At 32.3% G+C, this 60,948-nt stretch overlaps 2 protein-coding genes and 1 long non-coding RNA gene across 7 annotated transcripts; 1 reads left to right on the top strand and 2 right to left on the bottom strand.

Annotated features, from left to right (window-relative positions):
- The first annotated feature begins 1,991 nt into the window (after positions 1-1,991).
- LOC108203855 (uncharacterized) lies at positions 1,992-38,288 on the top strand. Of its 3 annotated transcripts, none has more exons than XM_017373057.2 (44): positions 1,992-2,249; positions 2,401-2,586; positions 4,178-4,267; positions 5,495-5,568; positions 5,667-5,822; positions 6,113-6,233; positions 6,368-6,423; positions 7,136-7,190; positions 7,306-7,362; positions 7,459-7,560; positions 8,293-8,373; positions 8,505-8,557; positions 9,160-9,229; positions 10,119-10,182; positions 10,720-10,868; positions 10,991-11,115; positions 11,214-11,271; positions 11,453-11,550; positions 15,312-15,396; positions 16,295-16,360; positions 16,437-16,496; positions 18,224-18,310; positions 18,399-18,585; positions 19,773-19,816; positions 19,888-20,019; positions 20,102-20,233; positions 20,312-20,364; positions 20,651-20,699; positions 22,405-22,463; positions 24,539-24,672; positions 24,764-24,891; positions 25,679-25,807; positions 25,886-25,971; positions 26,064-26,179; positions 26,269-26,381; positions 26,549-26,672; positions 26,874-26,995; positions 27,720-27,903; positions 27,978-28,200; positions 29,069-29,390; positions 32,073-32,212; positions 33,264-33,388; positions 33,479-33,680; positions 37,883-38,288. In XM_017373057.2, the coding sequence occupies exons 1-44, from the start codon at positions 2,145-2,147 to the stop codon at positions 37,968-37,970; spliced, it is 4,890 nt and encodes a 1,629-aa protein (XP_017228546.1). In that variant the 5' UTR covers positions 1,992-2,144; the 3' UTR covers positions 37,971-38,288. The 3 variants fall into 3 exon arrangements, with proteins under 3 accessions (XP_017228546.1, XP_017228553.1, XP_017228556.1); XM_017373067.2 differs by having other exon boundaries at positions 2,051-2,249; positions 5,667-5,826; XM_017373064.2 differs by lacking the exons at positions 6,368-6,423; positions 7,136-7,190 and having other exon boundaries at positions 1,999-2,249.
- Positions 38,289-40,441: 2,153 nt separating this feature from the next.
- LOC108194093 (uncharacterized) lies at positions 40,442-41,599 on the bottom strand. The gene is made up of 4 exons (XR_001801340.2): positions 41,418-41,599; positions 41,295-41,348; positions 40,894-40,963; positions 40,442-40,721 (listed from the first exon to the last, which is right to left on the bottom strand). It is a non-coding gene; the product is annotated as an uncharacterized LOC108194093 (long non-coding RNA).
- Positions 41,600-46,398: 4,799 nt separating this feature from the next.
- Positions 46,399-54,892, bottom strand: LOC108194594 (uncharacterized). Of its 3 annotated transcripts, none has more exons than XM_017361556.2 (9): positions 54,756-54,892; positions 54,557-54,655; positions 54,104-54,146; positions 53,968-54,013; positions 52,262-52,357; positions 51,384-51,437; positions 51,246-51,311; positions 50,100-50,178; positions 46,399-46,665 (listed from the first exon to the last, which is right to left on the bottom strand). In XM_017361556.2, the coding sequence occupies exons 1-9, from the start codon at positions 54,816-54,818 to the stop codon at positions 46,588-46,590; spliced, it is 624 nt and encodes a 207-aa protein (XP_017217045.2). In that variant the 5' UTR covers positions 54,819-54,892; the 3' UTR covers positions 46,399-46,587. The 3 variants fall into 3 exon arrangements, with proteins under 3 accessions (XP_017217045.2, XP_063934933.1, XP_063934934.1); XM_064078863.1 differs by having other exon boundaries at positions 50,105-50,178; XM_064078864.1 differs by lacking the exon at positions 50,100-50,178.
- Positions 54,893-60,948: the final 6,056 nt, after the last annotated feature.

Here is a 60,948-nt window from a genome sequence, read left to right as displayed (position 1 = left end):
GGAAGATGTGTATTTATAGGGGGAAATTAGGGTAGAGGGGGGGTGTAGGTGTCCCATCTAAATGCTTCCTTGAGAATATTCCCCTATGATCCTTTTCTTCCCATCTTTTTCTCCTTTTTGCTTTATTTTTTTATTTCTTCAAGCTTTTGCAATTTTCCTAAAAAAAGACAAATAAACAAATAAATAAGTGAAAACAAGCAATAATTAGGCATTTAAAATATACAAAAATATGCACTTATCATATACCCCATTATTGTGGCATAGAATTATGTAGGGGTGAGAAAAAAAAACCGAAAAACCGAAACCGAGCCGAAAAACCGAAAAACCGAAAAACCAAACCGAAAAAAACTGTAACCGACAAAAACCGAAAAAAACCGTAACCGAACCGAACCGACATAACGGTTTGGTAACGGTTACGGTTTTACCCTTAAAACCGAACCGAAAAACCGAACCGTTTATATAATATATTAATAAAAATATAACATTTATTATATATTATTATATATAACATATTATATATATATGTGTGCTACAATATATTAATTATATAGTTTAGTAAGAGAAATTGATATTATAATTATATAAATATTTTTCTAGAATTAATAATAATATTAAATTTGTATATTAGTTTATAATCATATAAAAACCGGGAAAAATCGAAACCGACCAACGGTTAACCGAACCGAAAAAAACCGTTTGAAACGGTTCGGTTACGGTTTTTACCTAAAAACCGAACCGAACCGAAATACACGGTTTGGTAACGGTTTTAGGTAGAAACCGAACCGAACCGACCCGTGCACACCCCTAGAATTATGGGGGTGTTGTATCAAATCCTCTCACAACAGTCGCCACTTTCGATCCCTCTACCCAAATCTGCTACTCGATGGTTTACCATTAATCTGGTGAAACTTTTCTTTTAAATGTGAAAACTCTGCAAGATTGAATGCTATCATTTAATATATTTTTGAAAATTAATTTTTAAAAAGTTGTGATGTCTTCAAAATTAGTAAAAGGAACAGCAAATAATGAAGTGAAGCAGTGAATAATTACCAAGAGAGCATACATACCTACTGTGTTGTCCTTTTCCAGTGGTGCATTATTTACAGCGTATGAACCTAGGCGGGCCGTTTTGTGAGCTCCGCAATGATATTAGAAAGCAAGACGAATATGTAGGCTTGGTACCCTGAGAGGATTTGAACGTCTGCGGCTGCGAGGCACTACTCTGGATGATTGATACATGTCCATGACTAAATCTTTTCAGAAATTCAAATTTCAATCAGTTTCCATGATTATCGCGTAGTTACATGGATAGGAGTAATGAGCTGAAGGTGGATAATCCATTTGTTAGACGGGCTATATGTGTGAGAGGTTTGGGTAAATTATTTTTACCCATAGGTAAAAATATGGGTATGGGTTAGACTTCACTAATACTCATTAAGAATAAGTAGATACTCATTAAGAATAAGTAGATACGTACATACGTACATACATACACATATATATGTTTGGATATTTGGAATTTTTTTTTCGGGTTTCGGGTTTGGATCGGGTTCGGATCGGATTCGGATTTCGGGTTGGGTTTCGATACAGAATACCTAATATGCAAATCCAAATCCAAACTCGTTCGGGTCTAAAAACCAAATCCAAATCCAAAATATCGGGTTCGGTAAAATCCATTCGGGTCGAAACAGTCAGGTATCCATTCGGATCGGATTTTTCTGCCATCCCTAACAACAAACATTTCTTAATTTTTTTGTAAAACTCTTTTAAGATTATTCACAAGATTAAGACAATGCTTAAGAGTCTATTGCAAATAATACTATTATCAATTTCTTCTCAAGATATATAATACTGTAATTATTCCGATCAACCAACACGAAACACATTTTGGAATAGAAGGAGAATAGTTTTCAAGTAAACTTGCAGAAAAAGGGAAAAGAAAAGTAAAATTAATATAAAATGTAAAACGAATTTTTTTTTTTTTGTGAGGGGTAAGAAAAAGAAAAGAGAGATTTCTATTTTACCCAACCCAACTGGAGCGATCTTGGATATGCATACACACTACGCGATTTAACTCACTGCTCACTCTCGGATCTCGTTTTTACACCCCTCTCTCTCTCTCTCATTTCTTCTTGGTGGCGGAAATGGCGTTAATGGCGGTTCTGGAGTCAGATCTCCGTGCACTTTCCGGTGAAGCTCGCCGGAGATACCCTGCTATTAAAGACGGAGCTGAGCACGCTATCTTAAAGGTCTCCAATCACTCTACTCTACTCTTACATATTTGTTTATTCATTTCAGTTATACGATTTTTTGAGTTCACTATCATATTCCTAATTTACTCGAAAACCTAATTGATCACTCGGAACATATTGATTCATGTGGCTGTGTTTGGAATTACAGCTGCGGTCGTTATCGAGTCCGGATGAAATTGCACATAATGAAGATATTTTGCGCATCTTTCTTATGGCTTGCGAGGTTAAAACTGTCAAGCTTAGTGTCATTGCATTGTCTTGTATGCAGAAGCTTTTGTCACACGATGCGGTTGCTCCTTCTGCGTTGAAGGAGATTCTGGATACTCTTAAATACGTACGTATTTAGTTTCTCGAGCTGACTGTTTACATCACTAGTTTATACCACTTCATGTATCTTGTTTGTTTACTTAGATTATTCATATAAATCTATCTGATTCCAGTTGCAAGCTGATCTCTGAGTTTTGTGTAGAATGTGGATTTAATATTCCTATGTGAAATGCGCTCTCATATTTCCCAGGTTTTATATCATAAAATTTACTGAAATTCTCTCTTAGTTAAACTATCCAACATTACTATCATCTCAGCATAATACAGGGGATTCCAATTAAGTTTAGGTTTTTAATTCCAAGTTCAGCATATTGACGTAATTTGTGACTATTTCTGATGACGTCCATGAAGAACTTTTGGGCAACTTACTGTAAATTTGTATAGCATGAATGCCATGAAAGAAGAAGTGAATTCGAGTCCACTACTCCACTTGTAACTTGTAAGTAGTAAGGGCCCATTTTTGAAGGTGGGGAATAATTAACCTTATTGTCCAAATCTGCACCTGGAGAATACTGGGGTCTGGGTTTCAACAATTCAAACTCGAAGCCTCCAAGTCAAAAGAGATTGAGCTCTAACATACAAGTCGCCATTCGAAAATCCTAATCATTAATATTATCAAGTATAATTATTAAATATAGGAATATATATATATATATATATATATATATATATATATATATATATATATATATATATATATATATATCTAATCTTTATCTACAGTCTTACTGAAGCATCTTACTGTAGCTACCAATACCATCTTCCGGTTTTCGAGCCCCTGCTTAAGTTATGGTTGAATCAATTATTATAGTACTTTCGTAATTAAAATTTTAATTTCATATTTGCCCTTGTAGCTATTAGAAAAGTGAGTGTCGATAAGTAAGCATGTATTTAGATTATTTTTTTTGTTACTATTCCATGTTCAAGAATCACCATTGATTAGTTTTACAGGTGATAACTATCACATGATATATTATATTTCAATTATTAATTATATCCTTCTTGATTAATGATTATACCATAATTTCATTAGGAGATTGAAAACTTAATATTAAAATATAATATGATTTTTTATTTATCAAATAATTGTTGATATTGAGCTGCTTTTGCAGATTATGTTTTTTCCAGAATATTGAGAGATTATGAGCCCGTTTGGCTGAGTTTAAAATTCTGACTTATGACTTAATGTGATAAACTGGTAATTTAAAATGTCAATTTTGACTTATTAATGGCTTATGGGTTATTAAAAATGTAATAATAAAAATAACAGTGATTTATGAGTAACTTATGACTTATGTATAATTTTTAACAAAGAAAAGTTTAAAAATATAAGTCACTGAATAAAGTAACTCAAACTAACTTGTGGCTTTAAGTCAGTTCCTGGCTTATTTCTAACTTTAAACCGACTTTTAACTTAATACACAAACAAACATTTTTCAACTTAAAGTCGAAAATGGCTTCAAGTCTTGGCTTTATGCCTAGGTAAATAGGCTCTATGTGTTTCCACAATTTTTTTTAGGATATGTTAACGTTATCCAATCTTTTATTTTAATTTTGTTTTTATCTTACGTGTGTTTTTTTGTTGTTGTTTACTAAAGCATGGGGAGATGTTAGATGAGAGCGTGCAACTTAAGACTCTGCAAACCATATTGATAATATTTCAGTCTCGGCTACAACCAGATACAGAGGTAATAAGTGATGCATATTGTATTCTCTATAATATATAGTTATGAAACAGAAATTTTCACTCAGCTTTTGTGTTGTACTGGCCTGGTGTTTGCTAATTTATTGGATATGCTTACATTATTTTATGTGGGAACATAAGTTTGTAACGCTTCATGTACGTGGTACTAAAGTAAGATGTATTTGCTGTAACCTAGTCATTGTAAATTTGTTACTTTGTGCATACTTGTCAAGGGAAATGATGATCCCCATGAAAAGCCTAGTTGTAAGGCGCTTGCATTGCTTAAGCGTTATATATATATATATATATATGTATATAGACACACACACACATTTATGTACATCTATGTTTAACATCCCACTTCGGTTAGAGATAGAGTATTTGGGCTCTTTATAAGCATAAGCAAATAACTAATATATACCAAATCACTAGCATTTTTAGATTGACCTATGGTGGGTTGTTGGGTCCGGTCTGCATAAAGTTGTGGGCTTGAGATGGGTTGTTGGGTCCGGTATGCATAAAGTTGTGGACTTGGGATGGTATGAATGGTATCAGAGCTCTACCCGGCCGGAAGTGCAAAGACACTGCCCCGGTTTGGTAAGTTTGATTATGGGCTCGATGAGGACATCGTAAATAACTAATGTATATCAATTCGCTAGCAATTTTGGGCTGACTTGTGGTGGGTTGTTGGGTCTGGTATACATTAAGTTGTGGGCTTAGGATGTTATAATACGTATATGTATATTTGATCATTGTTAATGATATATCTAGTGGTATAAATTCTTTTTTATCCGATGTAATTGAAGAAATATCAGCACTGTTTTTTTTGCCAGAATTTTTGAGACTGTAATTATTAATATATTACCATTCAAATATTAGTGGTTCAAGTTTTGAATGAGAATGATATAAGATACATTGCAAATGAAAATAAGCAAAGTCTGTATGTTATGGGGAACTGAATATTTATATTTAGCCGAATGCCTAAAATGCTTAAAGGACATCTAGGGTGATGTCTATAGATGCTCATAATCCATACAGTGTTGCCTACCCCCATTAGAGTTGAGGCGGGGTCCAATTCCTGCCCGTTACTATCCTCTTTCTGCTACGAGATGGTTTGCTTTATGCCCTAATGAGCTGAGATATACTAGCCTTTTGCTTTAGGTTATCTTTTTTATTATGGGAAAGTGCTGGACTGTAAGCAATTTCTGTCTAACTATTCCATAACTCTCAGGAGCATATGGCACTAGCTCTTGGTATTTGTCTGAGGCTTCTTGAATATAACAGATCTTCCGACAGTGTTCGCAAGTAAGTTAATATTTGATTAGGCATGTCAGAATTTGGTATCCACCCATTCTTTATTATTTCTCTAATTAAAAACCATCTTTTTGTTGAACTATAAACAGTACTGCTGCTGCGACTTTTAGACAAGCAGTGGCTTTGATATTTGATCACGTTGTTTCTGCTGAGGCACTTCCTACCGGAAAGTATGGTTCTGGAGGATATATATCTCGAAGTAATTCAGTCACAAGTGACGTTAATCGCAATATTAACCACTTAGAGTACGTATGTCATGATGATATATCCGGGTTCTCCTGATTGCACTTCATCTTTATGCTGCTGCTTGCTATGGATAACTGTGTATTCTAGCTATTTTCTCTCCACCCCGTTAGTGGATGCTTGCTACTTCTCCTGGGGATTATATACAAATACAGTTCCATTTTTACGTTTTAATCAGGACCCCCCTTGTTTTTGAATTACTAATGGCCTCATGCATTCTCAACTGATATGATTTGAAATTGTTGTTTATTTTTTTTTTTCTTTTTACATGTTTTTACTGAATGCGTTACAGGTCATTGGAACAAGAATTTATATCTGGGGGGTCACCAATTATGAAGAAAACCCTTACAAAATCTGGAAATCTTGGGCTGCTGTTACTTGAGGACCTGACAGCTCTTGCTGCAGGTGGATCTGTATGTGCTTATTTGTGATTAGTGGATAATTTATATTGGACACAACTTTCTTGTTTTGCCTTTTACTTTTTACACACGTGTTAGTGCACTTACTAATATATTCCATAGATAATGTTATAACCTCTATCCTGTAGGCATCTTGGTTACGTATTACTTCTATACAGCGGACTTTTGCACTTGATATACTCGAGTGAGTAATCTCTCACTGCATTTATGGTGTCTTGGTTTTCCAGAGTATGCATCATCCTGAATATGTATTTAAATCATACTATTATGAGTATTCTCTTTTGGACATTGCATATCCTCTCTGTCTGTAAAGACAGAGTTTTTCGGCATTTTCTATTGATTTAAGCTATAGACTTAATCATGATGGTGATGGTTTTCCTTGAATACAAGTTTTTGTCTGTAGAAGACCTTGATGTTGCACCAGAAAAACAGAATAGCTCAACTGTTTAATATTATGTTCACATAAGGTTTTTAAATGTAAAAGCTACAACAAATAGAATTAGTCTGTGTTCCCTTGAATTGAATGGAATGAGGGGAGAATGGAATTAAAAATTATATAGACATTTTATAGAGAAAGAAAAAAGAATGAGATATAGTGACTAAATATGAATGAGTTTAAATTTTTTGTGATAAAGATTGTAAGGGAACATGATGGTGAAATGGGATGAGCATTCCTTCCAAAACATGTGGGGTTAGAATTCTAGTTAAAATAGTAGGAATGAAATGATTGAAGGAATGAAAATTATAAACATTTTCTCTAATCAACCCTATTTCAGAGTACAAAATTCATTCCATTCCATTCCATCTGAGTGAACACAACCTTATAGAATTTAGAGTTTATGTTTTTTGTTGCTTCTATATTGCATAGGAAATGACTTTTATTCTTGTAATTTCAGGTTTATTCTGTCTAATTATGTTGTAGTATTCAGAACTTTGCTTCCATACGAACAGGTAAATATGAGTGGTGTTACTTTTTGAAAGATCAATACTGGCTGTTATGCAACCTCTAGTATGTTGTAGCATTTGTTACTTTAGAACTATTTTAACACAGCATTCCCTTGAATAGGTCTTGCATCACCAGATTTGCTCACTACTCATGACTTCAATTCGCACCAACACTGAGGCAAGTCTTTCTGTGCAAAGCCTCATCATATTTTTTATTATTGTAGTTTGCACTATTTGTGATTTGTCATTGTTTTGTATTGTTGTGCCTAATCAGCTTGAAGGAGAAGTCGGAGAGCCTTATTTCCGTCGCTTGGTCTTGCGATCAGTTGCCCATATAATTAGGCATTACAGTAATTCCCTTGTAACTGAATCTGAGGTAAACTTTTTGATATCTATATCTAGTACCTCTTCATGTGATGGTTAATTATTATCTTAGAAGATGTAATATTTTTGAAATACTACAATTTTAATTTACTTGTGGAATTCTCATACATGGAAAACTTTTTTTTTTTTTTTAAACTTAAAGGAAATGGGAAGAATGCATGAATGTAATTAAACCATATTATTGTCATTCGTTCAATTTCAGAAGCCTGTCAGACAATATTAAGGACAGTAACTCTGTTGACACTTCGGATATTAAGTAAGGAAAATTTGCAGCTCTAATAAGTTTAACCAATAAGATATTACTCTACATGATGAATCGATTAATGAAGAGTGAACTTCTTGTTCTATTTGTGATCCAAATGAAATCTGATGCTGTCAAGTTTGTAAAATCCTCTATTAAAAGAAATGCCCTAATATTTCTTCAACCAACATTTCCTTTTATTCAAATCAAAACAAAAGCATGCATACCCGGTATATCTCTCTCGGCCGCTTCTGAATTAGGGTCCTGGTAAGATGTATATATCTTAATATTATACTTATTATATATACTACATTGTTGGCTAGTTTTATTGCTAGTATGAGTCTCTAATCCATCCAACTTTAGTTATTATGGAGCCATATTTGGCTTTCATTTCATTTGTATATCATTAACACTTTTTACCATATGTATTTCGCGTCCTTGTAATAATTGTGTCTGTTCATGTTCACTTTTAACTTGATGCAGGTATTTCTTAGTATGTTAGTGAAGGTCATATCTCTAGATATGCCACTGTGGCATCGCATACTTGTCCTTGAAATCTTGAGGGTAACTCCGACAACCTAAGCAAATACATTTATATAACAGACTCATAGTACTCTTTTTTGTCTACTTATGTTTTAAATAGAAAGCATTTTTGCAAAACCTAAATCTAATTATCAGTTTTTGTGATTTGACAGGGTTTTTGCGTGGAAGCCCGGACTTTAAAAATTCTTTTCCAAAATTTTGACATGTGAGTTAATTAATTAGGCTATTTGGTTGACATCAATTATTATATTGTATTTAAGCCATATCATATTTAAATGCCATGAAGTCTATGCGTCTTAAACATATTATCCATTTGGCATGTTTGGAATATGAGATTGGCACCACAAACACACATATGAAGTATTTGTTTGACAAAATTTTAAAATGCAACCCTCTGAGTTGCATTTAACTAAATTGAGATTTGAGAGAATTATATCTACAATTTCATCAAATTGAGGTCTTATTCAGTGTAGTTAAATAATATGAGTAATAGTTGTTTATATCAGGATGAGGCTTATGGCTATTAATATTATTTTAGTAAGGCGTGGTTGTTTCCGGAACCTGTAGCCTTATCTGAAATAGAAGGTTCCTTATTATAGAATTTAGACAATGGAGTACCACTGAATTCATGTGTGAACTAATATGATCAAGGAAGCATACATTTCATTGGTAGCCAATGAATAAATCTGATTTGTAAAGGCTTTTGTTTTCTCTGCAGGATTATTGGAGCTGTAAGGGTTTTTGTGTATATCATTGACTTAATTTTATATGCAGAATGTATTGATTCCTATTTATTGCATATTGTAGGAATCCTAAAAACACAAATGTAGTAGAGAGTATGGTGAAAGCTCTTGCTCGTGTCGTGTCAAATGTACAGGTGAGTGAAAGTCATGTTTAAAACTTGTGAATTTGACTACTATTATTTCGTTTTCCTGGTCTGAAAAAACTGTACTAAACATCATATAATAGTTGTTGTGGGATAAATTTCAAAGCTATATTGAATATAAGTTAGTCACAAGGGCAAGAGGTCTCTAAACGGATGTCCTTTACGGCAAACATAAATTTCATTTTTGGCATGCATTATAATTACCAATCTTGATGCTGGTTTGTGGGATTGCATTGAATGAGTAAAATTGATTAGGTAGCACAAAGCTTTATAAAATTTTAATGTAAATGAGCTGAGAATTGTGAAGCTTATAAGTAGAGTAATAATACTAAAAAAGACAACAAAGAATCTGATACAGTGAAGTATATCTTGGAGCTGTTGGTGGTGCAAACTTAAATGCAAAAATAGATGAGCATAAACGTGTAAACAAAGCTGAGGAGAATATAATTTAAAATTCTTAAGCATGTCAATGAAGTTTGACATCTAAAGATTCACGTCTTATTGGTGGTTGAGTGAGTTGTTCAAGGTCTCAAGTAGTGTTAGTGTGAATGTAGGTTATACATAAATTTAAAACATTGTGGTTTATTTATTCAATTCACCTGTAATATAGTTTTCATTGTTTACTTGACTTGACCATGCACATATTGTCATAGGATTAAATTATTTTAGCTGTTATCCCAGCCGTTGTTTTTGTTGTCTTGTACTTGTCTTGATTTCTACATATAACAAGAAAGCTAATTAGTGTTTTTATTCTATTTTACAGGAACATAATTAATTCTCACTTTTCTTTTAAAATATTTTCTTTTGGTGTCATCACAATAATAATATTTTTTCTGATATTGTACAAAACATAAAGAACTGAACAATTGTACTATTTTAGTTTCAAGAAACATGTGATGAGAGCTTGGCAGCTGTTGCAGGAATGTTCAGCAGTAAAGCTAAAGGTGATATATCTGTTACCTTGTATTAGAATTTTATTGTTCATCAAAAGAAAAATATAATCTGATTTACCAATGAGCGTTGAGTCGTTAACTTCCGTATGAAAGCTGCAAATTACTTGATCAGGCTACATTTATGTTCAACCCCTTGTTTGTTTGCAATGCATTAATCAGCTTTTGCTGTCTTGACTAATCATGAAAGTCCGTATCTGTATTTCTCTTATGAATGTTCATCACATTTTAGTAGATAACTATTGTGAGAAGCAAACAATTTTTTTTGTTTTTTTAGCAATGCTGCGACCTCAGTTGGTGAATATGCTGTATATTTTGTATTCATCATGCTATATGAGCCTATACCTCTAATCATATTCATCCAATATAAATAAAAATTCTGGATTTCTTTCGTGGTTCCCCCCTCTGGATGAAATTAGACATCGTATTAAATTTTAGTGGGATATACAAACTTGTAGTTTCAACGTTAATTTTTGTAGTGTTCATCATAATCCCACTCAGGAAACACTGCAATATAACTTCTTTTGGCAGGGATTGAGTGGAGTTTAGACAATGATGCATCGAATGCTGCTGTGTTGGTAGCAAGTGAAGCCCATGCAATAACTTTGGCAATTGAAGGCTTGTTGGGGGTGGTTTTTACTATAGCTACTTTGACTGATGAAGCTGTAGATGTTGGCGAGGTGCTATTCTCTACGTGTTCTTATATACCTAGATAGTTATGCAATAACTTCAGCCTTGGTTTAAGCTATAATATCAAACGACTTCTCACTTTTTCTGCTTCTGTTATTGTTGCCAAAATCAGCTAGACTCTCCAAGTGATTGCGATCCACATGTGAAGTCTACGGGAAAAGCTGCAGTTCTCTGCATGTCGATGGTTGATTCAACTTGGTTTACCATTCTTGATGCTCTGTCTCTCGTATTGACAAAGTATGCCTAAGCTTTTCTTATTTATCATTGATCTAATATACAGTAACTATAGAAAAATAAGTCAATTATGTCATATATTTGTTTTATGTATGTGCAAGGTCACAAGGAGAGGCTATTATATTGGAGATGTTAAAAGCTTATCAAGCATTTACTCAGGTAACTCTAATATTAGTTCAGTATATATATTATTTCAGACTTTTTCCAAGTAATACCAAAATTCCCTTTTGACAGATAAAAAAGTTACACAGTTACATGATCTAACATTCTAATGTAGCTGTGTTAATTTCAAATTTTGCAACAAGTACCATTATGAATGGTGATGCTACTATTTTTGCAGGCATGCGGGATGCTTGGTGCTATAGAACCTTTAAATTCGTTTTTGGCATCTCTTTGCAAATTCACAATCAATATATCCAATGAAACTGAAAAGAGGAGGTACATGCAACAAAGTCTTTCCTAAAATGTCTAAATCATCTTGTTCATTGTGAGAATCAGGGACTTATTAAAAGCTAATCTGCGTTTGATAGATATATGTGTGCACACACACACGCGCGCGCTCAATCCAATTCTTGTTAACATTTTTTCTTTTTCTTATCAATGAATGGATCTCTTTACTTGTTTGACTTAGATGTCTTGTATTTCTCAAAAAAGTGATTCGACTGATGGGATTTGGTATGATACTTATGAGATCGATGAGATTGATATTCAAATATTTCTTCTTAAAACGTACTGATTTGACCCCATAAGCGGAAACACCGCCCAATAGCATGTTGCCGCCAGAAGCAAAACCCCATATTTCTTCTAGAGAATCTCCTAATTGTTCCAGAGCTAGAAAGAGATTCTTTAACCAGACAGAATTCGGTTCAGATGTAGAAAGACACACACACACACACACACATATATATAGAGAGAGTCTTACTCAAATTCAAACCAGATTAGCCTACAAACTAAAAACCAGTCTCTGGTCAATTTTTAATCACTAATTTTAACTACAGAAATCACTAATTTGTACATCACAAATCACTAATTTGTATATAGCATATATATAAATATATACATACACATATATACAACGTATATAATCATCATCTTCACCCTTAATACAATAAGGGACCTACTTCCACCATTACCAACAATTTTTATGAGTTGGCACCATCGTCTACCATCACTAATAACCAATGCAGCTTGCCACCATAACTTTACACAATTAGCGACTACTTACCACCATCACACACCTCCTCTCATCACTGACTACCATCATGGACCTCCTATTACTGCAATTGATCATTAATAATCGATCACTAATAGTTACGATAAGTAGATTTTCTCTGAAAAATAATAATTGCAGAATTCACTATATAAAACAGTGACTAATGCAGTACAAACTAGTGATTCTTGTATGTTGTAAATAGTGATTTTGAAATAGGTTTTTAGTTTGTATTTAAGATTTGGTTTGTGTTTGATCACTAGCCTCCGTGTGGGTGTTTATATATATATATATATATATATATATATATATAGGCACCTGATCAAATAGAAACCAAACACTAAATAGAAACTAGAAACCCCTTGTTATTTATCCACCAACCCTACTTTCCACCCATCTCCCGCCCATCATCCTCATCCTCGACCACCTGTTATTTTCACTGTATCTACCCCTAATCCTCCACATCACGTGTTTTTTTCATCCACTCCGCTTGACCACAACTTGCCATCTTCCTCCGCTGCCTTTTAGTTGTTCCCCACCACACCACTCCCATTCTTCCCTTTTACTAAATCCTGAATCAGATTTCCACAAATGCAATGCTCCCCCATATTTGCTGAAGCATAGAAACTAAGTTAAAGAGGAAATTAGGGCAGATATAGACTGAATTAAGGCATATGGAGCAACATATATGGGGAAGAAAACCGTTGAAATAAGGTTTTCCCCATTCACCCCTGACTTGATTAATGTTAACGTTGATATTTAACGGAACTGGGTGGAAAAGGTGTATACTACGGCGCACAAAATAGTAAGGGACGCGTTTCCTAAAGTATGTATACTAAATTGTGTTTGGCCCCAAGTGTAGACCGACCATTAACATTCTTCCAAGAGGTTTAGAACTATACGAAACTCTTCGTGACCTCACACAGCTTTTGAGGGGGAGCAATAGCCCAAAAAGGCATTCAAATCTGCTTGATATGCTGTCATTTCTAAATTCCGTACAACATTTGTCATCAAAATAAATTGTTGAAGACTCTGGTTGCTTAAAGAAACTCTACACTGATTGGAGCAGAGTAGGAAATAATGGTAAATTTACGGGCCGTTTGGCTTAGCTTTAAAGTAGTAGCTCATTGCTTATTTTGGAGAAGTGGATTATAAGTGATAAGTGATCTTAGACTTATAAATTGGAGAAAAGGCCCCAGATGTCACAAAACTACAAGTAATGCCCAAAATAACAGAATTGGGAGAAATGACCCCAAATACCATTTAGTAACATAGAGGAAGTATTGTTTTGTTTTAAAATACAGAACGCTACATCGTGTAGTGCTATAGTTTTTAAAAGCAACCTAAAGCTACTTCGTGTAGCGTTTCAATACCCTCCCGAGCAACCCTAAAATCAAGAACTTCACCATCGACCATCCCCAACTCTTCTTGTTGTTTAACACCAGCCATGATAAACCTTTCAAATAATCGAAATCTGAAAAAAGATCAGCTAAAGACAGAGAAGGATCATTTATTTCAGGTATATGCAAAGCATCAAGTGAATCAATTGATTTGTTTACCTCAAAAGAATAAGAACATGCCATCATAATGAACAAGGTGAAATGAGGGTTTGACAACCCAACAATACTTCGTTTAATGTTTGTCTTTAAAAACGCTACATGATGTAGCGTTAGATGAAACTAGGGTCACCCAACGTTACTTCGTGAAACGTTTTTGTCACTGAAAACAAAATGCTACACGATGTAGCATTAATAAATGATATTTGGGGTCATATTTTCGAGTCCTGCTATTTGGGGCAGTAAAGTTTGAAATTATGATAATGGGGGCCAACACCCTATAAATTGATAAGTGTTTGGAAAATATGATTATAATTTATAAGTTATTTAAGTGCTTGAATTGATATAAAATTATTAATTTAACAAAATCGACGTATTTAAATATAAGTTTAATATATGAAATTCAAGTAACAAAGTTGAAATATAAAAAACACGATATTGAAATAAAAAATATTAGAAGTAGATTAAAGAAGTAAAAAAAAGTACAATATTTGTTTAAAATCACACTTGTCTTGATTTCAAAATGACAAGCTAAATGGGAAGGTTTAATAATTACATACAGCATATAAAACACAATATAAATTTATTTATTTGAAATTCAACGGCAATATACAAGAAAGTTATAAAGAAGGGAGGCAACAGGTCTTTGAAAATTGCAGAAGAAGTTATGGACAGAGAAGCTAGCAATTGTAACTTCTAATTTCTATCATAAAAGCCCAACATAGTTCTGTTGTCTTCTGCACCCAAACAAGAGACTGGAAGTAGAAGCTGCCTTTGAACAAAAATAAGTGGTGAAGTTCTTGAGCCAAACACCCATGACACCTGGTCGTTTGAATGATAGAAAGGATTTGGATCTGCTTTGTATGAGGTTTTGGGGTTTTCTGTCACCACTTGCTATTTTTTTTTCTGCCATTTGTGAGCTTACTGTAACTGCAAGCGTGAATAGTTATCAGCTTATCTAGAAAGGCGAAGCCTAAAATATAAAGAAACAGAGTAAATTATGATCACAATAACATTAATGATCTTAATCTTGGGTGGCTCTGCAACCTCTAATCAACTTTGAATGCAACTTGAACAGTAAAAAGTTCCCCAATACTCTAACAGGGATAAAAGAGTTTTTTTTTTTGTCCGAAATTTCAAATCATTGCAATGAGCTGTTGATGTTGAAAAATTGGCACTTAAAAGTGAAATTTGTGTATTTTTGGGCCATGCAAATGCTACTCTATTGTCCATATTTTGGTCAGTTACAAAAAGGAGGGAAAATATTCGATACTTGGTGCTTGTCTTCCATTTAGTATTATTTCTTTTATATTGATGTGCTTAATTTGTTATTGATTTGGTCGTACGCGGCTTGTATACTTTATTTGTTTTTAGTAGGCTTGTATACTGCATCTGTGCAAATTTAATTTATGTATGAAAATATTCTTCTTCAGTGTGTTGCTTTCTCCCGGGTCAAAGCGGCTAGAAACATCGGCTGAGCAAAGAGACTCTGTGGTCCTTACTTCAAAAAATGTGCAGGTACTTCACTATTGTGTATGAATTGTACCTTTATATATTTGTTCCACATCTCTTCCCAATTTGTATATATTTTTTATTTTTTCCTAACTGTGACCGTGTTAAGCATATATTAAAACACTTACATATATTTAAAGGTTAGTTTAATAGCTTAGATAGCAAGTATGTCGCTTTGACCACCATACACCAGTTAATATATATACGATTTTTGGTCCAATTAACAATAATAAAAACATCTTGTAAAATATAGAATGATATGGCTCTTTGCGGCCTTGTGTACTCGGTTCCTTGCTAATGTATGTATTAAGTTTACTAACCACCTTAGGATTCTTAAATATTTTTCTAACATATAGCCTACTTACACTGTTATGTACAATCATATACTGTATCTTCAGATAAGATATTCCTAGGAAAATGTGGCAATCAGTTTTGTAACACAATAGTGTACAATGTGGTGCTAATAGCCAACCCATCTAATAAACTAGCAAGGCAGATTACTGGTTGTGTTGTCCTTGTCCAAATCTGAAATTTTTATAATTCCACAAGATTATTACTTAGAATAATCTAAAGAGCAGTGATGTGCTAGAATTGTGACATCTTAAACTGTTGTGTGGACACACACACACACACACACACACACACCCCTATGTGTGTGTGTGTGTGTATAAGAATCTCACAACTGGATGTCAAATGTTGGTATTGCAAATGTTGGTATATAAGAATTCCACGAGATGTAATTTTGACTAAGAATCAACATTTGCAATACCAACATACACTTTTATATTGCAATTAAAATCTTTACTAGTATTTTCTGAGCGTGTTTGAATTGTAGATCTTGTAATCTCTATAAATTAACTTGGCGGTCAATTTGTAATGTATCCTTTCTTCTCATGCAAGTCAGGCACTGAGGACTCTCTTCAATATAGCTCATCGATTGTACAATGTGTTGGGCCCTTCATGGGTGTTGGTATGTATCTTTGCTTACAATTTTTTTTGATACTTGTTGAGGATTTTTCTAAAACTGTTAAACTTATATGTTCTAGGTTTTGGAGACTCTAGCAGCTCTTGACCGAGCTATCCATTCTCCACATGCAACAACACAGGTAATTTTTTGAAAATATAAAGAGTGACCTTTTGGATGTAATTCAAGGCGTGTGAAAGTGTTACTTTACTTTTTTTTTTTATGCAAACAAAATCTACTTAAATTTTTTATGCACAAATATAGCATGTTCAAAAAGTTAAAAGTTCAAATAAGATGGAAATTAATGTTATATCACCTGATTACTTTCTTCTCCTTAAAGAACAATCAGCATGTGCATCTGCTTCTTTTCTTTCCTTTACGAAGGCTGCACATCTTTCCTTGTACAACTTAACATTTTTTTTTCGTTTTGGGTATCTCTAAATTGTAGAAGAAAAGAAGTGAAACCTCTTCAACTTTGATTTCTTAAGTTGATCAATGGGCAAACATTTGATTATTATTCTACTGTTATTTGGGCAGGACTACCCCAAAATCTGAACCCTCCATGTTACCAGAATTCTTGGTGTACTGATTCGTTATTATAACTATGCTTAATAATTTGATATTAATTATCAAAAAATATGTAGGACTAGGTACCTCTTTGCAAATTTATTAACTAAAAGTATAGAAAAATGTCGGAAATAATTATATAGTAACTAATTCATTATTATAACTATACTAAATATTTTGATGTTAAATATTAAAAATTTAGTAAATTTCGTGCTCTCATTGGGTCGACATGTAATGTAATAATTTACAAATCTTGTGGTATGTACAAGTCAAATATGTATTACTGTGAATATACAATTCATTATTTGAAATTAGTAATTGAATGTGAAGGACCAACGTATAATGTAAGAGAAACTGGTAAACCATACAAAAGGCTACGCATGCCTACGCCAAGTGTTGTAGAATCTCAAGCAATTTAAGCTCGTCTAATGCCCAGAAAGTGTTTAATACAGCTTCTGTACCCACGTACTGGATATGATAGGTTTGCAAGATCATGCTATGGGTACATATATTAATTAAAAAATCATGCATATTTATCTGTTGAATATTTTGAAGTTATGGGCCTAGTAGTAAACCGTTAAATAATTTTATAGAGTATGGTTTTAAACAAGAGAAAATATTTTTATATTTGTGTATAGATTAATTTGAAATTATGCATGGAATATTTGTTAAGATACGCAGTAGATGTTTTTGAGAAATTGTGTTTTCACACCAAAAGACACAATATGTGTATATATCAATTAGAAGATTACACTTTGCGTTATGTATAATATGTGAAACGAACGCACATATATAGTTTCTAAATAAAAATACACACACAATATGTGTATTTATGCGATGCTATAAACTTAATAGGATAGCCTTTCATTCATGAGAGCCTATGTTTGTAATTCAAAAAATATATCTTTCTTCCTAAAAAGACGTGTAAGCATGAACTTGAAGGTGCTTTGAAGCGTGCTTAAGTGCAACCTTTTTTACTTTTTTTTCAAAGCTAAGCAGAAAATAAATGCTTTTACGGGCTCTGGAGTCAAGCGATAGGTTAGTTTCGCTTTCGACAACTAGCATGTATTATGTAATTTTTCCTTATATATTTTAAGTTAGCTTAATAAATCATCTTGTTTTAAGAAAAAAGGTATTCTAGTATTGATCAAATATTATAAATAGGGACCTTGCAAATGTATTTATGGATATATGTTTGATGAGGAACATTTGATTAGGACATTGTTTTAAATAAAACTTGTTAGTAATTGCTTGTGTTATATTTCTTTTATCAAGTTACTGAGACTTTCTATAATACTGCAGGAGGTCCCTACATCTGGTGTAAAACTTACCAGAGAATCATCTAGCCAATACAGTGACTTCAATATTCTCTCATCTCTAAACTCCCAAGTAACTGTTCTGTGCTTTTTATCTAGATTTTATTGATTTCTCAATTATTGTACAGAAAGCAGTGACCCGTGTCTTGTTTATCATTAAGCTTTTTGAGAGCTCCGGAATGATGCATGTATCTGCTGTTAAATCACTCCTGTCTGCACTACGTCAGTTGTCCTATCAATGCATGCAAGGAACTCTAGGTGGTCCCGGACAAGCATCAAGTCAAAAAATTGGAAGCATCAACTTCTCAGTGGAAAGGATGATTTCTATACTCGTTAGTAATCTTCACAGTACGTACATTAGCTCTAGGTGTGAACTATAATATGTTTTAGTCGAACCTGAGTAGAACTTTGCTTCTTGACTTCAAAAGAATTTTCAATTTTGAGTGTTTAAATTATTTAGTAATGTTATGTGATTCTCTTCTAATGGATGTCAGTTTACCGTAATAAAGGAGTTCCATTCTTGTAAAATATAGTATGTACTACTCCCTGATGATTATTGTAGTTTTTATGAATTTGTGTGCATATATCCACTATTATTGTGAAAGGAGTATTTTCAATAGCAGGAAAGTTCTTTCCTAGCAGGAAGTTCTTTCCTTGCATATTTTTATATGGCAAAAAGATTCAATCTCGTACCGGTCCTTACTATTTCCAGATTATTATTATCCCGTACGGCCGTACCAGTCCTTACTATTTCCAAATTATTATTATTATATTATTATTTTCTTTTTTTTCTTATTTATTATTATTATTGTTTTTGCGTAAATCACTTCTTGCTAGCTGCCACGTGAATTGGCAGAGAAGAATAGCAAAGTGTGTATAAGCAGACGTAAATTACACATTGTGGTTTATGGACATAATACTGAAAATGAAAACATGTTAGTATTACACGGAACAGTTATATATACTTCTTTCCTCCTACGTCTATGACTCTTTATATATACAAGCTTTTTAAATGTAAAATGATTGTTTTGTGAGTAGTCGATCAGTTGATTTTTATTATGCATCTCCAATGTCCATATACTGGATTCTGGAGGTAAACGAGTCATTGCTCCTAAGCATAAATACAGGTACAAATTTTTGGTTGGATTTTGAAAGTAGGGAGTTTTTGAATCTTAACTTTTTGAGTCAACTAGCAATAGATGCCGGTGTGGTCATGGTTTTATGATCACGACACATCAATATATAACCCATAGGGCAGCATGAAAGTTTATTGCTGCTAATAGAAATTGATCATATATGATGTCAAATTCAGACTGGCTATGGTTTTGTTTTTGTTTATGTATTTCATATGTAGGAAAATAATTTTTTCAATTTAGTGTATTAATGAAAATGGCACCTATTAAAAGCAAAATTGGTTGTGCAGTCATCGCATTGGAATTTTATTGTAAATCCTGCCAATTTGAATACAAATATATATGTGTATGTGTATGTGTGTATATATATGTCTCTGATTTTGCACATCTTTATTGGATTAGGGGTGGAGCCTTTATGGGACGATGTTGTTGCGCATTTCCTTGAGGTACCACATGATTTTTCTATATTTGATTATTCTATGGTTTATTTGTGTTGATAATTGAACCGTATCTGCAGCTTAGTAATAGTACCAATCAGCATTTGCGTAATTTGGCGCTACAAGCGCTAGATCAATCGATTTGTGCTGTTTTAGGTTCAGATGAATTTCAGAACAATGGGTCTGCTGGACTTCGTGTCCCATCTAGGAAGGTAATTACTATATTTATTTTGAATACTGTCGATGATAATTTTTGTATTGTAAATTTATGTTGTGTCTCTTTGTTACTCGTAGATAATAACAATGCCTTCTGAATTGGGTTCACTGGAGTGCTCTGTCATTTCTCCATTAAGGGTCCTGTACTTTTCAACTCAAAACCCTGATGTTCGTTCTGGATCTTTGAAAATACTGCTGCATGTGTTAGAGGTGAATTTATTGCACATTCGGATTGTATGAGGAAATTTCATATGCCCACCTTTTTTCTCAACTCTTCTTTCTTTTTAGAGACATGGAGAGAAGTTGTATTTCAGCTGGAATAGTATTCTTGAAATGCTAAGGTGAGATATATGTTTATACTTATTTTACTCTATCCCCCCCCCCCTCTCTATCCCTCTCTCCCTCCCTCGCTCCGTTCCCCGCTCCCCCTCCCTCCCTCTCCCTCCCCCTCCCTCTCTCTCTCTCTCTGTCCCTCACTCCCTCTCTCCCTCCCCCCTCCCTCTTTCCCCACCCTTTCTCTCTCTCTCTCTCTCTCTCTCTCTCTCTATATATATATATATATATATATATATGTATATATATCTATGTATGTATGTATGTAGTAGTTTTTTAACATTATACTCTTAGGTCTGTGGCTGATGTACCGGAGAAGGAGCTGGTCACCCTTGGGTTCCAGGTTAGTAATATAATGGTTGGACTGGAATATGTTACAACTTAGATTGGTGCGGATTGAAATTTGTTCAGAAATATTAGAGGTGCAATATTAGGATGAATGCGATGAGAGAGTATATAGCATATTAAAAATTATTGTAATGTTTTTGTAAGAAAATGGGTGAATTAGAGGAATATGTACCTGGAATTGGAAGGAATCTGATGGAATGAATATACGCTTTTTTTTAAGTGTCTCGAAAGCAGCCCTACTTTTAGGTCCCCCTTTCCTCCTTTTAAGAAGGCACATTTTTGCATCATCTATATATTACTATCATATATAATTGTACAACTTTTTTAAAAAAAAAATAATAATGAATTGGATCATATTTTTTATTATAGTCATAAAAGGCTATTTAGGTCCCGGATAAAAAACAATTGTTAAATCCTGCAAGATTTTTCTTTATTACATATTATCTTAATTTGCTGATACATATTTTACAATAATCGTGCATCAGATCATGTAAAGGAATCATGCATAGAGAGTAGCGAGCTAGTAATCTCTTGGTCCCAATTCAAATGTCCTTTCTCCTTTTATACGATGTCCCTATATGATATATTTAAGCAACTTTCTATGAAGGCTATAATAACATTAATAATATTCTCAAATTGATTGAATAACTAAAAGTTTCTAAGCACTCTTGCACCAATGTTTACTTTAATTAGAACATTATGTACATCTACTCGTATACATGAAATTGAAATTTTAAATTGTCATAATAAATCCTAGAAAAAGCGTGTACGCGAAGGATGGATGGTATTGAAAGTACATGATGTTCTAACCGGCTTGTCAGAACAGGGCACACTGATTAGAACATTTAAATTGTAGATTAGTATAGTAGGCTTGCTGACTTGGTATTGGCGTATTGCTATCAAGCTCAGGCTCAAAGTAGGGGGCATATACGGCAGAAATATGTGGAGCATCCACCATCAAGCTAATGCTCCAACAGAGCTTAAGTTTGCAATTAGGGTTTTTTTTTTAAAACAATTGTGCTTAGTAAAATGAACATCTTGAATGGTATTGTTAGATGTTCATTTTGCTAAACCTGATTCTATAATGACGAATAACATCACATAAGATTTTAAAGTTGACATTTCTGCACTTCATATATATTGCGTGATTTATTAATCTCGTGATTAAATGAAAGTGTAGTACTGGAGTTGGTTTGACCTTGTCACAGAAGGCAAATGTTGTGACATGCCTTTGACACGAACTAGCTGTCTTGGTGTCGAAGTAATCATTTTTACTACTGCAGATACATACGATATGACTGCGTAGGAACTGCATTAAGATTGATTTAAACTAGACTCAATTAATCGATTCCCTTCAAGGTGGTATAGCAGATAAATGAATCTTACTAGATTGACCGACAGAAGACAGCTAATTTGGTTTACGTATCTTCCCCTCACTTCTTTTTCAAGTTCACTTTATGCTAAATGTTATACGGCTGATATGATTTTCTCATGATCTGTTGGTGTTCTTTACTTGAAAGGTCTGCATGTTTTCTTAGCTACAATATTGTTCATTACTGTACTTGATTATTAATATCATCTGTGGTGTTGAAATTTCGAGGACATAATGATAGGCTTTGTTGTGTAGTAATGTTATCCATTGCAACTTGACTACTTTCATCATTGTATATGTGAACAAATTTTATGTTTATATCTTGTAGAGTTTACGTGTAATCATGAATGATGGTCTCTCAACTATTCCAGCTGATTGCCTCCAAGTGTAAGTTGTTCATTTCAGTACATCTATTTTCTTGATATAATGGATTGCATTTTATATAAGCAAACTACGTTTTCAGATTATGCCGGGGGTTTCTTCCCTTTTCTTTAATCTCGAGGCGCATTTAGGTGCTCTTTTGTTATTATTTCTGTTGTTGCTATAAATATTTTTTTATCTTCATAGGAGGTAACTCTGTTCTCAGAGTAGGCTTAGTAGTCCATTTCTTTTTAAACACTAAATGCATTTTTGATTGCAGAAATAGAGCCCTTTTCTTTGATGAAATCGAAAATACAAAAAAATTTCAGTGACACAGTTTGATGAAATTTGTCTACACTTAAAGCTGATTGAACAGAGGGGCATACACCTTATCTAAAAATGAGAGTTTTTGAACTTAAAGACCATTTTTACTAGTCTATTAGTCAAGGTGTTTTCATCGCCTCACATGACAAAAAACACTGCAATGATTATTGCACACTAAGCTCAAGTCATTGATACAAACAAGCCATGCTTAAAGGAGTTAATAGCAATATTCTCAGTGCTGTGATAATCTTAAATAGCATTTACTCTGAGACAATTAGAATCCAGAGCAAAATTATTCAAGCAGAGCTGCCTTGCTAACTACAAACCCAACAACGCTCTCCTTACCTTTGCTGGAGTTAGATAGGGCATGACTTGCAATCAAAAGCCACTCTTAACAGCTTCCAATTGCTATCACTACACACTGCTGCAGCGCCAAACTCTCTGTTACTTTCAGTAAATGCAGCATCAGTAATAATCTTTAATTCACTGGACTCAGGGGCCTGCCATCTCACCACTACCTTCAAGTACCTCATTTCCTGCAGCAGAGAAAAATTTCCTCTTTCTTCGCCCGACAATGGCAGATAGACATAGAGATTTCTCATGGCAATCCACATACTTGAAAAAATCTAAGTTTACCTCTCAAATCTGTCGGGATCAGTAACTTTTTAGTACTACAGTAATGCAGTAGTATGACATTTAGGTATTATAATCTTTTCAGAGTTATTTACTAGAATTGGCCTATAATATATGCTTGATGAAATAACAGAAAAGGGAACTTTGTTCCACCCAGTCTCCTCTTTCTCTCATTAAAACCGACTCTCTCTCTCTCTCTAGGGTTTCTAAAGCCATTTTATCTACCTAAGCTCTGTTTCTCTGTGAGTCTCTTCTTTCTTCTCTAATTCTCTCCAAATCTCTCTGAATATACCTCTATTTCTGCTAATTCTCTGCTTATCTGCTGTGATTATCTTCCAAAACTATCAAAAACACTAAAAGTATACAAATTTACGTTCAGGCCCTAGAGTTCCTGACAAAATCTCAAACCAAAACACATTTCTAAAACAAAGTACTGATGTTGAAAAATTAACAGCCTGACCTGAAATAATTTTCTCCATATTTTGCTTACGAATGATTTCATAAACACCTAAATTTTTATTTACCAAAATACATTAATTATTTAGTGTGAAATCCGACACCACCTCTATCTTTTTTTATTTTATTTAACCATTGTTAATAATAGTTAAATTATTTGCAGCAATTGGCCTACCCGCTTTAGAAACTTTAAAACACATATCAATAACATCTAAAATAACAAGCAGCTTCTTCAAATATTAGAAGTATAAATGAATAAGAGAAACAATTAGAAGAAAAAGGAGAATTCACGTCTTATCATCATAAATACATTTCCAATAACTATCTTGAAGTGTACCTTGCAAAGTTTTGCATTATTGTACAATTAATTACATACCGATCCACGTTAGACAAAATAGAGTCTTACAAACTTTCAGGTCAGGAGAAGGTGTTGCTCGGAGATATAGCCTGATAGTGTTCATTCATTGTATTGTCAATTGCCTGAATTTATATTTTATACGAATAAAACAGCAACTAAAGCATATGGACTAGGATGGTGGGATTATATATCCGAATGACATTATTTATCTACAGGCTTAAATGCTCGTATGCAACGCTATATCTCATATTGGCAACTACATATCTTCCTTTATTTTCGTTCTGTTGCTTTTTACTAATCTGTTTGTAGTACAACAATTTTTCTTTTCCAGATGCATTGATGTTACTGGGGCATATAGTGCACAAAAAACTGAGTTGAATATAAGTTTGACTGCCATAGGAATTTTGTGGACATCTACTGATTTTATTGCGAAGGACCTTTTATACCAGCCAATAGAGGACATAGGTTTGATATAGAAGTTATTATTTCATTAATTATATCAGACCTGTACGAAAAGATTCACTTCTCTTATCTGTTCCTTGGTGTTATTCTGCAGTGCTTCAAGATGTGCATGTAAATACCCAGCTAATAAATAACAAGAAGGAGGATATAGTTGATCATGATAAGCTGCTATTCTCAGTGTTCTCATTGCTACATAATTTGGGGGCAGATGAGAGGCCAGAGGTATATATGCTTGTAAAGAGGTTTTTACATTCCTAACCATTGAAATTTGCAGTGATAGTTTTTCCTTCAAAATGAAACTAACAGGCATCAAATATGGTGTGGTTATTGACTAGGATTACAAAACTGACATGGCAAGTCTAAAGCAATCTGAATGGCAATAATATGTTAATTATTATAAATTTACACGAAGATATGCTTATATATATATATATAAATAATATATATATATATATATATATATATATTATTTTTATATCTTCATCTCCATTTCCATTTTATATTTGTTGCTAAAATACTCATCTCCATATTTAACATTCCTTGATAAAACTTTACATAAGGGAAATAAGAGTAGGGTCTTCGTATTATTTTTGGAGTTATGACTTTTGTGTGCCTCATAAGGGAAATATGGGACTATGGGACGATGGGTATGGAAGAGGGAAATAGGATATGGTCCTAATCTGGCCTGTAAGATGCTTAGGTCTAAGGAGTTCATGATATTAAATTTACTTCTGGCAAGTCTTTAGGTTGGACAGTTTCATTACCTTCGCTACCTCCTCTAGTTGTACAATATGATTTTTCAGACAAGGCCTATATAATCAAGACAGATTAGGTGTATAATTTACAAATCTCGTTGAAATATTGGAGGGCAATATACTTTCTTGGCGAAATTGTGGAATATCTGTTCCTCATGATATTGTGTTTGCTGAATTTTCTATTAAGGATGGTGCTGAGTTTCTAAGTAGTTTCTGATGTAGGCATTTTGGTTTTCTAAATAATTGTAATGTAGGTTAGAAACTCTGCTGTCCGTACACTTTTCCAGACACTTGGAAGTCATGGGCAAAAGCTTTCCAAGAGTATGTGGGAGGATTGTCTCTGGAATTATGTTTTTCCTACACTTGATCGTGCTTCACACATGGTAAGTTAAAATAGCTTATAAGTCAAGTACTATACTTTCATTGCTTGCCTGTCATTCTGAAGATAAATATTCTGCTAGGCTGCAACATCTTCTAAAGATGAATGGCATGGGAAAGAACTAGGAACTCGAGGTGGAAAAGCTGTACATATGCTCATACATCACAGGTCTATTATTTTGTGATGTTCAAAATTATAGCTTTTTTTATTAATTACTATATCTAGTCATGCTGACTTTATGATGTGTTAATGGATTAAAGTCGTAACACAGCTCAGAAACAGTGGGACGAGACAATTGTGCTGGTGCTTGGTGGAATATCACGACTATTACGTTCATTTTTCCCCCTACTTAGAGTTTTAAGAAATTTTTGGTCTGGTAAGCTGTGCATCTTAACTTACTTATCTACAAATTCATGTTCAATTTGAATGTTTCCAACCAAATGAATTGTACTCTGATGGATTCAGGATGGCAATCTTTGCTTCATGTTGTTAAGAACAGTATTCTATGTGGTAGCAAAGAGGTTGCTCTTGCTGCAATAAACTGTTTACAGTCAACTATTCTTTCACATTCTCCCAAGGTAAATGTTGTTGTTTCTGCTTTCACAGTCTATTGTAATGTTTAATGGAAGTCAATAAGAACATCCTCAAGTGACTAATAATAAGAGCTGAAGTAAAAGAACAAAATCAAAGTATTTTATAATATTATTTAAACTTTTTAACTCTCAACGATAACTGTCTTAAACAGGGAAATCTGCCATTGCCATACCTTCAATCGGTACTTGAAGTTTATGACTCTGTTCTTCAAAAGTCGGCAAACTACAGTGGTGATGCAGCAATCAAGGCAAAACAGGAGATTATACATGGTCTTGGTAATGAATTCAAGTATCTCACATTAAAGCTTTAATTTAGTTTTAAGTCTAGTAAGCTTTAGTAAATTACTTCTATTTTGTTTCATTACTCTTTGGTTTTATGTTCTGGAATTTATAACTGGATGTTTTCGGCGACCAGTAAATAAACCATGTTTAGAGCTAATTTAATATGTGCTTTTCCTTTTCAATCAACTTTTATAGGCGAAATATATGTACAAGCGCAAGAACTATTTGATGGTGGCATGTATACACAGTTGCTGGTGGTCATAGATTCAGCTATCACAGAAGCCAACGTTGCTAATCAGAACTTCGAAGCTGAATTTGTATGTCACATATTTTATTTTAATTATTTCTATGTTCTTTTTGACTTAAAAGATCACCTATCTTGGTCACGTGGAGTATAATGTCGAAATTAGTCAAACTAGGTATAAAAGGAAACATGTAACTGTAAGGTATAAGTGTGCATATCCATTTTGAAGTTAATTTTATTGTTGAAAATAGTTGGCAGCAATCCTTTAGACCCGAGATCCCATCTATGTTTCTTGTGGAAATATTACTTAATTTCTAATTTCTTACAAAATTCATGTTCTTTACCAAAATAAGATAGTCCCCGTAAAAGTCTTGGATATTTGCTGACCAAGTTGGCTAGGGTACAACCAAAAGTCAGCAGATGTAGTGCCGATTCTAGAGCCATAAGAATGACAGGTGTCTTAAATTGGTCAAGCAATTGTCTGCTGGTGTAATTTCTAAAAGTTGGCATGCTCGAAGTTTGAGCTCCTACGCACATTGATATATAAGATTAGAGGAAGGGGTTACTGAGCATATTTTGAGTGGCCTCTATATTGCTTTGACAATTGCTTAAAATGCGGCTGATAAATTATTTATTTTTTTGAATATATTCATGCTCAGAAATTCTTACTGATGAGAGGAAGTTCTAAAGATATACACAAGGGAGATGCACAACTGATTACTATGCTTACCACCAAAAATTTTCTCTTTAAATTCATGTTTTTTTTTCCTGCTCTGAGTCTGGTTGTCTTTTCTTAGGGACATGTTCCCCCCATGCAACGAACTGTGTTGGAAATATTACCCTTGTTAAGTCCACCTAAGCACCTTTCTCCTATGTGGTCCCTCTTTCTTCAAAATTTTTTGCAATATCTTCCAAGATCTGAATCTCTACTGGATGAGGGAGAGGATGCTGAGAAAGGAAACACCACATCCCAAAGGCCAGGTAGTCAATGTGGCGGTGCAGTTTTATGTGTGTTTGTGCCTTTTATAAGCTCTGACTGTTCATTATTCCTGCAGACAGTAAAAAGATTCCCTTAGTTTCCAATGGCACTGCTTCTGTACCTACAAACAGATTACATGATTCTTCTAGGAGCTCTGTGTCAACTGCATCTGGGATTGTGGACAGCTCACATCATCTATTTGCAGAGAAGCTTATTCCTAGGCTTGTAGATCTTTTCTTACAGGCTCCAGCTGGAGAGAAGTATAGTATATATCCTGATATTATTCAGAGTCTAAGAAGGTGACTACTGTACACTACATCTACTAAAATGTGAACGGTTGCATATGATTTTAAGTTTTAGTACAGCAGAGAAAGCCTCTTCCAAAGTTGGAGAAAAATAGCAACTTAAAAGGGTCAAGATAATAGTCTTAGTATCAGATTGCTATCACACTAGATTTTCTGATCAATATGCCCTGCAGCTGAATCCTCATTATCATATATCTGTCAAATCCGTGCATCCAACACAGCACACCACATCCTTGCTTCTTAGCTAAAACCTGTATGTCCTTGAGTATTCTGAAGGTGTGGCATGTGTAATCAACTTTTGGGATGATATGTAGTGTTTGTTTGACATTGAAATAAGAGTCAAATTGGGTTTAAAATTTGGTATGGACCATGTTATGGAAATTGGGCCATAAGGTTGAACCTTGTATGCCAACCAGAGAATAATTGTTGACCAAACAAAGAGGGCTTCTGGAATATTATACAAAGATTAAAACCAGAATATCTGTTTATATGGAGTAAATTATTAATGTGTCTTTTTTGTGTGAGACGAGTGATATCTTGTGGTAAAGAGTCACATAGTATAAAACTTGTGCTTATCGAACAACTCATAGAAGACCTTTCAGGCAGGACCTCAATTGTATCATTAACACAGCAGATTGAGCACTGTCAGGGGTTTGTATCGTTCTTCTGAAACACTATAGGATTTGTCACATTGTTTGAGGTGTGAAAATGTTGAATGCATTAAATCATAATTCAAAATTTCGTTTGTTTTTACTCTTTTATTTTCTTTGTCGTTCTCTATGTAATATTTAGATAAGTTTTGCATTATTGTAGATCCATGACTGTCAATTGTGTAATGACATGCCATTGTTTTCCCCCTCAGATGCATGACAACAAGACGAGACAATCCTGATGGTGCACTTTGGCGATCAGCAGTTGAAGGTTTCAATCGTATACTGATTGATGATGTCAGCAACTTACCAAGCTGTGGACCTGACCTAGCAACTCATAGACCTGCAAGAATACGAATGTGGAAAGAAGTTGCCGATGTTTATGAGATATTCCTAGTTGGTTATTGTGGTCGTGCCCTTGCTAGTGAATCCCTCTCTGCAGCATCACTAAAAGCGGATGAGTTGACTGAGATGAATATCTTAGACATTTTGGGTGACAAATTACTCAAGTCAGAGCTAGATGCGCCACACAATGTAATTCTCTTTCCAACCTGTAGTTTTACATAATTGGATAAAGTCGTCAAATGATGAATTGATAAAATACTACATATCTCAGCAGACATAAGGAAATTGCACAACAATAATATTTGAAATATTTGAACAATAAATAACTCAGTCTAATGAGTAATAAGCAACGAATATCGTACTGTTATAGCAACTAAGCTCGAGATGAATAAAACTCCCTAGAATCATCTGTATTTTCGTCATCATCTTCTATGCAATCAGGATATGTTCTATCATCGACATTTTCAGCTTTGGGGGGGGGGGGGGGGGGGGGGGGGGGGTCTCTCTCGATCTGTGATTTAGAAAGCTGAGATGGCCTGCAGCAGCAGAATAATTCTTTCCAAAGGAAATAATAAATATAGAGAACTAAACAAGGTGACCAAAAGAATCTGTTTGCCATAGAAAGAGGTCTCCCCATCCTATCTGTCTTTCATCCTGAACTTGTAACAATGTTTTATTCAAATGTCACCGAAAACAATCGGATCTTTACAAGAGGCTTTAAAAATATTGTGTTTTATGCTTTCAGTCCCTCTATCCTTCTGTAGTTTTTTTTTAGAAATAAAAATCTGAATTTCAGATGTCTTGATTTAGTTCATATTCTAAAATTTTAGAGTTACTAGGTTATGTGTATGTCATAGATATGGTGCGTAGGATATGTAGCGCCTGAACTTTTGTGTCTGCTACTAATATTTAGTTGAGTTTATGTAGAGACTACAATTGTCAAAACTTTTTATGAACTAATAGCTATAATGTGATTGTCACATTAAAAATAAACAGAATTCTGTTTTTGGAAAACTTGGCAGCATCTGTCTGGCTTAGAAACATGTGCTATATGTTGCATGTGGAGCCTCTTTGCATCCTGTTTAGGATGGTTCTTACTTTTTGTTGGAAAATGGAGGCGCAGAACTGATTCAATATTTTATAGGGGACCTGTGTATTTATATATTTACCAGCTGATTACACTGTGCTGGCGGTATTTCAGCTGGTGTTGAATGGAACTGTAATGTGGTCAGGTCAAACAAATAATGTAATATTGAAGTAAGGGTATAGTTTGCAGGAAAGATCTGATATATAGTTCAAGTTATTATTCCTTCAAATCTAGAAATGAGAAGAATGTTTTGGTGGTTTGAACTAACTAAATTTAACTAATGAGCAAAGAAAGTAAAATTAACAATGATAAATGCAAATTAAGAACTAGGGTTCGCCATGGGCTTTAGTGGATGTCCAATAATAGTGATATGTGAGTCTCTATTTTGCTGAAAAAAACCTTCTATTGTTTGTAAAGTTCACTCCCAAGACAGAATATAATGCTTACAATTTATCTTAAAGTCACTCCCGTGATTAATTAAAAACAAAAGTTGAATTATAAACTATAACGAACCAAGGTGTTTCATAACTTGCCTAATAATCTCCCAATTAATTAACTGATTTATGTCTATCAAAGAAGAATTATAACTCATCTCCTGATACGTTATAATTCGTAGAGATGCAACTCATTTAAGTGAGCTAAGAGCAAAGATGGAGAATTTACAATGTGATCTTATAAAAACATGTTTAACCAAATAATAGTGCCTAATCCTAGCTTAGAAGATTAGTTTGCCATAATGAGAACACACACACACACATATAACTGAAACCTTGTTTACAAGAGCGAAACCATGAAACTCGGAGCGGATCCCTTCCCTTGCTCGAGTTCTATTCCAAAGTTTCTCTCATCCCCCTCTCTCGAGAATAAATGCAATACAAAATGATATATCCTCTAATAATAATACAATCCCTATTATATAAATTTATTGTTTCCTAGAAAGACAAAACCAATTTTCTAAAACAAGTTGGAATTGTAAAAAGAAACCCAAAGTCAGCTTTCCAGGCCTGTTTGTGGGCTTCTCTGGTTCGAATATAAGTTTTGGACCACAACTGAGTTGTAGATAATTTTGTTGTCATCAAATGGGCTATAAGATGACCTAGTTCTGTTTGTGGACTTTTCAAGTTCGAATAAAAGTGTCGGACCATCCCTGAATCGTAGATAATTCTGTTGTCTTCGATTGGGCTATAAAACCACCCAATTTCATAAGTCCAGAACTCAAGTTATGACCCATATCTTATTGCCCAAGTTGCCCATAAAATCTGAATTTCCAATATGTTATTGCCCAAGTTGCCCATAAAACCCAAATAAGATTAATTTTTTCAAACTTTAAAAATATATATTTTCTGCCATCAAACACTAAAATCTCATTAGTAAATACCCGATTATAACAAAATACTAAAATTATGAAAATAAAAACATATTAGAGATATACAATATACTCATCAGCGGAGTCATATTCTCTTATTGATTTTTTGATAATTATAGGTGGGTATTTCTTATAGATTACTTATATATGAGTGTATATATTAATGAGTGGCAATGCTGGGAATGGTGAACCCAGTACTAGAAGAGTTTGTTTCTTATCATACCTCCCTTTACAGTTTACACTTTAAAAAAACATCAACTATAAAAAAATTTAGCTTATTACTAAAAAGTTTGGAATTTGTGTTTATTTTTATTCTGCTTACATAGATTTGTTTTAGTTGAGAAATGTTTTGATGCAGAATAGTTATGATGTATTCACCATTAAGAGATGCTTATTGTATTTTGTAATAAATATTCAGATTTTACAACGTCTGGTAAATACCCTGGATCGCTGTGCATCACGTACATGTTCCTTGCCGGTTGACTTGGTAGAACGCATTCCATTACACTGCGGCAGGTTCTCGTTGGCTTGCTTGCATAAGTTATTTACATTAAGCAGGTATTTTTCTTTATATTTGTCAAGATTGTTGGACATGTTATATATTCGTATAGCTTTAAAGCATTACCCTTTCAATAAATCAGTTTAATTGTCCGACTACTTGACTATCTTAATGCTTCCTGACATAGGGCAAGGTTTAAAAAAGCAGACAAATTGTTAAATACAGATACATGTATTCAATTCTTTGAAAACCAATTGTAAAGGACCCAACTTTAATATTAACCTGCAGTTAAATAAATGTGCTTACTGACATAAACATTACAATAATTGCAAACAGGCTTGATACACACATTAACAAGCACCTGACTTGTGGATAAGGCCACCATTGATGTAAATACACTCATTGTCCCACTGGAAAATATCTACGAATAGTTGATGGGAACCTTTTACCCATGCACAGCATTTTTTGAGGCAGATAGTGATCTTTGGTTTGTTATGTGTACAGAATATTTTCCAATATTTGGTTTTCCAGTCTGTTTCTTTTCTCGAAACTTTTTAAAGCAAAGAAAAACATCATAAAAGGCAGTACACAGTAAAATTCATACTAATAAGTGATTGCAAATATGCAAAGTTTAAAGTGCTTGCGGACATGATCTTAACAGCTATATAAAATATGTGGTATTTGGTGTTTAAAATAACTATTTACTATATATTTTGTTTACTGTAATGACTGATTTTGGAATAGAGTTCAGCTCAGTTTTGAAGTTGTCTTGTTCAGGACCCCCTCATATATCTGATTTGCAAAACCCATATTTCTATTTGGTTTCAAATGTGATAGGAATGATAGAAAAAAGGCAATGCGTTTTGTCTCATCATGCTCTCTTAGATATTTTTATTTGCTCTTATATGCACGTATCAGCTCATAGATATTCTGCAAGTTATCATATATACTATGTTTCCATCTTCAGAATTCTAATAGTGTGACATGTGCAGTTGAAGATTACTTTACTAGCAGAGGCTACTTTTAGTAGTTGACAAAGTCCTTTAATAGATGATAAAGTTCTTCTTTATGTTCACAAGTAATGCTGAATTAGAATTGATTTTCTTGCAGTTTTAACTACGAAGCAACTGAATGGAATGCCACTAGCTCTGAAGTTAGCAAGATTTCTGTAATGATTCTCATGATGAGATGTGAGTACATAGTAAAAAGGTTTCTGGCAGACGAGATTGATCTAGGTGTGTATACTCAGTATTAAATTTTGTAATCGAGTTAATAGTTTTGAGTTTCCTCTTATCAACTGAACCATGTGAACTTCTTATCTAAAGGTGAACGTCATTTACCGCAAGCAAGAGTTGAGGAAACTACTTTTGTTCTTCAAGAGTTGGCCCGCCTTGTTATTCATACAGACACTTCATCTGTTTTCCCTTTACATCCATGCCTAAAGGAAGGACTACTAGAGAAGAACAATGGAAGGCGTCAACATTTGTTCGTTCTTTTTCCATCCTTCTGTGAGCTTGTTGTATCAAGGTAATATACTTTTACTTGTTGATATTAACTGCATAGAGCATCTAGTAGTTATATTTCATCTTTATGTCATTAATGATTAAACTCATATACTCCACTACTATATATATATGCATCTTTTATACAATAATTAAGATGATTGTTCTTCACAACATAGTTGTATAGGGAAAAAAACACATAATTAGCATAGCCCACATGATTTCCAATATTGGTTTTTAGATTTAATACACTAATCTTACCTATTTTAGAGATAATATTTAAAAATTAAAATTGCACCTATTTAACATGCAAAGAAAGTCAGAGGGAATGAACTGAATGATACACATGAAACACATAAAAACACAGGAAAGCATAGTTGTAGGCCTGTAGCTGATTTATCCTACTTTTACTATTTAAGTAATTTATTTATCAGATTTTTTTATTAATAAAAGCGTACATATATTTTTCTAATTAAATAATTAAATTTTGAAAATAATTTTTGACACACGATACAAGATAAATTTAATATTTAATCATGAAAGACAAAATATAATTTTATATAAATTATATATAACCAAAATATAATTATATTACTGTCGATAAATATTTCGTAAAGTCAATATTTTATAGGAGAATTTTTTTAGGTGAAGTTGAAAGTGAAAATTTGGCTGACACGAAAAATAAGAAGTTATTAGAATACAGGAAAAATGATAACAGAATGTGAAACAAGTGAGTAAGTGGGTCACGTGTTTACCCTAAAAACTAGGCAGTGAGTTAGTAGTGAATTAGTATGTACGCCAAGATTTATTGATATATATATATATATATATATATATATATATATTAGTGATCATATACAAACAATTTTTATATACGAACTAAAACCAGTTCACAATCACTGTTTACAACTAAAGGATTCACCGATGTATATACTTATGTTAACTATTGGAGGTCGATTATCGATGATCAATTGTAGTTGTAGGAGGTCCATGATGGTAGTAAGTGACGAGAGAAGGTGTGTGATGGTGATAAGTAGTCACTAGTGGTGGTAAGTTATGGTAGCAAGCGGCAGTGGCTATTAGTGATGGTAGGTGATGGTGGCAAATCATAAAAGGTGCTGGTAATGGTGGCAGGAGGTTCATTATTTCAGTACGGGTGAAGATGATGATCATATCCGTTATATGTATATATTTATATTTGAGAGATATGTTATACTCCGTCCTTCCTAACCATTTCCATACACTTTCCTTTTTGAGATGTCTCATCCGATTCTTTAAATTTCAAAACTTACTAAATATAATAAAATTTTATAATATAAAAATCAACTACTCCCACTACTTTTCTCCACTATACTTACTTTATACATTAAATATTAACCGGTCCCACCACTATCCTCACGTTTATTACCTTTTCACTCCTACTTTACTTATTTCTTAACCTCCGTGCCCAACCCAAATGTTAACATTTGGGTGGGACAGAGGGAGTATATAAGATAGTGATTTGTGATGTACAGACGGGTAATTTCTGCAGTTAAAAACAATGATTAAAAATTGGTCAGGGACTCTCTAGTCTCTATATAAATAGAGAGAGATGGATACAGCAGATAGCCCAGCAGTAATCAATAGCTTAAACCAATTGTTTGTGAGTGAGATTGAATTTTTCTACCTTCACCAACACCATGAAACAAAAAATTGCAAGTAATACTGATGCAAGAGAGAAATTGAATATAAAAATATGATATAACAAAGCAATTAACTATATACTTAGATGATATAAGCGTGGAAAAGTTACCACTCCAGGCTTGCCTAAATGCAGAAGGGAGAAGTTATGATGGGTCCCAACGCATTAGCAAAGAGACTCAATTTAATATCCTATATTTCAGAAATCAAGTCTAGGATAATGTAGGGTATTACACCACTTCTAAAAAGAACAGAAGACCTAATAAAATCACCTAATAGGCATGAAATCAATTGGCCTTTATTTTGAATAAACTAAAGAATTATTTAGTCAACTTGCATGTAACTATTATATGTGTGTGTGTGTGTGTGTTTGTGTGTGTGTTTGAGCTCTCGCGTCCGCGTGTGTGTATGATAATATATGTAGAAATTCCTGCTTATTTTCACTTTAAGTTCACCATCAAATATCTTATATCTGGCGACGATATGCGACTCTCATCAACCTTGCAAAGAGTTCTCATTGTATGTTTATATGGTACATGTGACATCAATAATAATGAGCATTAGCCAGGAATCAAGAACAGAAAAAGGCCCTTGACATAAAAAGCCTGAGTGCGTCACCTGGCATATCCCTGTATTTTGTGGCTGGGATTCAAGGGGGGTGGAATATTTTGTTATTTTTGAGTCAAGTTATAAAAAAATGAAGGAATGATGTAGAATTTGACAGTATGTTCAAATTGGACAAAAATATAGAGTATGTGGAGTTTGAGGGTGTCCTGCATTGACAGTTTCGGCAGTGCTTGCAGTAGAATTGAGTGCCAATGCCTAGGTGCTATCGTTGTCCAGGGTCAGAGTCTGCATAAGGGTTTATTAGGGTCCAGGCCTCCGTAGGAATTAAATCTAGATTCTTTCTCCATGTGGACAAAACCAGTGGTAAGCGCGGACTAATATGTAATGTAACATAGCGTATTTTCATGAAGTATAAATGACTCGGAAGCCTTTGAATTATTGAACATCGTTGATTCATACTTTATTATTTATAATTTTGTTATATTCAACATTCTCTGCTAGGCTTGAAAGTGAAGAATTTAATTAGTAATATATTTTTTTTGAAAATCCACTCCAATATGATCTTGTTTTTGAAAAAAATGCATGCGATTAATGGCGCTTCACGAGTTGCGCTTCGAAATTAGGTCCCAGACTTTGTAATAGGAGTGAAAAATGTTAGATTTTGATGCTAATGGATATGAATGAATAGTTTTAAGTCTCAGGTTGCAATATCTCATAAAACTCCAATAGACATTATGAAAAAAATAATTTGTTATTCCAATTTTGTTTAAATGAAAATATTATATGTATATGTTCCATTTTAGGTTGGCTAAGAACCTGCTTTACTCACGCTCAAAGAGAGTTTTCAGCTATTAATGAGTATTAGATTTTATTGTGATTAAAAATATCCTAGTGTTGGGATTTTTTGTATTTGTACAGTCTGTATGGAGTTTGTGGCTAGACCAAACCACCTTACTGCTTTTTACTTGTCCAAAACATAAAAGTTGCTATTAATTTCCTTGTAGCAAATTAGTTCTCCCTTGTATTTTCTTACTACTCCCTCTTACATCCTTTGTTTCCCATTTTATTTCGTTCGCGTTTTTTCATCTAATAACTTGGCCTTCCTATTCCCTTCAAGCAAATGGAGCATAACTGAAACATAATATTAGAAAATAGTCATCTGGTGTAAGATTAATATTTTCAAGGTATGGTGATTGTTCCATGTTTTCTTTAATTTAAGAGAAAATTAAAGAAATCCATGAAGCTGTAAGTTCTGATTCCATAGCTAATATGATTTTCACTTTTTAAAATGTCGAATTCTGTTAGAGAAATATTCTAATTTCATATCGAAATAAATTGTCAAAGTGTTAGAAAATAAACAAATTTTATGTAAAATATTACTATATACTGACAAGAAATTAGTGATATAAAATGTACCTCAAGTCTATTTATTCAATTTTTTTTGGAAGTGTCCAGATTGCTTGCAATTTTGCATTTGCTTTTCTAATGTAAGTATCAAGTCTAATTATTATGATAATATTTCATAAAATTAGGACATAAAGCTACAAAGTTGTCCAATGTTTGCAAGTTCCTTACATTTATAGGTATCATTAAAAATATTTTACAATGTTATGCAAAATGATCCACAGTCTATTAACAACAATTTTTATTGCGGGATCTTCATTAGGTCCTGTTGTTGTTGACATAACAAATGGACTTACTAGTTACTACAACCATGAAGTCTGTTTTATGATGTGCTTTACATTGTTCATCTTATTATTTGAAGAATAATTGATACGATCATCAAAAATGATTTATGTGAAAATATGCATTGTCATCGAGAAGATATTGATTTAATTTAGCTACTAGAAGCAAAGGAATGTTTAGCGAAACTGGTGCAGTGTGATGCAAATGCAAATGCATAATTTTGTTCTTATACAAATGAATTTGTTGATCACTGCTTTATGAATAACTTATTGCCCGTCATATTTATATCTGCAGGGAAGCTAGGGTAAGAGAGCTAGTTCAAGTATTACTTAGGTTGATCACAGGAGAATTGGCACTGGATAAGATTACTTTAAGCAGTTAATTACAGAACAATGTAGATGTACTTGTACATTCCCTTTACATGCTGAATCTCTTTCTTGCCCACCAGTTTTCAGTCATACGTCGTAGAGTTATCTGTACATCAATCCAAAGTGTAAAATTATCTTCTTTGTATTTAATTTTTCTGTTTCTTCTTTCCCATATTTGTATCTTTTAGTCCCCACACTTTCCACAGCCTTTTCTGTTTCTGTAAGCTCGTTATTTAGGGTGCAGGAAAATGTGTACAGCTGTTATATCAGTTAATGCAAAACTGTGTTCTATATATTTGTGAAGGAGTTGAATAAGAATTATTGATTTATGATGTTTACTAGGTCAAAATAACATTTGATTTGCACACATTCTGTGATCATATGATATGTTCTAATATTTATTTCGGAGTGCCTTTTATGTTGCGGTGTTCTCATTTCTTCATCCACATACATGTGTTTTTGTTGTTTCCAGGTCTTGTTATTGTCATAATATTTTTTTTTTCCCAAGTATTTAATGTTGCTGTGAAGTATAAGTATTCCTGATGGCTGAATTCCTTTAGGAATCCCAAAATTTGAACATCAATCTAAGCTAAACTTGAATCCTTTGTTGTTCTCCATGTTTCAGCTCACAATAACGGATTGCAGGCGTTGCAGCGTCCTTAACTGATTTTGTGACAATGTACATGGTAAAGATGCTCAATTAAATTATACTGACCCGTTTGAAGAAAACCAGTATTTTATTGGAATTTTGGATTCGTAAATATATAAAAAAAAATTAATTTGGGTTTAATTTAAAATTCAAAACATATTAATACTAAATAATTTTGAGAATATGAAAGGACATCTTCATCATCTTAATCTGATATTTAAAATGAAATATATATTCTCAAATACAGTCTTAGAATATTTTACAACTTAACATTAGTCGCTTTGAATTTGTTCACGTAATTTGAGTTGTATAAAAAATATACTTCTACGTATTATTTTCTATATTTTCTTTTTCTAAATAAAAGTTTAACATATATATTTTTATTCAGGAAAAAAATTTGAAAAATAATATGTAAATACATTTTTTTGCACTTTAAAATACGTGCAAAAAGACAAAGTAAATAACATAAAAAAAAAAAGGGAGGGAGTAGATCAGTCGACAAATCCAATATTTGAAATGAAATATATATTCTCAAACACAAAGTGACTAACATAAAAGAAACGGAGGAGTACATCAGTCGACAAATCCGATATTTGAAATGAAATATATATTCTCAAGTACAGTCTTAGAATATTTTAGATCAGTTGGTGAATCTGATATTTGAAATGAAATATATATTCTTAAGTACAGTCTTAGAATATTTATAGTCGACCGAGCATACACATGAAAGTACTTTTAAGAAGGGTAATTTTGAAATAATGTCAATATATTTACATTAGAAACTAAAAGTAGATAAGTATTATGAAGAAAAAATTTCTTTCAAAATAGACTATTATTGTGGGATGGAGGGAGTCCTAGTTATTGAAGGACGTATACAATTATAGATTCTCATGCCAAAGGACGAAGGTGATTTCAATCTCCATTCATGAACAAACGACAAACATTGTGTTGCAAGCGCCCATTCATACATTAGGACTGTCAGGAACAACACATAACATAGGTAGAACATAAGATATGTTGAGCTCGAAAAATTGTTATTGGAAATGCACCAATGATAATATTAACAGTATTCATTACTATACCTCGTGCTTATGAATTTTATGATCTATACCTTTCTATACAGAGAGAGTAAATAATCTTCAAAAAGTGGTTCACCTAGATAGTTGGAATCCTTCCTGTATCTAAATAATCATCAAAAAGATATATTATTAAATCCATTTACCTGAAGAATTGAAATTTGACAATGAATATACAAAAATGCATTTTGAAATTTTAATATGATGAAATATATTTTTAAAGCCTCAAGGACGATGATCAAAAAACATACAAGTAAAAAATATTGCAGATCCGACAACTACCTCACTCTTACTCCGACTCGCTTTTTAATTCATTCTAACATGGATAACCGAATGCTTTTGAGTAGTTATGCTAATAAAACTATATTTAAAAAAAAACTCAATGCACTTGCATTATGTTTGGTTGCGAGAATGGAATAGAATTATTAAAAATAAATGAAAATAATGATGATAAGAGTGAAGTGTTGAAAAAAAGTGATCAAGTGTAAAATTGTTATGATGAGATTTGATAGGAAATGATAGGAAATAGAGTATAGGAGGGAATGGAGCATTCCTTCTCACATTTTGGGACTATGCTAATATAGGCTTTAAAAAATGAAATTTTTAAACAATTGCCTATAACATAGTTCAAATTTCATTTATTCCTTCCAAATCAATTCAACCCCAACCAAACATAACATTAACAAGTTTCTTAAGTGTTTCTTTTGGTAATTACGGAAATTCTACATACCGCTAATGAAACCTCGGGGGCACGTATAAATGAGCACAATAAAATATGGTTATTTCGGTCCTTGTTTACCCTTAGAACGAAATCAGTTCAATCACATATCAATATTATCATCATTAACTTACTATAGCATTTTCCACATGAACGTGTCATCAATCTTCGAACATACACAACACATGTAATATTGTACCCCAGATGTCCAGAAATCCATGATCACCAACCATTACTGGAATGATATAGTCAGTTGGCAGATTAAAGAAGGGTACTACTTTCTATCCATGGGAGGACTGCTTTTGTAGCTTTTGGAGTTGTTCTGCCCACAACAAAAAAAGACGTTCAACATACCACCATCAGTAGGAAAAGTAGTAGGAAACAACTCATTCCGGAAAGAATTTTGAGAGAAAATTACGAAATATTAAAAGTAGGAAATGATTATGAAAAGTCACAGGAAACGACTCAATCCAGAAAGAACAAATATTACTTACTCTCTTCAAATGCTTTTGCTTTCACTATACTCGTACGGAAGTACAGATTTCCATTCTTCTGATAGACAGCCTACATTAAGTAATACAGCTTCTTCAGTGAGTAATTTTCCACAATGCACAAAAACTTTTAAGTAGAAAAGAAGGTAATTCTAGTATAATAAATCATCGAATCAAATTTCTCTTATGAACACATTCCACAGACAGTTTTAGTTAACTGATCTTATTTGTCATCTACCGAAAACACTTGAAGTTTTTAATTAAGTAAATAACAAAAACCAGGCGTGTCGTTTGAGGTATTGCTAAAGGAATTAACAGGCTCAATCAACAAAAAGCATCTAACATGAATGAATTATATGAGAGAGAAAGAGAGAGAGAGAGAGAGAGAGAGAGAGAGAGAGTACTCGAGAAGAAGAGAGGGTATTGAGCTCTCCAATGGCAACCTCGTGGCTCCAAACCTAGATATATACATATAAGATACAAGAAAGAAGAATAAAAGTAAAGAAAATAGACGCAGAGGCACAAACCTTCTTCTTGATGAGATCGGGCGAGGATGATTTGTCCGGTGCCGCCATTGCCTTCACTTCACCCCTCTGTTAAGGTTAAGCTCCTCTCTTTCGTATTTGGCTTTGTGCAGTGTGTATCCGCGAGCGTGTAATACGATTTGGGAGACTTTTGATTGGTTTTTTGGTTGTATATGCAGAGGCTCATTGTCGTTGAGACACGAGAGTTAATAAAATTGAGTTATGTGCTTATGTACACACTAGACAAACCGTTCGTATTTTACTTTTTTTTAAACACGTACGCGGTACGACTATATAATCCTTCACTTAAAAAATACCCAGGTATTTATTGCTTCAGATATTAGCGTAGCTAAATTTTATTTTTTCGCAATGACACAGGGGTGCGGTTCAAACAGTCTACTGCCATGACCGGTTTAACTGGCATATCATCTGTGAGGCGTTGGATGAATATTTAGCCGTCAAAATTATAACAAATGTTAATACATCTGGCGCTTAACCGCTGGACGAGGCCCGTCCACCGCTTTTTAAACGCTGAACATATAAAAAACCTATATTATAATCTAGGCCGCTAGATATTCATCCAACGGTCCAGAAAAGTAATGCCGGCTAAACAGTCTCTGGCAGTCGAGTGCCAGGGACCAGCACTCATGATACAAAGGCTCAATTCCAAAACTACCATTTTTACTTTTTTTTAACGTAAATATTATTTTGAGAAAATGATTAAAAATATCATTCTAATATATATTCAGAGCATCCTCAGTTAAGATGGGAATTAAATATTAGTGTATTACATATCATTTTTTTTTATTTTTTTTTTTGACAGAACAAGAGTCAGTAAAAAACCCAACTAAATAACAAGAGACAAAATCACTCCTCAACAGAGAGGACAACTGATTAGGGGAACAAACCCCTAGTTGAGTGTCAGATTCTTCGAAAAAGCTTGCCGAGCAATCTAGTGAGCAACACCATTGCAAGATTGAGGCAAAAAAAAAATTCTAATATGAAAAGCGGCCACTATTGATCTGATATCTTTTATAAGAACCGCACAATCTGGCGGTGCAGACTCAATAGAACAAAAACTAATTGCTGTTTGGCAATTTGAATCAATGAAAGCATTAAAAAGATGATATTGCCTTATGATTAAACAAGTTTCACGACTAGCAATTAGCTCAGATGTAAAGGAGATGTGGTTGAAAAACAACAACCTTTGCCATCTACAAATTTTCCATCAAAATTTCTGCCAATAATTCTGATAACCGCAGCGCCTCGTTTGAAAGCACCATCAAAATTGAACTTCACCAAATTTACAGGAGGAGGAATCCATTGTAGTGAAGAATTGTCAACAGAGCTACGAGACTCTACGCGAGATACTTCTAACAAAGAAGAGTATTCAGATTGAGCTGAACAACTAGTTTTTAAAACTGAAATTGGACATATCGACACATTGTCAAAAGCAAAGTTATATCTTGCTAACCAAATGGACCGTCCAACAAAAATAAAATTAGAAAGAAGATGTATACGATCTCTTTTAGCCTTTAACTTCGAAATAAGAGTTAACAAATATTGTAGAACAGTATATGTTGAGGAGGGAGGATGAAGCGTATTACATATGGTGAGAATGGATAATTAGATAATATATTTTTCTTATAATGAAGGTGTTAATGAAAAAAGCGTACGGCATTTGTATCAATAATCGAGTCGAACAAATAGTAAACTGTTATCACCCGTTCTCATAAAAAGATAGTTCAACGATATTTTGAATATAATGTATATACAAATACAAGTCCATTTGATGCATTCAAGTTAAATTAATGATACCCTTTTCATCATGTCTGATGAAGCTACCGTTTGAGTTATCGACTTGAATTAAGATTTCATACAAAATTTCATCACCAAATCAAGACTACTGCTACAATCAAGAAGCGAAAACAAACTTCTCACCAAGTGACCAAGGATGTAAAACAACTTGAAAATACAAACTGAAAACTGAAATTTAAGTAAACAGAAAATAAATGAAAATAAAAAATTTAGATCTGATAGTCGAAGCCACTAGGTAGGCGATTAACTTTCGAATCCAATATGCTTCACTTGTATCGAAGAAAAACAAACCAAATCTAATCAAAACGATAGATATCCTTCCCGGCTACTTCAAGAACAAAGAGAATTTTGAGATTTTTTAGAAAGAAGTTTACCATAGATATTAAATAATTTTTTTTTGAAAATTTCTGGAAAATTTTATTATGCAATCTTAAATCAGATATCACGGTCATCCGTTATCAGAATGATAAGTAACTGAATAATTTTTAAAGAAAAATATGGAAAATATATTGAACATTCCAAGATAGTGTATGATGTGGTACCCATTCTCATATGAGTAATTAACATAATAAATTTCATTTATTTTATTTTAAAATTTTTATCATATACAACACCACATCTTTATCTACACATATATTATTTTTAAATCAACACGAATGAAATGATCATCAATATCATCAATTATGCCGTAGTCACAAATCATAGGGCATCAAATATGAATAAATCGAGTTACTTATTCTTTAATAGAATGATATTTTTGGTCATAATTTTGAAAAATCATATTATTATATAAAGATGTAAAAATTATGATATTTTTGTCATTTTTCCACCGAAGAATACAACTAAGTAGTTAAATAGTTTATGCATAATATTTATTATCATATAAATATAAGGACGTGGAGGGAAACTCCGAGAGCATCTTCAACGAGCTCCTAAATCATTATTTGGAAAATTAATATAATACACGACTCCTGATAAGTTAATAGATTGAGTATCGGGATAGCTCTATCAAAATTATATTTATAGTTGCTATTTGTTTTCATTTTTTATTAGTTGAACAAAAAGTGAAGATATAATTGGAGAAAAGTGAACAAAATTGGCTTAACTCATTGAAACACTAATTTTTCACATTTTTTCTGTAAATTTAAAGAATTTGTTTAAAGATACATTAAAGATGTTTTTAAAGAATTTGTTTAAAGATACATTAAAGATGTTGTTTGAGGGCACTTTTGAAAAATGTTAATTTAAAGAATTTGTTTGAAGATAACATTAAAGATATTTGAGAGCATTTTTGAAATTCAAATGTTGAAATGTTATTGAAATCAGATAATGATTTGATAATTTTGCATATTTTGAGTAATAATGTCAAAAAATAATAAAATCCTTAACCGCTTTCCATATAATTGAAAAGCAGATTTTACCACAAAAATGTAAGGATTTCTTTTTTTTTTTTGACAAATGCAAGAAGATTTCATTAACTCGAATATAATACAGTCGGGACAAACCCCCAACTGTCGATACCACAAAATGTAAGGATTTCTAAAAACAAACTAAGGGGCCGGTATTGTATCATGATTTTTAATGACAAATTTTGGGAGGATGACTTTAATGGATTTTATGAACTTTTAGCGAGTCTTGTTGACTTCTTAAGATTTTAAAAAAAATCATGACTCCTAAGACAATGACTTTTAAAAACTTTAACAGATTTTTTTTTACAAATCCATAACTTTCAAATACTTTAATAGACTTTTATTAAATTCATAAATAACCTCTCTGAAACCCTCTATACCTTTTGCTATACCCTCTCGATATTCTCCTATGACCCAAGTTGGGTGTATGTTCTCAAATCTGGCGACTACAAGATTGAGGACCTTGTAAACCATTAGAAGAGATATCAACATCAACAAGACTAGCACTAGAATTAAACAGCATCAATTTTGAATAGTTGGTGTATCTAGCTTTAAACCATTTCAAACGATTAAGATATTGGAGGTGAGTTTTTTGACAATCAAGCTTTTCATTCAGGAAGAATCTTTTTCTCCACGGTAACCTTCGTGAATAAACCATTACTATCTCGCCAACCACGTTTTGCGGTATCAACCATGAGATTCAATAACTCATTACTTTCCTCAATTGTCCAAGTTTATACCCGGCAGCTTTTCCTTTCGAATTGTCATTCTCTTGACATGCATCGCGCATTTTTTCTGTGCATATTGATACATATATGTGTACATGCAGGGAAAAAAAAAAGTAACGTATACATATTACTATTAGCCGAAACAAGTAGATCTATATATATGTAAAAATGATAATAGAGAATGATAATAGAAAAGAAAAGGAACCTTTTGTCACAGAGGATGAATTGGAGAGACTTTTCGCAGAGGATGTACTCTAGGTTGGAGCTACTGGTTAATTGGGGGAAGATAAAGTCATGTCAAATCTTGACAATGATGGTCTGACAATTTTCTGAAAAAATATATACAATTTTCCATAGAAAGTCATTAAAAGTCTATCAATTATATTTTTCCACCCAAGTCATTGTATATTGAATTACAACTGACTTTTAATAACTCTTTAAAAGTTGTAATTCAATACCTCAAACTTTGAAAGACTTTTTAAAAATCCTGATACAATACCTCTTTACTTTTAAAGAGTATTTAAAAGTCCTAATTGAATACACCCAAATTTTAAAAGTCAATAAAAGTCATTATAAATCATGATATAATACCACCCTCTAAAAATGTTGTTCGAAAAAACTTTTTTCAGATTCACCAAATATTTTTCCACCCTTTTTCCGGCAAAAAGCTATTATTGTGTGTAACAAAAATGCCAAAAATTGTGTCGTAAAATGAAGTAATTTAGATATGCGTGCACTCATACACCTCAGATTTTCATATCAGACCTGCTCAAGCACTCGCCTCAATTTGCTGTAAACTTCAGTCATGAATTATTTTATGCTAAATTATCAATGGGATCATACCCAAACGAGTGCACCTCGACATTCTGCATCTTATCTGGCATAAACTCACCAAAATCTGCTATATATTGTCCGAAGGTTGCATTCATAGCCACTCTAATGCACCCCGATTCTTCCCAACAGACCTGCATATAAGCTCGCCTGAATATGTTGCCAACTTCTGTGTGCAGGATAAACTACGACCAAGGCTTCGTGCAATTAAAGTATAAGGCGGTATAATATTGCAAAGAGTACTGTCTGTTTCTCGCAGTTAGAGACTTGGAGTAACTTGAATTAATCTACCAAGTCGTAATTAGAGTATCATATGGACTGATACATGGTTACAATAAATAATTCCAACTGGCAAGGTAGCATTATTTTTAAACTGGTGAAGTAGCATTATGCCCAAAGCAAAGTCACAATAAGAAATATAGCCATTGCCAACCCAAAACAACATCCAACAATTGCCATGAAAGCCTGCAGACGGCAGCAAAAATAGTCAGTATCTATAATTTTACATATATATATAGAAAACTTGTGAGGTGTGGCCTCAATGAATTCTTTTTCCCTATAAGAATTTAACTGCTAGTTTAATCCCATACATCATTTGCACTTATAGCAGATACATGCTCTTTGATTATTTTTTCACTGACTTGAATGTAGACACCTTGACCAACTATAAGACACATCTTGTTACTCTGATTCTGACCAACTGAAAGACCAAGTATGAGATACATTTGGAGGAAGAAAAGAGGAAAAGAATTATAGAAACATATGAGAGAAGAACAGGCCGAATTTGCAAAATCCTTTACAAAATCACCTCTAATTTGAGTTTTATGCTTAGTTTCTGCTATAATATATACATACTTGTTTATTAATTAATCATGTTATGTCCCCAGGAATATACTCTTTTTTATTTAGAAAGACAACTTAACTTTCATTAACTAGAAATGTCGTACAAAAGGGTCTCCAACAAAAGACTAGCAGGAGATGTGAACACATTGTGGCAATTTATCAAACAAGGAATTTTAGCCAATTCACAGACTACCTTGTTTGCTTGCTTTCAAACGAAAGAAAGAGAAATATACTTGTTCCTTAATACTTATACTGGCCCTCAAAATACTCCTCTGACGATTTAGCGTTACTGTTTGGCATTAATATAATTCTATATTAATTACAACAGAATTAGGGGAAATCATCATGATTCTGGAAGATGTTTTGTCAGAATATTCAACTACATTATAAAGGCTGCCCTAACCAATAATGTACCTGATGTTAAGCCAAAATCTGCCAATACTCGTGTGTGCGTGTGGAAGGGGCGCAAAACTGATTTAAAATATTTGTGCTCCTCTGAATTTAAAGAGAGAACCCTAATTCCTCTGAATTCAACATCGTTTTTGGTATAAACCCTAATTCATGTGTCTCAACCTCAAATCTCCCTTTTCATCCTCAATCAAACATCTCCAGCAATCGGTATATACTTGAAACCAAAAAATCCGTTCCTTTCTTGGAAACTTTTATACGCTCGTGTTCTGTGGATACCATTGTTTCAAAAAAATGTCCAACGAAAATGCCTTTCATCCGTTCTTATTAATCATGGTTCGATCTCTGGGCGGGAAGTTTATGGTGCCAACCAGCGTACCAATCAGATCTGATCGTGCCTCACGATAATGGAACAGGAAGTTGAGTGCGGATATTTTTTCCAACAACCATGATATACACGTCTTCTAATCGTCACGTTAGGTCTCATCTACGGATCTACATGTCAAGATTTCGATATTCAAAAACAAAGGTGTACTCTCTCCAATTCTTAATTTACATGTTTATGTGACTATTTGTTTTTCTTAGTATATTCAATATTTTATGTTTTAATAGTGTTGATGTAAAGCTCGGATTTTTTCTTTAAGTTCGTATTTGTGCGCGGTTATCAATTGTTGTAGGTGTTGTTTTATGTCTTAATTTTGTTTTTTATTTATGTAGTAGATTAGAATGTTGGTGAAGTGTAGTTAAACTAATTTTATATATTATGACTTAATATCTTCTTTTCAATTTTTTAGTCACAAGTTTTATTTGCAATCGTGTTTTCTGAGCTTCTAAAGTTAGAATTTGTTCACGTTGTTGCTAGTGTCATTTACGAGATATGATGGTTCAATATTGGTGATGATAAGATGTACCTATCAATTAGTGTGATTTTGAAAAAAAATATCATTCAATAATTTTCTTGCATGATTAAAGGCTTTGCTTTGTAAAATTGGTAAGCTTCTTGCCCTCTTTTATTTTATTAAATTGGCTTTAATAGTAGTAAATGCAAATTTAAATTTTAGCTTTTTAAATGGTAAGTTGACCCACTTGATTGCTTCTATTCTTTGAATTTTAGTTTTCTCGAGTAATTACTTGTAAATATATGCTCTAAATGCATTAATTCTCATTTATTGCAATTTGTTAACCGGTGTTTATTGACTTGCAGTCTTGATTAATGACTTATATTTGTACCATTTATGGGCGGCCATGATTGATGGCGTATATTCTTGGCCTAATAAACGGCAATTTAGTGCCATTTTGTTGGCTTGTTTATTTAATCTGTTACTATAATTTTAGAAATTTTTGAAGATTACAGTTTTATATTTAATACTATTATTAATTATTCTTAGTAATTATTTATCTTGTTATATATCTTGTTAATTTTTTTTGTTTTCTTTTTTATATTGTGTTCTTTTTTGTCAAATTATTTTATATTTATTATTTCATTCACTTTTACCGTCTTTTGATAAACTATATTGATTTTAATTATTAAATTTATTATTATTATTTTTCATGTTATTAATGAATCGTATTTGTTTCAGGTAGCGTGATCTTACAAGTTGGGACGTTTTTTTTTCAAACATTAAGGTCTTGTTGTCTAAACTTCCGGAGATATTTTCATGTCTTTCGGTTAGATGATAAGCTTTTTTGAATGAAAGAAACTCCTCGGAGTATTGGCATATATCGATACGAGCAAGTGTATTTTCTGTCAAAAAAAAAATGAGAGAGAGAGAGAGAGAGAGAACAAAAGCTATATTTTAAGGTTTTGAAGGTAAATTCTACTTGTGTGTGTCCAATCGGAGGATTATTATTAGAAAATGCTGAACCATACAAATGCCAACCTTCAGGCGACTACACTAGGAATCTTTCTTCTTTTAGGCTCATGTGTATAAATGGGAATACTTTATGGCCGATAGGCTAACAAGTAATAACCCTAATAAACAAGGTCCAGTTTTCCCAAAATTTGGAATTCTGAACTTCGATGCTTGAATATATGTCGTGTCCGACATATGGGGAAATAGTATGTCTTCTCAAATAAGGCCCCTCGCAAACACACTACCCACTTTGATGTATAGGTTAAATATATTAGGAAAAAACTAAACATGAAATTTTTTCGCTTATATCTGCTATATATAATATTCTTCACCTTCACCTGACCAAAATTTTTCTTGATGTAAAAAACACATTTCAAAAGAAAACTTTGAAGGAATATGCATTATATAGGATATAGGCAGGGAACAAGGAAAAAAAAAAGGAGGGTGCTTGGTGCCGTGTTGGTTGGTGGGAGGGGGTGATCAGTGTGTTGTGCATATGCACCCTGGTTTGCCCTTATATATTGTCCTTTCTTTTCCTTTCCGCTGCCACTACGCATAATGAAAACTACATCAAGTATATTCGGAACTCACACCAAGTATACTTTAGTACCATGGAAAACAAGAAATTTACTTCCAGTGCTTTAAAGACAAATGAGGGTTTTCTGCATTAGGAGTATAAACCAAGTAGTTATTGACTAATTGTCGCGTCACACGTGGAACATTAATCTGAGTAACTTGGTGATACAGGTGCATGCAGACTGCTATGTATTTAGACAAGAGTGCAATGTCAGATACCTTGCCTTCTGACTGAAACTTGAACTTGAGAGTGAACCCTGACAATCCCTTCTTAACAAAAGGTGCAAGTGCTAAAGCCCTGCATGTCAAGTTGGTAACTAGTTTATATAGCAAGAAAATTGTTTAAATTTATGATAAATTTTCTCTTTATTAATGGAAATGACCGTTCAATGGAGCCTGTTTGTCTGGAGTTTAAGCCCAGCGTTTCAAGTCATTTGCGACTCAAGTTAAAAAGTATCTATTTGCGTAATAAGTCAAAGTTAAAAATAAACTGACTTAAAGCCAGAGCCCAGAAGTTATTATTTTTTGAACAACTTATTTTATTTTATTGATTTTATATGATAAAAGTTGATATCATTATTCAAATGAATAACCTATCAAATATATTTTTATTATTACATTTTTAGTAACTCATAAGTTATCTATAATACAAAATTACCCAAACAGACAATTTTTACTTCACACTTATCACTTTAAGCCACTTTAAGTCATAATTCATTATTTTAAGTTTATGCAAACGGGCTCTTCTTCACTCCACTTCTATTACCAAGAGCAGAGAAAACCCTGTTTGGCTATATAAGCCAACGGGTCCCATATACAATTAATATATCGTGGACTATCAAATCAATTATAATAATATGTCGTTAAGACGTCAAGTTATAGAAAGAAAAGGTAGAGACAATATGTAACATAAAGATTAACAATTCGAAAATAAATTAACACAAACCCTCCGTTTGGTTGGGACTTAAAAGAAATGGAACCAAAAAATGGTTGCCTAAAAAGGTGGCAACAGGTGTAACTTGTATGGAATGCCAAAAGCAAATTTGTATCAAGAGATTTGTCAAGGACATGGGTTTGAAAGAAGGAATAAGCCCTGATCTTAGATTGGTGGCAATTAGCTCTACTTTAAACTTGTATAGCAGGGAAGAATGTATGAATTATAATTATGATGAACAGATAAAGTACCTACAAAATATATAGGTCAAGATCATCAATTGATAGAATGTCTGTGTCAGTCAGAGGAGGGGGGGGGGAATGCTCAGATGCCAATAGGCGAACATAAAAACAGGTTTTTCAGTACCCGAGTTGCATGAAATGACTATGAATCTATGATATAGAAGAGATAAAGGAGTAGCAAATCTTTACCCGGCTGCCCGGATTAGTTTGGTGACTTGACTACCTGCCCATACCATTGCTAGTAACTTGAAAAATCTGCAAATTGATATTTTATTAAAAATTATACAGATGACAAAGACCAAGAACAGCATATAATAAATTTGGTACCTTTTGACAGATGCGAGATAACCAAGTTTTCCAGGTGCTGGTACAACATAGAACCTGCAAAGTAAAACATTTCACCATCTGAGTAGATAAATTCATATTGTTTAAGTCACTGCTTTTTGGTCATTGTACAAACTACGAACTAACCAAAAATAGATTGTTTGTCAATACTTAATACCTTTAGTCATTGCCATTGCTCTTAAAGTATAACATAATATCATTAGAGCCAGACCCTATATTTTATACATATAATTATTTAATCATCCTCAAAGAAATTATTATTCTTTCAAACCTACTAACATATAACATATTGGACACACTAAACCTACTACGATACTTTAATTAGAAACAAAATTTTACAGTTTACCAACTGCATAATTAGATATGTATGTACTTTCACTTAATTAATGTAAAGTTTGCCTTGAAGGTCCGCCTTTTGCAGAATAGGATATAATTACAATTGTATTTTAAAGAGATTCAACATGTCATTATCCAAAAAAAAAAATCAGCATGTCCAATATGTTGACTCTTTTGTTCACAGTAAAGGCTTGTAGTGGAGCTAGACCATATATGTATATAGTATTTGGAGCATTATATAAATAGAATACACACATACAGATTCTACTGGATGCTTCAGCCTAAGAGATTTACAAATAACTAAATAAGACTGTGAGCATTAGGATTTAGAGATCATTTCTATCCTGTAATTTCAATGAGCAAGAATTCGGGACAGTGGAAAAGAATTGGGAATAAAATGTACTCATAAGAATAACAATAGAAAACAGTAAGAGAACACAAGATATGTATATATACATCTCAAAGAACTCAAAATGCAAATTTTAATTTAACTTAAATCTGTCAAGAAATAATTAGTGACTAACCACACCAGTAGGAAGGTAAAAGAGTAATAAGCAGTATTTAATAGGCCATATGATAGTAATCCTGCAAGTCCATAGCTCCTCAGTTTCTCCAACATCCTAGGAAAAATTAAAGTTAAAATAAGGTTAAAGAAGGAAAAAATGAAATACTATATCACGTAGCAACTCTATAATAACATAATCAGTTTAGGAGGCCTGTGATGCTATTGTTTAATTGGTTATGTTTGGGCAAATATCTTAAATATTGCTTCTTTTTTTTGTCAGGATCTTAAATATTGCTTTTGGTGTTTACTAGGAATATGTTTAAGTTATAACATAAGTTTGTTAAATGTAAAGTATACATATTCTTTTGTTACCGTACTTTAGGAGCTCCAACATCCTACAAAACAATCAAGCTAAAATGAGGTTAAACATCCATAATAGTTACAGAAAGAAAATGAAATAGTATCAGGGAGGTTGGTCGCAACTCTATCGGTCAAGGAGGGTAGGCATGCCGATGCTATAATCTTATTCTTAGTTTGTGCACAAACCTTGAATGTTGCCTTTAGTGTTTCATAGGTACGTTTAGCTTATATCATATATTTATAAGGTATACATGAGTAAAGTTCTATGGAGATCACTTTTTTTGGAGACCGTGGAGACCGTTTATGTTCTGCAAGTAAAATATGCATAAAAATATTGAAAAACTCATAATTTTGCAAATCATGTTGTACAAAGATCATTATATAATTTAAAATCTTGAATATCATGTATGTTTTGCATGTAGAATATTATATACTATTTTATCCTGCGGAATATGTTTAGTTTGCAGAACATTTGTTCAATTTGCAGAACATACACATTCTACTTATTAAACATAGATGTTCATCAATAATTTTAATGAATTGGTGATATTTCTTCACAAAATAATGTATTCTGCAGTATTTTGATTTGCAAAATTATGTGTTTTGTAATGTTTTTATGCAATATTTTACTTGCAGAACATAAGTGGTCTCCACGGTCTCCAAATAAAGTAGTCTCCATATAACTTTACTCAGGTATACATATTCTTTTGTTACCGTATTTTAAGAGCCGCACAGAAGATACTTGTGTCAGAGAAGAGAGACATAGTTGATAGGCTATCTGAGTGGTGGGTAGAATTTCCACATCATGACAGTCTGTCTCTCTTTGCAATATCTTTTAGTCTATTGGATAGATTTTCTCCCTCTGAAGATGTGGGTTAAATTTTTGTCTCCTCTATTTTGTTCTTCTAATTGTGTTATTAAGCCTCCAATCCAGATAATATCCATATTCATGTGGCAGAAAATCATTGTATTCAATGTCTTGACGTGAACGCGAGACCACAACTTTTATAACCGGAACTTATAAGGTGAATCAGAAACAACAGATGGGATTCGACATATTAACAATTAAGGTTTTAATGATTGATTTTTGAAATGTTACGAAGGCAAAATATTAGGGTCGATGTTTTCATTTGAGTCTTGAACTCTTGATTTATAATTTATCCAAGGCACTTACTTGAGTATTAACACTGATCATGTGTACCATAACTGCAATCTTATTTTTAAAAGTTGTCTTGGTACTAGCAAAAATTATGGAATAAAAAATACCTATTTTCACGTAAAATGCTAAAGCGGATAACAAATAATAATATTGTTAGTTGTTACCCTCAAGTACTGAGGCAAAATTGGAAGGCAGATAGTATGTACTCTGTGGATGTGAGTGCTGTTTGTCCAGGACTGGCATTCCTTTCTCCTAAACATTGAATAAATTAATCATACTTAGATGATAATGTATTTCAAGCTTTCATTTGACACATTTGTAATTATTGTATCAAAATCAAACCTTCAATTTTTGTGCAATCATTTTCGGAACTTGAAACATCCGCCTGCATTAGCAAAGGTCATATAAATGAACATACTAGAACATTTGACCAATAACAAGATTAATTGTCTAATACAGGAAGATTTGAGTATCAGAAGCAAAAATAGGAGGAAAGTTGATAACAAATTTGACAAATAAGGCACGACCGGAGCGTAACCAAAGAGGTATAAACCCTCGTTACAACCCCATGACCTCTGCTTAAAAATTAATAATAATTTAGCCCCCGACTATCTCAAATTCCTGTTTCGGCTGCAATACACAATTGTCAGGTCTAATTACAATGACATCACGACAAAAGCTTAGTTTCGCAATTAAAATTACAAATATCACAATTAAATATCATTAAACAGACAATTACAAGAAAAAACATAATCACATTACAAATAATCGAGAAACAGAACATAAAACACTCACATTCTGGGCGCCGCCATTAACACAACAGAGTGGTCTGAAATGAAACTGGTTGGTCGTGTTGGGCAAGTACAATTTAGTCATGTAAACACCACGGCTACACTATTTTACATTAATAAACACGATTAAAATCAATTGCGAATAAGTATATTAAAATTTTTCAAATTAACAAATTAATTATTGAGTGTATGTATAGACTTACATGTAGAAGTGATTTCCGAGGTGTTCGGTGAGACAAGTAAATGGTGAGGGAGGAGGAAGCCATCCCAAACCTCACCAGTTACAGCAGATGAGTATGGTATACACTGTGTAATGTGTGTGTTTTAATTTAGGGAAAATAGATTTTTTTGCCACCAACTTATTATTTGTTTAGAAACCCACCACTGAACTATAATTTTTTTCTTTTTTGTCATTAATGTTAGGTTCGGACTTTTTTTTGTCACTAACGTTAGGTTCGGATTTGATTATTAACACTATGTTATTTTTTAGCATTATTAAAATATAGTGTTAGTCTGCAATATAATGGCGATCTGATATGTGTCTATATCTTTATATGTAGTGTCCTAGGTAGTTTACCTTGGAGGACGAGAGTTGGACACGCATATTGAGACTCCAAAAAATTTCAATAATTATTTTATTTTATTTTTTCTGAATAAGATTTAATGTTGGGTTTTTTTTCCTTAAAAAAACGTTGGGTTTTTTTTTGTCACTAACGTTATGTTTTGATTTGATTATTAACAATATGTTATTTTTTTAGCATTATAAAAATATAGTGGTAGTCTGCAATATTATGGTGATATGATATGAGTCTATAACATTATATACAATAATTTATATGTCCCCTGGCTAGTTTAACTTGAAGTACGAGAGTTTAACAGGTATTTTAAGAACCTAAAAAATTTAGTTTTATAAATTATTTTAAGACTCCACAAAAATATAGTATCACTTGACTTTATAGTTCTTTACCACTACTTGTCACGGATTTTAAGGTTACCACTTTCTATAAATATAGTTCCATAAGTTAATTTTGAGATTTTTTTTCTGAGTAAAAAAATCCATACTCTCGTCCTCCAAGATAAATTACCTAGGACACATATGGAGTACTACATATAAGGATATAGACACAGATCACCATTATATTGCAGAGTACCGAAAAATAGATTTCCGAAAAATATCGTTTAGATGGTCGGAAAATTTAAATAAAAGTCTGATTTTAATTAAATATAATAAAATTTTCCAAAATGCCCCTGCAAAAGTTAACGGTAACGGCAAAAGATAACGGAAAGGGTGCAAAGTGTCTACGGGTTAAAAGTAAGGGGCTGCATAGTATTTATTCCAAAACTATTAAGTGCAATGTGCAACATGCTGAAATCAAAAGGGTGCCAAATGTAATTAACTCTAAAAAGAATAACATAGTGTTAATAATTAAATCTGAACTTAACGTTAGTGACAAAAAAAAAATCCGAACCTAACATTAGTGGCAAAAATGAAAAAAAATATAGTTCAATGGTAGGTTTCTAAACAAATAATAAGTTAGGTGGCAAAAAAATTTATTTTCCCTTTAATTTACCATATAAAGCTACATTTATCTTCAAAATTATATGTTTGTTTCTCTTTGGTCCCTTGTAAATTTTATATAGCACTCTATTTTAATAATATAATTATATATTTTACCAATATCATATTTAATAATAGTTTATAAGATAATATATTTTAATTTTGGATATAGTATTAATGTGTTTTATTTTTATAAAATGATAAAAAATTGTAAAAAGATATTTTTTTTGACCACATATAAATGGGTATTAGTTTTCTTTGTCATAATTTTAAATAATAATATTCAAAAGATCACATTCTATAAAAATGGTCCCAAAATGTAATTTTAAATTATATTTATATAAAATGCAACGTTTTGGACAAAAAAATTTCAAAGTTTGAAAACACAATATTGTGTTTTGGGTTCAAAAGTTATTCTAATTTGTGTTTAGAATGTAAATGCAACTTTATACTCAATCATCTATTTTTATTTTTATTTTTAAGTTCAAAATGTTATTTAAAATTAATTTCGGGTTTAAAACATTACTTTCAATTGTGTTTTTGGTACAAAACGCAATTTTATTATAACTTTTCAAAATAATTTAGAAAAATCAAAAAATATGTAAAACAGAACATGAAATCGTGTTTGATATTTTAGAGTTGAGACAGTCTTACAAATGTAACGAGGACCATTTTCTTTGAATTGTGATATTCGAATTTTAAATTATGATAAGAAAAACTCTTAAATTCTTTATGTTTTTGAAGTAGCCAGCCAATTGTATGAGTGACATTCATTGATTTTCACATGTGAAAAGCCCAATCTTTTCTTCGATGCCTTACTTTTTATTTATATCTTGTTTTTCTACGATAAGTTCACAAATTAATTTGGCTTTTGTTTTGTCTTTCCTCATTAGAGTTTGATTTTTGTTTTGATGTTTTAGTTTTTCATAATGTTTTTTTTTTTTTGAAAATGAGAATAAATCTCAACGAATATGATTCGGCAATTCACCGTGATAATTCTTTCATTCAAAAAAGCTTATTATCTAACCGTCGGACATGCAAGATGACCGGGGAAATTTAGACAATAAAACTTTAATGTCCGAAAAGAAAAACCGATCTTCTTCCAAGAATCCTGAAAATAAAATAAGGAAACAAAGAAGCATATAAGTCAATATATATAACAGATTATATCAAATATTCCCTCAATCATGATAACTCATAATTGAGACAATTAAACTCTCAATTAAGACACAATTAATAAAATATTAATGTCCTTAATTAAGACACAATTACCCTCAGTTAAGGCAAAATTAACGCCCTCAAATTAGGCACAATTAACGCCCTCAATTACGAGGCACAATTTACGCCCTCAATTACGAGGAACAATTAAGATTATTTGTATTATAAAAAAATTAATTTGATATTTAATTTTTCCATCATCTAATTAAAAAAAATATCGAATGAAACCTGGCAAAAAAGCAGGGAACACCTTACTGTGAAACGAATCTTCGTGTTTGTTTTTCTTCAAACTCCCAATTCGCTCTCGCTCGCCGCTAGTAACGGAGTCTCGGTTGATTTCCTTTCGTTTAGCTACTTAGATGTTCCGGTTCATATTTTAAGATAGTAACGAAGTCTCGTTTATTTCCGTTCCCTCAGCAACTCAGATATTTCCGTTCATACTTTTTAATTCATATTATGTTAATGTCTATATGTACTTATATTCTCGCTATTATGATGTTTGTTAAAATATATATATAAAAAATATACATCGTTTAAAATTTTATTATATAATTAAATTATCACCACCAACAATTGTTGAAAATTTGATAAAAATGAGATTTTTGTCATATTAGAATTTTTGTCATGTAGTTATACATAATATTTATAATTATATATACATACTTTATTAAAGCGTAATAATTAAATATTCTAAAAAGCGCCGATTAATCGATAATCGAATGGATTTTTAATCCGACTTGACAAAATTCGGTTAAAACGATGATTAATTGGTCGAAAATTGGAAAATCAGGTAAAATATTAAAATTTACAAAAATTGTGGGGCAACTTTAAAATTTTAAAATTTTAAAATATCGTTATATATATAATATTAAATTAATTCTAGATAATGATCCTATTAATTATTTATTAAATCATAATTATAAATATAATAAACTTATTAATGTATATTAATGAATAGTCATTAATGTCTAATAAATAGGTTAGTATTAAAAGTCCATAGTAACCTTTACATATATTAATATATATATAGTGAGTAAGGGTAGTTTGGTCTTCGAATTAAATTACTCGCTGTTGCTGTATTATATATACTAGCCTTTAACCCGTGCGAAGCACGAGCGGATATATAATTCGTAATTTATTATTTATAATTTAAATTTTAACGTTATTTTATTAATATTTTAGTATTAATGGATTGAGTTTTAATTAAATTATATTATTCAACTAACTATATTTTCATATCAGGATTTTAGTAAATTTAATCCGAATTTAGTACACGTAGATTTAAAAATAAAAAAATTAGAAAATTCAGATCTTTTCCAAACGATACCGATCGTGTAATATCTTTGAAAAATTCAGTAATCTAATAAATCAAATTTCAACGTAATTTTGTAATCTTGGTTTTTTTGACAACAATAACTTTTAAGATTAGAGTTAGAAAAGGGTATGTAATGGTTCGTGTTTATCTTGAAATGAACACGTTAAAATTAAAAAGAGTTATATGAAATTTGTTGTTAAAAAAGATATTTAAAATTGTATATTTATAATTTTATGTATAACATCATTATAATTTTTTTAATGGAATATTATATGATAATATATTTTTATGAGTGTTTTTAGTATTTGAAACTGTTTAACAATGTAATACTAATAGACTCCATATTTGTAGACTTGTAGTACCAAAAGGAGAGTACCAAACCAAAAAATATAAGTAAAATTTTGGATTACAAATTATACCCATGTTGATAGTATAGATAGTATAGATAATAGATAGATCGAGAAAATCTATGTATATTATAAATCCTGAACAGTGCCACATCATCAATGCCACATATTTCAAAAAAAAGTCCACATCAATGCCACATATTTTAGATTTTGCCATGTCATTATAATTTCCCTAATTTATTTAAGCGTATCAGAATAATCAATCACATATCTTTGAATTCCTAAAATTGAGCGTAATCAATGACTGACAATTACATTAAATTTTGAATGGTAATGCAATAACTACATTCCATAATCATAGCATTTTTTGAATGTTAAATTTGTACGGAACTAATTAAAATTGAAGAAGATAATTATATTGAATATACTGCCACAATTGTTAAGCTTATCATGTATCATATAACTACGCTTTAATTATATTAACTTATATATAAATAAATGAAGTGCTTAAAAATTGAAATTTATAATTATATTTTTATTTAATATTTAATATCCGGAAGTCGTCTAAAATTTAGCTATGTTACAAATATGTTGCTTTTTAATTTTCGGAATAATATATATTACATTTTCTAACATAGTGATATAAGTATTATAAAAAGTATTTTTATAAAAATATTACGTCATTAATTAGTATGTATTAAGCATTTTATGTAGGTCAACTTAATCATAGTAGATATGTACTATTACTTAAAGACATCAATCGGGTCGATCGAAACGGATTTCGCAAATTCCAAAATCGAATCCAAACTATATTATAAATCCTGAACAATGTCAAATCATCAATGTCACATATTTCAAAAAAAAAGTCCAAGTCAATAGCATCTATTTTAAATTTTGCCATGTCATATAATATTCCATATTTATTTTAGACCAATTAGATGTCCTAAGATTCTTAAAATTGTGCGTAATCAATGAGTCGGTCGAAATGGGTTTCACAAATACCAAAATCGAACCCAAATCTATGTATATTATAAATCCTGAACAGTGCCAAATCATCAATGCCACATATTTCAAAAAAAAAATCCACGACAAAAACACCTATTTTATATTTTGACGTGTCATATCATATTCCATATTTATTTTAGACCAATCACATGTCCTAAAAATCCTAAAATTGGGCATAATCATTGACTGACAATTATATTAAATTTTGAATGGTAATGCAATAACTACATTCCATGTATCATAGCATTTTTTGAATTTTGAGTTTGTACACAACTAATGAAAATTGAAGAAGATAATTATATTGAATATACTGTCACAATTTTTAAGCTTATCATGTATCATGTATCATATAACTAAGCGTTAATTATATTAATTTCTATATAAATAAAGTGTTTAAAAATTAAAATTGAAATTTATAATTATATTTTTATTTAATATTTAATATCCAGGAGTTGTCTAATATTTAGCTATGTCACAAATATATCAATTTTTAATTTTGGGAATAATACATATTAAAGTTTCTAACATAGTGATATAGATATTATAAAAAGTATTTTTATAAATTTTAATATTACGTCATTAATAGTACGTATTAAACATTTTATGTAGGTCACTTTGATCATAGTAGATATGTATCACTGTTACAAATAGCAATCGGGTCGGTCGAAATTGGTTTCGCAAATACCAAAATTGAACCCAAACTTGAAAAATTTAGGAATCTTAAACCTGAACTTGAAGGATATTACATGAGTAATTATTATTTATTCAACAAATAATATTAAATATATATATATAATATTAAATATAAATATCTTAATTTGGGTTTGGTAAAACACAATCCGCTCGGTACGAGTTAGACTTGGGTCGGGTAGAATTGTGACTGCCCTATACCTCATGAAACAAGAATGTAGTATAACTATCATTATAGTGGATAATCATTCAAATATATTTAT

Source organism: Daucus carota, chromosome 1 (assembly GCF_001625215.2).
Source record: "Daucus carota subsp. sativus chromosome 1, DH1 v3.0, whole genome shotgun sequence".
Lineage (NCBI taxonomy): Eukaryota > Viridiplantae > Streptophyta > Magnoliopsida > Apiales > Apiaceae > Daucus > Daucus carota.
The sequence above is the reverse complement of the archived record's forward strand: the minus strand, read 5'-3'. Positions and strand labels throughout refer to the sequence as shown.

Excerpts from the sequence above, each read along its gene's own strand:
- LOC108203855 (XM_017373057.2), top strand. The coding sequence starts at position 2,145 with ATGGCGTTAATGGCGGTTCTGGAGTCAGATCTCCGTGCACTTTCCGGT. Across the intron at positions 2,587-4,177 it reads TTCTGGATACTCTTAAATAC|CATGGGGAGATGTTAGATGA; the intron begins GTACGTATTTAG and ends TGTTTACTAAAG. Across the intron at positions 6,424-7,135 it reads TTTGCACTTGATATACTCGA|GTTTATTCTGTCTAATTATG; the intron begins GTGAGTAATCTC and ends TTGTAATTTCAG.
- LOC108194594 (XM_064078863.1), bottom strand. The coding sequence starts at position 54,818 with ATGGCTTCCTCCTCCCTCACCATTTACTTGTCTCACCGAACACCTCGG. Across the intron at positions 54,014-54,103 it reads TGATTGCACAAAAATTGAAG|GAGAAAGGAATGCCAGTCCT; the intron begins GTTTGATTTTGA and ends TTCAATGTTTAG. Across the intron at positions 51,312-51,383 it reads TATCTCGCATCTGTCAAAAG|ATTTTTCAAGTTACTAGCAA; the intron begins GTACCAAATTTA and ends ATCAATTTGCAG.